The 72,089-nt window shown below is 36.7% G+C and overlaps 2 protein-coding genes and 1 long non-coding RNA gene across 3 annotated transcripts; all 3 read right to left on the bottom strand.

The window, feature by feature from the left end:
• Window positions 1–12,913: 12,913 nt before the first annotated feature.
• LOC140162140 (uncharacterized) lies at window positions 12,914–25,430 on the bottom strand. Its single transcript, XM_072185413.1, has 6 exons — window positions 25,364–25,430; window positions 23,686–23,912; window positions 20,978–21,561; window positions 19,493–19,938; window positions 14,070–14,237; window positions 12,914–13,657 (listed from the first exon to the last, which is right to left on the bottom strand). The coding sequence occupies exons 1-6, from the start codon at window positions 25,418–25,420 to the stop codon at window positions 13,493–13,495; spliced, it is 1,647 nt and encodes a 548-aa protein (XP_072041514.1). The 5' UTR covers window positions 25,421–25,430; the 3' UTR covers window positions 12,914–13,492.
• A 2,395-nt stretch (window positions 25,431–27,825) lies between these two features.
• On the bottom strand, window positions 27,826–43,826 carry LOC140161694 (rho-related GTP-binding protein RhoU-like). The gene is made up of 6 exons (XM_072184994.1): window positions 43,782–43,826; window positions 37,735–37,812; window positions 37,491–37,607; window positions 36,889–37,116; window positions 35,434–35,545; window positions 27,826–28,007 (listed from the first exon to the last, which is right to left on the bottom strand). The coding sequence occupies exons 1-6, from the start codon at window positions 43,824–43,826 to the stop codon at window positions 27,826–27,828; spliced, it is 762 nt and encodes a 253-aa protein (XP_072041095.1).
• A 2,677-nt stretch (window positions 43,827–46,503) lies between these two features.
• On the bottom strand, window positions 46,504–47,417 carry LOC140162139 (uncharacterized). The gene is made up of 3 exons (XR_011860200.1): window positions 47,343–47,417; window positions 47,099–47,215; window positions 46,504–46,725 (listed from the first exon to the last, which is right to left on the bottom strand). It is a non-coding gene; the product is annotated as an uncharacterized lncRNA (long non-coding RNA).
• Window positions 47,418–72,089: the final 24,672 nt, after the last annotated feature.

The following is a 72,089-nucleotide window of genomic DNA, read 5'->3' as shown; positions in this document are numbered from 1 at the left end:
TGGCTAAGTACTAATTAGTTAAAAGAATAATTATATTTGATTATTTTTGTATGTACATTTGTTGTCATATATTGTACCAATCATATTTTGCTTTCAATTAAAGACTTAGGTTTTGTTAGCTTAATCAAACAGTGTATGTGTTGTGCATTCGTGTGAGTTCGGGTAAAAGGCGATTTTGGCCTTGAGTCAAGTACGACTCGTAACAGTATGCACGACAACACTGTACGTACATGGCGTGCGATAAGGTCACAAAACATCAAAAGGATCAAACTCAGTCACGATAGACAAATTGACGCGCATTGGCGACATTATACGCTGGTATAGCCATTTTCTTTGCTTTGTCTAGTCCTAATCTGTTCGGATCCAAATTAGAAATGGCCATATCCGATGGTGAAAACTAACATTTTCTAGAAAATAAATACAAATCATTGTATTTCATATGTATTCCGTGAGTATTAACGATGCCCTTTCTGGCAAAACGGATACACGAAGCAAACATAAAATTGAAATTTACATTTTTGAATCATTAATGCAGATTTATTTATTCAGAACAAACATCATAAATGAACATATATTTGTTTATGTTATTTTGATGTCCAAAACAGGTAGTTGAAGATGTTATGGAGCTTCTGAAATCAATCTACGGTTTTACGTTTGAACAACGAGGTCTGGTTAATGTTAAAGGCAAAGGTCAACTTATCATACCGGAAGAGAGGACATGGATGGCACCCCACTACCGGGTCAAATATAAAAAAGCAGCTTTTTAAAACATTTTAGCCTAATTGAATACCAACGAACAATTTAGAAATATATTTTTGTGATGATATAATGGTATTGAGAAAACTTATTCACATTGAACAGTGGACTTCGGGTGTATATATAAATGCGCTTTTATAAATGCGCACGTGACATCTACAAGTCGCCATACCGTGTTCAACGATGTAAGGTACCCGGATGTGCACACAAATTCCACACGCAAAAGTATAGGCGAAAATGACAGGTTACAAGGAAAATTGGTTTTGCAAAATAGTGGCATTGATTGCAAAGGGCAAAATAATTTGACCCGAAACATAAACTCTTTATTTGGATTTTCCATTACGGAAAAAAAAAATTATGACGGAAAAGCTAGATATAGCTGATTTAAAAAGTTATATTTCATTATTTCCGTGCTAAATGAGCGTGGCAATTGGCCATATTGATGACGAAATGTGATTCTTACTGGCATTAAGGTCAGAACTGGGTAGCTGCCGATGATGTTATTTGATAATGTTTGCACGTAGGGAACTTAGGGGCTGTCATTTTCTTCGGAAGGAAGGGGTCATGGATTTATTTATTTGGGAGTCAAGATAAGTATCTCCCCGTAGTGCCGCCAATGAACATAACTCTGACCCTAATTTTAACTCTAATTATAACGTAAATTGAGGAAACTATAACTTTAGCCCTTTTCGGTATAATGACCCTCTCAAACTAATAGACTAGATGTCCCCGCCCGACCTCCTCAACTCTAACTTACTCATTCGCTCGCAAATGGACAAAAAACAAACAAATTCAAAATGTGTCTTTAAGCACCTTTTTGTGTCCCCCATGCTAAATCGGTAATCTGTACACCCTTTGTCACCCTTTGACGTACAATTTAGAGTATAAACACGTAGATGACTGTACATGATCTAATCATCCCGGCTGGAAGATGTTGAGGAAGACTCGTATACTATACATCACGCTTAGGATATACGTTATATGACAATTTGACGTACAATCACGTAAGTGATGCATGGTTTGAGGTTTATTCAGCTAGTAAGTTAGATTTCGTCATACACATTATTGTCATGGTATTATATTGTAATTGTATACGTCAAGTTTGTTCAGTTTGATTCAACCGGCTTATAAAGTTTTACTTTACACGGAAGGGGAAAGTTTGCAAAAAAACCCAAATTAATTTATGATTATAAAAGGGGCGAGGGGTGGTTTTTTTTTGCTCTTCACTTTTTCAAACCACCGAAAAAAAATTGGGTCAACCTTTTCGGGCTGTTGAGGAAGGGGCGGTAAAATTTAATTTTCTTCACCCCCCCCCCCCACACAAGCCATGAATACTGATGAATTTTAAAGTCAAACTTGGTCAATATTTAAAGTCCAAATTCTCATATCAAAACCGTGAACTTTAAGGCTTTGACCTTCCTGTCCTCTTAAAGCCTTAATACACGATCAGTCACAGTTTTAATTGTTTCTTTGCCAAATATTATAAAATAAAGTAACAACTGCCAGGAAAGGTTTCTGGTCATTTTAAGCCAAAATAATAAGGTAAAATGAAAGGAACCTCACTTACTATCTTAGCCGCTTAACTTAACTCCATTTGGGTGTAAACATGATAAATATGCCAAAACATCAGGTTTAAAAAAAATATCATTATACCAAACTCATTTTAAAAGATCGTACATTATGGCTTTAAGAAAAATGCACTACCTCCCTTTTTAAGTGGTAGCAAATCAAGACTCAGCTCAAGAAGACCGTAAGTCCACTTGTTCCTCAACAAGTATACACTAAAGTTGCGTATAGTTTCGTATAGTTTGGTAATGTTTTATACATGTTCAGGGGCCAAAACAAATCTTTCACAACCTTTCATGATGTTTTGACCCTGGAACATGTATTAAACATTATAAAACCCTAAGAACTAATACGTAACCTTAGTGTATACATGAATAAGTGTATACATGTTGAGGGGCCAAGTGGACTTACGGTCTTCTTGCGCTCAGTTCTTCAAATACTGTCTTTTATTTTGGAAACTGATTGTAAATATTTGCATAACGGTAAAAGTACTTGCAATGTCGTTTACTTTAAGGTGGTACTACACCCCCTGGTAAATTTCAAATGTGAAAGAAACACCATTTTTGGAGAAAGCAGCGCAAGGAGATAAATGTTTGGAGAAAGCAGCGCAAGGAGATAAGCGTTTGGAGAAAACAGCGCAAGTAGATCATTGTATGGAGTAAGCAGCACCATTTTTGTGTGAGGATTTTTATAAGTGCAGGTGTACAAAGGACTTCGCTGATTTTCGCAGGACAAGAGAATACATCAGCTGTCCAGAACGTTGCAAGAACTCTATGTTATCTTGAAGAAGAAGAATACTGGCTAAGTACTAATTAGTTAAAAGAATAATTATATTTGATTATTTTTGTATGTACATTTGTTGTCATATATTGTACCAATCATATTTTGCTTTCAATTAAAGACTTAGGTTTTGTTAGCTTAATCAAACAGTGTATGTGTTGTGCATTCGTGTGAGTTCGGGTAAAAGGCGATTTTGGCCTTGAGTCAAGTACGACTCGTAACAGTATGCACGACAACACTGTACGTACATGGCGTGCGATAAGGTCACAAAACATCAAAAGGATCAAACTCAGTCACGATAGACAAATTGACGCGCATTGGCGACATTATACGCTGGTATAGCCATTTTCTTTGCTTTGTCTAGTCCTAATCTGTTCGGATCCAAATTAGAAATGGCCATATCCGATGGTGAAAACTAACATTTCTAGAAAATAAATACAAATCATTGTATTTCATATGTATTCCGTGAGTATTAACGATGCCCTTTCTGGCAAAACGGATACACGAAGCAAACATAAAATTGAAATTTACATTTTTGAATCATTAATGCAGATTTATTTATTCAGAACAAACATCATAAATGAACATATATTTGTTTATGTTATTTTGATGTCCAAAACAGGTAGTTGAAGATGTTATGGAGCTTCTGAAATCAATCTACGGTTTTACGTTTGAACAACGAGGTCTGGTTAATGTTAAAGGCAAAGGTCAACTTATCATACCGGAAGAGAGGACATGGATGGCACCCCACTACCGGGTCAAATATAAAAAAGCAGCTTTTTAAAACATTTTAGCCTAATTGAATACCAACGAACAATTTAGAAATATATTTTTGTGATGATATAATGGTATTGAGAAAACTTATTCACATTGAACAGTGGACTTCGGGTGTATATATAAATGCGCTTTTATAAATGCGCACGTGACATCTACAAGTCGCCATACCGTGTTCAACGATGTAAGGTACCGGATGTGCACACAAATTCCACACGCAAAAGTATAGGCGAAAATGACAGGTTACACGGAAAATTGGTTTTGCAAAATAGTGGCATTGATTGCAAAGGGCAAAATAATTTGAACCGAAACATAAACTCTTTATTTGGATTTTCCATTACGGAAAAAAAATTATGACGGAAAAGCTAGATATAGCTGATTTAAAAGTTATATTTCATTATTTCCGTGCTAAATGAGCGTGGCAATTGGCCATATTGATGACGAAATGTGATTCTTACTGGCATTAAGGTCAGAACTGGGTAGCTGCCGATGATGTTATTTGATAATGTTTGCACGTAGGGAACTTAGGGGCTGTCATTTTCTTCGGAAGGAAGGGTCATGGATTTATTTATTTGGGAGTCAAGATAAGTATCTCCCCGTAGTGCCGCCAATGAACATAACTCTGACCCTAATTTTAACTCTAATTATAACGTAAATTGAGGAAACTATAACTTTAGCCCTTTTCGGTATAATGACCCTCTCAAACTAATAGACTAGATGTCCCCGCCCGACCTCCTCAACTCTAACTTACTCATTCGCTCGCAAATGGACAAAAAACAAACAAATTCAAAATGTGTCTTTAAGCACCTTTTTGTGTCCCCCATGCTAAATCGGTAATCTGTACACCCTTTGTCACCCTTTGACGTACAATTTAGAGTATAAACACGTAGATGACTGTACATGATCTAATCATCCCGGCTGGAAGATGTTGAGGAAGACTCGTATACTATACATCACGCTTAGGATATACGTTATATGACAATTTGACGTACAATCACGTATGTGATGCATGGTTTGAGGTTTATTCAGCTAGTAAGTTAGATTTCGTCATACACATTATTGTCATGGTATTATATTGTAATTGTATACGTCAAGTTTGTTCAGTTTGATTCAACCGGCTTATAAAGTTTTACTTTACACGGAAGGGGAAAGTTTGCAAAAAAACCCAAATTAATTTATGATTGTAAAAGGGGCGAGGGGTGGTTTTTTTGCTCTTCACTTTTCAAACCACCGAAAAAAATTGGGTCAACCTTTTCGGGCTGTTGAGGAAGGGGCGGTAAAATTTAATTTTTCTTCACCCCCCCAGGGTAGGAGCAGCCACGGTACGCCACTGCCCTTGTCTCTATTCATGATTCCCAGGCTTTCCTTTGCGTTTTACATAATGCATTAACACGTTCGTGTAGAAAGGTTAAATAAAATCTTTATTTGAAATTGAACATATTGAGTCTGCGTTATTTCTTGTAGTTTGTAAACTGCCTACACTACCAATGAAACATTAATCGCTCTGGAGTAGACTCAAACATAGTTTAGCATAGTTAAGCCCAGTGTCCGCACTATCGATTGACTACGTGACTCTTCAATAGGTTTTTGTTAGTGGGTAAGATCATGGAGGTATATAAATAAATGGAGAATGATCGCCAGAATTCTAATCTCTTAAGTGGAGATTATCCCGTTACCTCTATTCAATGAGTCACCAAACTTGAATTGACCAGCCACTTCAGCCAAGCTATTGATCTCCACGATGGTTATGAGCCTCTACCATGGTTCATTGATTGTCACTCCCAAAATTTCCTCATAGGAATTGACCCTACATTGACCCGTACCGGAAGCCTTGTAAAAGAGACTGTATAATGACGTCAGCTAGTCAATCAGCTAGTTCAAAGTCACCAGTTTTGATAGCTTATAGTTTCAATGTATGATCGTGCGAAAACCCGAAGAAATTCGGATGTTCTGTTCTCAAGTTATGAAACTGTTTTCTACACTAGTTGTGCCGTAACTTGACAAATATACTTAGTTTCCATGTTCATATATTAAGCTTTTAAGGGGGTCTGAGGGAGTTCAAATATAGTGCAAATGAAAGCAAAACGTTTTTACCTTCCGATTGTGAAAAAATTATGTTGGGCCAATTTGGGCCATTTGAGTTATGAGCGAGCAAAATTTACCGGAAGTACTTCGGAATTCAAGCAAAAGTGATGATCAGGCAATCTTTTCTAGAGAGGAATTGATATACGGAATGTATAGGCCCTACATACTTTGTTTAAACAGTTTCTCATAGTTTAGTGTATGATAATCGTGATTTTGGTTGAAGCTTCGGGTCAAATTGATTGAGTGCCATGACGGATATGTCATGTTATTGTTTTTAAACTTTAAATTCTGTATTGTCATGAAATCGTATAGGCCGCCTAAATCATCATCATTAAACTTCTCATTGTATAATAAATAATTATCAGTATTTAGGCCTAAATGATTATTAATATTATTAGGAGGCTATCATTTTCTTTGGAGGGAGGGGTTCCAAATATACAGGGGGGGGGTCATAACTTTTTTGAAAAAAAAAGTCATAATTCAATTTTTCATGACCAAAATGTAGGGAGTCACAAGATGACAACAGATAAGGTGTTTCTTTTTTCAAAAGACTGATTTCTTGATGCAATTTAAGCACTCAATTTTTGGCGAAAATGAGATTTTGATATCAAAATTTTATGAAACATGAGCACTTTCCAATAAGTATAGGCCCTAAACTTCATTTTACCCCATTGAAATCAATGGCCAGTGAAACAGACTTCACAATGTAATCAGCTTAGCATAATCAATATAAGCCTGAAATTGCCTATTCAACAATAATTGGTCATAACCAACGTAGTACAAAAGAGGCTTGGCTGGATCATTCTCCATTTATTTATATACCTCCATGGTAAGATGTACGTCTATTTTGCATTGTTAAGACAAGCCACGCGGTGTCTTTTAACTCTGCTAGGTCTTTCGATCAACGTACTATGCGTGTTTGGTCAAGCGAGGATACTTTGTAAAGCAGCAAGTCATACACGGTTTGGTAATGGTGAGGATGTTGCCCTTTTTGACGACTTCTGACTTTTGGTAAGCCCAAAGTGAATCAATAAAATCGTGTATAAGCTATTTGCGGGGATATTAGGGCGCTATTACAACAATTTAGAAAATAAATGGGCACTTCTGGGCTGGATATTATAGATTCTATAGAATTTCAGTATGATATATTTTCGATGGTAAATATATTTTCACTTTCAAAGTTTGTAGTTATCATAATTGCAATTTGTTAATATTATATAAAAAGCACATATAAATATATAATTGTAAGAGTATGGGATCATTTTGAAAATTAATAATTGCGAAACGCCGGCGGTACAGATCAGCAATCAAATTGCCGCGATTCCTGCAGTAGTTTTTATGAATAGAATACAATAGCGGATACAATAGCGAATTCAATAGAACTCTATTACGGGCAAATAAACCTCGTCGTACCGCTAAATTTCACTTATTTTTTCATTAACTATCCGTTATTTCATCAACTAACCGTTATTTTTTAAACTTTGGAAAACCTCGACCGAGGTTTTTAATGCTTAGCCTATGTCGCTCGGCCTATCTCGAACAAAATCGCCATGCGTAGCTTTTGAAAAACGAGAGGATTCGCCGTACTATCACGGCAATTTTTAACACGAAGATATAGGGATGATGACGCTGTGCATTGCAGTACAATACATTGAACAGAATGTAGCCACACGAGAGCGACTAATGCGAAAGCAAGAAGAAGGAATTGTAATAAACAACACAGCAAACATGTTTTAAACAAGTTATATTTTGGGTTTGCGTTTAGGTAAAATGTGACTGGTCTCTACGAATCAGCCGTAAATTCGGCCCGGTAAATTTTTTTTTATTTCGTGTTTAGAAAATATAGATTTATATCATAAGCTTTAAAATGGTATATCAAACGATATCCAGAAGCGGGGTCATGGTTTGTTGAACTCTGCTCCAAAATGGTACCTATTTTCGGTTCTACATGTGTCTCTTTTTCCACATTGCTGGTAATATATCAAATAGTCATAATTAGTGGTCATTTCAAATCATCCCCAAGTCAACGAGGTTCAGGAATGTCCTGTCATGGTTAATTGTTGTTTATAGACAAAATACAATGCAATTGTAACACAACACTTGAATAGGATTTAGTCAAAGTAAACAAAGACTAGAATTGTTTTAAGGATTCTATAGAAATAGGTAGAAGATTATTGATTGGTTTAAACGCTATCAAATGAAAAATATGTCGCAACAAATTCAGGTACATATGAAACGACCTTCAAGCACATTTTACACTGTAGCTCAGAATACAATTTGCCGACTTTACGTCTCATTCGTAGTGTCCAGCCACAAATGTTTTAATAACAATAAATGTCGGGTTATATAAAGGTCATGAAAATGTTTTACAACGTTTTGTATGAAAACATTCTGCAACCAGTTGAACAGTTTAAAATGTTATTAGCTGTGTTCACACATGCACTTATTACCGGTAATATTTTATATAGGCTTATGTCCGATCGAATTAAATATTTCCGTTAATCCCTTAGCGCGTCCACATTTGTCGGCAATAGCGCTATACGATGTCGAAGCTACGTAATAATCGGATTAACTACCATAGCAATAGGTGAATCATGCTGATTACTTGCACCTGTAAGATTAGTATCTTTGAAAAGACCAGTATTGTATTCAATCTATATGTTCAAAATTGTTTTCACCTATTGCTATGGTAATTAATCCGATAAATTGCGTAACTTCGCCAGCGTATGTCCGACGTGTTATGTCCGATAAGCCTATTACCGGTCATAAATTCCTCCTTTCTACATGAGCATCATCAGACAATTTTAAATTTTTTACTGAAAATTCACTTTCAATAAACGCCCCTCTTTCGAAAAAATTACAGACAATGCGGTAGGTATGTCATGTAATAAAAATGCAAATTTAAAAGTTCCAAAATTCAGACCAATTTTGTATTTATGTAGGTTCTATTATTATTATTATTATTATTATTATTATTATTATTATTATTATTATTATTATTATTATTATTATTATTATTATTATTATTATATCTGTATCTGCTCCCACGACCGTATGGGGAATCCCCCTTATAGCGTGGCTATCTCCTCCCAAAGCTTTTTTATCCCAGAAATACTTTCCGTGTCTCTCCAAATTTTGAGGATAGCCAATGTTTCCTTGTTATTCACAGTCAATCCAGCACCTTTTGGCGACAGAATAAGTTTTTGGTTCAATTGTGCGCGAAGCGCGCTATTTTGAAGCTATACTGATGAAATATGGTGTAAAAGTAGAATAAATGCACATTTGGGGCAAAAAATGGGCAAATATGAGGTTAATTTGGGCAGAAACCCATATCAGGCGTCAACATTGGGGGTGATTGTATGGACCATCCCCTGTCAAAATATTAGGGGGATTTATCCCCCCACACACACACACCGGGATCTACGCATATGACTCTGCTTAAAATTTTGCACGAGTGATGTACTCACAGTTATATCCGACAGCCCAATAGTGCTGCATGTCCACACGTAATTACTATTACCGGACGTAACGTTTCGATCGGTCTTAACAGCTCTTAACCCTGGTCATCTTCAGCTTTAAATTGTCGGATTTAAAGCACATTACGTCGGATATAGTAATTTGTTTTATATCCGACGCTCATTCACACTGCCACTTATATCCGATACTATTACCAACGTAATTTAAGTCCGACTGTGTGAACAAATTGTCGGATTTAAAGCACATTACGTCGGATATAGTTATATCCGATACTATTACCGACGTAATTTAAGACCGGTAATAAGTGATTTAAGTCCGACTGTGTGAACACGACTATAGTAAAGTATTTTTGCAAACTTGTTTTGCCAAATATTTTGTCAACACTTCAATAACATTATTTTAAACTATTTGCAGTAGGTTATCAAAAATGTTTAATGTTATGATAACGTTTTATATCCTTTATATATTATTTCTATAACCCGACATTTAAACGTTTTCTGACAACGGTCACAATTGTCCATTTCATTGTACATATAACTGTCTATTTCAATATATTAAAATATCGCTTTGTTCCACAATTAATGTTACAGAGTTTGGTTTACCATTTTGTATTCTAGATCCATATCTATATATGAAATTTTGCAAATAGTAAATTGATAATGTTTACCACTTCATCACCTTCAAATGTATGCAAGATCAGTTTCCTTGTCACAAAATACCACCTAATATATTTTTTAAATCGTTCCATTTAATATATTCTTTACCAAGAGGGTAGTTTCAACATCTTCCTGACAAAACGAACAAAACTCATCAGGTTTTTATGTTAATGTTTAAACAAAAAGTGTTAGTTGTTATTTACAATTCTATATTGACACCAAAGAATCTTTGTATCTTTTGTTGTTTTAAAGGTCATTGAGTTCACTTCTTGTGTTAAATGTTTAATTGCCAATTTACATCTGCTAGTTACTGATTGTTTAACTTAACTGCAATAAGGCAATAAACTTCCTTGCAACGTTTTCATACCCACATGGAATATCGCAAAACCTGTGTTTTGAAAGTGTTGATAATCTTTTATAGCGTAGTGCAATTCGAAACTTTTTAATACAAATGACAATAAACAACATTGGTATTCAATAGCATGCAACTCTTGCATAGTATAAAACTTGTCATTTGTACTTAAAAGATCAGCAATAAATATGATCCGTCTATCACTCTAATGTGATAATTGATCGATTGCAATAACAATGAAATCAATATTTCAGACAGAAGTACGAGGGGGTATCAAAAAGTTTTAGAAATCGCCCAGAAGTGAAAGAGCTATATTAATGATATTTTTTCAGTGCAATCACTGGTCCTTATGTACATGGTGCAAAAATGGTCTATTAAGTATTTTTCCTTTTTTTTACAGGAGCTAGATGTCACTACCTGCCTATGTAGCCGCATAACCAGCAAAATGGAGAAAATTGAGGCATGCAGCATGATTAAGTTCCATTTTAAGGGTTACAGTGCCCAGAAAATCTGTGATGAAATAAAAATTCTTTTCCAAAAAGCAACAGTGACATATCACAATCACCACCGAAGATAACTTTCATTTCATCATCAATTTTCTAGGCACTGCAACCCTTCAAAAGCAGGATCTTAATAATGCTGCTTGGCTCAATTTTCTCAATCTTGCAGTTTATTGGCATCTAGTGCCACCCGTAAAAAAAGTAAACATACCTTTGAGACCATTTTTGGACCATAATGTACATAAGGACCAGTGATTGCACTGACAAAATTTCATTGATGTAGCTCTTTCACGTCAAGCGATTTCTAAAACTTTTGATACCCCCTCGTATATACCAAATTGAAAAAGATATAGAGCATCATATTCACCACTCCATCAACCGAGTGAACAAGGAATAGTGATACATTCCGAAAGCTCTCAGGTGAGCAAAAATAAGCTTTGAGTAATTGTTTAACTTTCTTCATCACGAAAAAGATATACATGTGTCAATTCAGACAATATACAGGGTGTTTCATAAAAAGTGGGTTCCATCGAATGCGGTGATATTCTAAGATGTATTTTTAATCATCATTTACTATTTATATATGTGACATATATATGCCTCCTTTGGCATCCATGGACTAGATCATTTATATAATGTAAAAGCCATATCTTTTAGCTATAATTTTCAGAAAACTCTTTCAATAAAATTGTTTTAAAGATATGATCTCGATGTAAAACATTAATAACGTTGGTTTCACTACCTGAGAGAATTGATCAAAATTGCATTCCCCTGAGGTTTGCCTGAGGCAATTTGTGATTAAATGTTGATCCCTCAATACAAGAGTTGTTACCGTCGATTTGGTTGAAAAAGGAGGTGAGACATGATCAAATCTCTCCAGGTAACAAAACGTAATGAATGGCTGAAGAATAAATTGTGCAATTTTGTCGTAATTTCATGTCGCACCGTACTTTCATTCGTTTCTGGCTCAATTTGTCTAAATTTTCTCAAAAATCAAACCTTTTTTTTTTTTTTTTTGTTGCCAAAATGAAAATTAGTAATTGCAAAAGAACGTTACAAGTTGTTTGGATAATTTGTCGATAGTTGCGATTAAGGCATTTTGATAATTTAGAACAATCATATCGTTAAGATCTGCGGAAGACGTAACACCCAACATTATAAGGAATTAAGAGAGAGCATATAGGTTTAGTGTATGTTGTTTTCACGAATCGCCTATTCAAACAGAATATGTTTCTTTTAATTTTTTATGCCAAACATTTTATAAAATCCATTAAATGTTTCCATTACTTTCACAAATAACTGTAGAGAGCCATTTATAATAAGTGTCTAGGTAACATTAGTCAATTTTGACTTCTGGATACTTGTTATGACTAGTCGTGCAATAAAATATAAATGAAAAACATTGATTTTTGGAACAAATCTGTAGAAACCATCATTCAAAAAAAATAATGCCATCCTATTGAGGGCAACACAACAATTTTTTTGTTTTGGCCTTATAGACAGGTAACAAAAAAAGGCTAGTCAAAGGCTTAAATACATGGTATGGGTGTATAAGATTGCAAAAATACTTGTGTCCAAAATCGCATGTCCTTTGCATGGTCTCTAGCTGAGGTTAAAGGTTATAATGATGTCGAATAATTAAATGTTTCAATCATGATGTAATGTAACTCAAACTATTCCTCTCATCGTAAGGAACAAAGACTAATCGTCATAATTTCGTAGGATGCATAGGTGAGGGATTGAACTTGAAATTGATCAAAGGTCAACCACCATTTCCATAGTGTTCAGATTTAAAAAATGCTTCGATTCACCCGACACTCGTCTCTGAGTGGTGTAAAATGGAAGAGAAGAAAGTAAAGAAAAATATAATAAAAAGTGACGTGATTGGGGGTCGCGCAAACTGGCATATGAAAATATTGAGAGAGAAAAATCAGGACTCAGCGGTGATTGAAAATCAAGGACTGAGTCCTGATTTTTTCTCTCTCAATATTTTCATATGCCAGTTTGCTCGAGCCCCAATCACGTCATTTAAATTATAATTTCTCGGGCTTGTATCGTTTATTTCCGATCCTCGCATATATTAATTTGTGTTTCGCATTGTCTTACGCCCTGCCAGGGTGAAGCATATAGGCCGCCTCCTTCTTCATTATTTAAAAATATAATAAAATAGTTTTCCCTTCGGGTGTGACACTCTTCATACGATCCGGGTCAACATTCATATTTTGTGTCCTTTTCAAAATTCGAAATGATAAGAAGGTATGACACCAGAGTGTTGAAAATGAAATCGAAGAAAATAAGATACATAATCAAAATATTTGCCCAACCAGGGTGTCAAATGAAAGAGAAAAAAGTAAAGAATATGATAATATATTTTCCCGCCAGTGATGATACTCTAAATAAGACCCTCGTCAATATTCATATTTTTGGTTTTTCTAAATTAAACAAAAGTATGGTGTCACAAAAACGAGAAAAAGCCCGACACGTGTGACAGTGGTACACCACAATATACTACCGAAGCACCATGGGTGGTGCGGTAACAGCTCTAGTTACTGTGAGCCAGCTAACAAAGTCTTGATGTCCGTTACGTCTTGCTTCAGATCTTTGAAGATCTTGCTCTCTTCTAGCCATTCATCTAACGCTTGTTTCAAACTGCCTGATATATCCATCAGCGCCCTGTCCTTCATTTCCCTTGTCACTGCTGATTGCCGTATCTGTATAAGAATGAGATATGGACAGATTTATGTATTGCTGAAAACATTTTTGTTTTTGAGAGCACGAATATGGTTATTCCTGTTGAAATCCATACCACCTATGTAAGCCACGACATTAATCTCCCTCATACGGGTTGTAGATTTCAAATTGAGCATATTCAGGTAACCCTTGATATTAACCGATAAATCAAACTGGTGTAATTGGTACAAGTCATCATATTATCCCTAGTAAATTGGGCGGCGATTTCCGCCGGGCGGACAACAAAATGATTAAAAAGTAAAAGCGAAAATCGATATAGGGACTTTAAAGTAAAAACAAATAAACGTTACTGCGTGTTATAGCATAGAACATTATTACGAGGTCACGAACAATGGTTTTAACAGCTTGTATACATAAACACTATCGTCATACCTGGGTCAAGTGCGATCTAATATTATCTGCCTGTAAATCTGGTTGGTGAGTCTCCAGCGAAGTGACAAGATCATCAATGGTATCAAAATACTGATCTAGTTGCTTGTCTGATATGGCCATGTTATCCTCTACCTTCATGTGGGACAGACTGTTTCTAATGTCCAGAACCTTATTTTAAAAATTGAATAATTTAATACCGGTGAAAATATAAACCATTAATGTAGGATTGTTGTAGAGAACAGATTCTAATTTGTTTTCCACAGAATGTTAGTTTTCACTATCACTTTAGTCTCCTTTTGCTTTCGAGCTGAGCAAATGAGGTAAAACAAAACAAAACAAAATCGATATTTCTAGCGCCTATATAATTTTCGCCAATGCGTGTATTAGCTCGCCGATCGTTATTGAGCGGCGCTTAACGCAGGGACGTATAAATAAGACGTATAACTAATAGTCCGGCTGCAAACACCATATTTTGGGGTTAGATGGTTTTGCCAGTTAAAGTTTGTTTTTTTGCTGGTTATTGATCTTTGAATGGGGGTAGAAAAAAATTCCGTGGGATGTAAAATCGTCACCCTTGGGCAATCCGAGATATTCAAGATGGCCGCCACGTATCTCTGAAATAACATTCAAATGGTGTTATAGTGACAAAAGGTATCATACCAAATAACTATAGTGTTTTGGGCAGTTAAAGTTTGTTTTTTTGCTGATAAATGATCTTTGAGTGGTGTAGAATAAGATTCTAAGGGGTGTGGAATTATCACCCTTGGGCAATCCGAGATATTCAAGATGGCCGCCACGTATCTCTGAAATAGCATTCAAATGGTGTTTTATTGACAAAATGTATCATACTAAATACTGTTTTGGGCAGTTAAAGTTTATTTTTTGCTGATAAATGATCTTTGAGTGGTGTAGAATAAGATTTTAGGGGGTGTAAAATTGTCGCTCTTGGGCAATCCGAGATATTCAAAATGGTCGATTCGTAACTCTGAAATAGCATTCAAATGGTGTTTTAGTGACAAATAGTATCATACCAAATAATTATAGTGTTTTGGGCAGTTACAGTTAGTTGTTTTGCTGATAAATGATCTTTGAGTGGTGTATGATAAGATTCTAGGGGGTGTGAAATTGTTACCCTTGGGCAATCCGAGATATTCAAAATGGCCGACACGTAACTCTTAAATAGCATTCAAATGATTGTTTTAGTAACAAAACAAATAATTATAGCGTATTTAGTGCGCATTAATGGTAGTGTGGGCTCAATATGTAATATATGCACGTACGTAGATTATGAATTGACACGCTTCAGTGATCCCAAATTGCCATGATGGCGTCTCGTGAATTGTGTAATGTATGCTCATAATAGGTCACTGTCTTTTCTTAACATATTGAACATATAACATATGATTTGCATAACATATCATACTCATACGTTTCTTGTTATTTCATTTAATCATTCTTAACCATTTGCATAAAGTTTTACCTGTCTTTCAGACCATTTTAGCAATAGAATACACCAATTAGATTGAATTAAAAATCATTACATGTGTATTATATTGTCATCATGAAATATGTTCTTTAACACAAATACCTGAGAATTGTAGGTATAATTGTATGACACTCTTTAAAAAATACACTTTCAAGGAGTGTGAAGATATATAATGATTACTGTTCCAATGGAGTAATTTGAGTAATAGCCTACATTTGTATGGACTAAGGTTGAGTTTTGAAAATGACAAACTGGCCTATATACGTCGTATATTACACAGCGAGAAAACATTCCAACGTGCGCAAAGACAGCATATTTTCTTCAGTCATTTAAAATAAATTGAAACAGTATTTATTTTTGTTTCAATTTATCTTCACATACCGATACGGGAACGAATGTAATATTGCTAATCGTTGCTCTCTGAGCAATGGGCCAGCACTTATACAAACAATCATCAATGCAAGCAAGATTATGAGTATGATTTGTAGGCTATGTCAGCTTATGTCAGCCTGAAAATGATAAATATCTTAAGATTAATTATCATAAAAATTGTAAATACACACGGAAAACTAATATTGGCAATTATGCAGAAGATGGTTCTACCCAGTCCGCCAAACGACTAAGATGATACCCCCCCCCACTTTGACTTCCAGGAATGTGGGGAAGTATGTAAACTCCAAAAGATTCAAAGCGTCCAGACAGATGGAAGCTTGCATATATGTACATATCTACACATGAACGTTATGTCAAAATTTGAGTACCTGACAGCAAAATGCGCGATTGTGGTGATAGCTAGGCGAATGAAATCAGAGAACGTTTAGAAATCTCTGTGCGTGATCTTCACGCGAAGGGAATTAGGCATCACAGAGATCCTGTGCCTCAAGGAAGAACAGATGATTGTGTTTTCAATTCAGTGAGTGTTCCAGGTTAAAGAAGAAATAAAAAGAGGAAACAAACTGTATTTTGTACTGTTTTTGGTGACAAAACCAATACACGCTGTGATGTTGCAGCATTTGAAGAAGATGCAACATGCTGTAGATGTCCTATCTGGTGATAAGAGTCACATTTGAAAACCTGCTGAATTGTATCAGGAATGCTGCACACATTTGGAAATCACATTAACTCGTGCTGATCGTAGGTGACTCAATGAAGAACTCCAAACAAACTTTGCCGGAGAGCTTCTACTTCTTTCATCACAAAGTTATTCTAGTATTATCGTATTCCGTTGCAACTTTAACGCACGTGAAAGGTGAAGTTAGAATGAAACTGTTATAGCAGGAGCATCCAAAGCGTAACCAAACAGGTAGTATGAGAGTACAAAGACATTCGCATTGTAAAGTCACACTACAATATCCCTATCGATTTGGCTGCATAATCAGTATCTGACATGCTACAATTTCCTCGCCGAAGTTGAAGAAGTCCTTAATGTCAGCTTTACTGATAGGTAAACAAAGTCCTGTGCAAAAGCAAGCAATGGATCTCCAAGTGATATTGGGTGTCTTACTCAGAGATTCAAAGATGATTATAAACCATCTGTTCGACTACCGGGTTCATGTTGCTATAATGATCGGTCCTACACTTCAAGAATTTCGGCTGCAGTTGCAGGAGCTGTTGATATTAGTCGTCAAGGAATTGAAGGCGCTCAGCTCAGGAAGGAACCAAAATGCAAAGCTGTTAACCCCGAGCTGTCACTCAATACACTCCTGCAAAATTTCTTCCAAAATGTGTTATATTTCTACCTTTCATTTCGGTGGTGGCCATCTTGGAATTTTTTTGTGCGATTGCAAAGAAGTAAAATGTCAAACTGGATCTGCTTAATTCTAGGGTGTACATTAATTAATGTAAGAAACAAAATCTGGCAAAAGAACTTTACCTTGAAACTAATGGTTTTTGCTTATGACGTTTAACAGAGGCCATTTTGAATTGTGAGAGTGTCATGTTTATAACTGTATATAGTTTATATTTAAAGCATCCAAAAGGAAAATAATGTACACAAAATACTTTAAGTTTTCATTTATTATGGTCCCGCTTGTGAATAACCGAGCTTAATTTTGTTATCCATAGCGGCCATCTTGAATATTTCTAATTGCCCAAGGGTTAACATTTTACATCCCCCAAAATCTTATTTTGTACCACTGAAAGAGTAATAATCAGCAAAGAAAACTACTTTAACTGGCAAAACCATCTAATCCTGTCTGCCACCGGACTATAAAGAAGAATAACGATAAACACACAGTTTGTACGTCAATAATTAACGCCTGCAAATTTCACAGTCATTTCACAGTCATTGATCTGTGAACACAATGAATAAAGCGACTAGTTTACTATAAATCTCTCAAATGTTACTTTAGACTTTGTCTTTGACATTGTATTTTAGTTCAATATTGGGCATTACAATCTGCAAACAGTAAAAATACGAAAAAAATGACAGCTTTGCTGTAGAGCAAATCACACATTGTGGTTTTAAAAACATGTCTCACATACCAGTTTCATGTGTCAATTAAGTGTAATAACTACATGTACAGTATGTGCAATAAAATAATAAGATATTATGTTGGAACACAAGTTTTACACAACCCCACAGCCAAGGGTAAGGGTAGATATAAAACATGAAGATAAGCACAATGTGCGCTAGGATATTTTCTTCAAATTGATATATCACATCACTGGCTGCAAATGATACAGAAAATAACTACATGGAAATGACCTGTAAACGAATGGGGCTTGTCATCCAGAAATCACTTCATCGCAATAGCCTTATAATCATCATTGGGGATTGCCATGATGCAGACATCACTATATGGCAATCTCATTAACAAAACAAACTGTTACGATGTACTAGGCACCCGCCAATGTAGGAATTCGTTGTTTATGATGATGTTATGTCATTTGCGAAACACAACACGGAAATAATTTTTCGAATTTTCGGTGAAGTGAAAATAAATAATCAGTTTGTTTTATTAGCACAAGAAGTTGGTCCGTCGGTCGACAAAAAACAAACATTTTTTGGCCTTAATGAAAACATCCTAGTGCACACTATAATTTTCAAAATCTACCCACACTTTGGCAGTTTGGGTCATGTTTAAAAATAGTCTTTATCATTTCATCGTTTGGATAAATCATGATTTGTGGCTAAATTGTTTAAGGGTTATTTCCTTAATTGCAAAACATGTCTTCACTCGAAAACGGTATCTAGAAAATAAATATTTCCTGGCAAACCCGTTTGATGGTTTATACATGTACTTAGGAATTACCCATGTGATGTCTGGTGATTTGTGATCTGTGTTAGGTTTTATTTATTTATTTATTTTTCATTTATTTACTTATTTATTTATTTATTTATTTATTTTTTACAAATTAATGATTAGGTTTTAAACGTGTTTACAAATCAATTTATACAACATTATAACACTGTTTATGAAGTAAACAGTCCGGTCCGACTGCCTGATTAGGAAGTACTGCCGAATCAGGCAGCATGTTGTATCGAGACAGGCAACACAGGCTTTAGTAACCCTTCCGAATTTGACAGACTAAGGACTAAATTGTTCATGGTGATTTTATAAAAGATCGGTGGAAATTTTTCACCGGGCGAAAAAAAATTCCACCAGGAGGAAAATAATTTAAATAACAAAACAATTTCTAACGAAAGAATTTGATTTAAATATGCAAATTAACTTTATTTTAACTAAAATTGATGGAAAAATACTACTAATTGTACATCCATTGCTACTTTTATATATTTTACCTACTTCTTTACTCTAAACCAAGAAATAACGGTATATTAAAAGATGCTATTTGAAATAGAGCATTGCCTGACTCGGCAACATGCTGCCTGATTCGGCAGTATTTCCTGATCAGGCAGTCGGACCGGACTGGTAAAGGTTTAGAAACTCTTAGTTTTAATCTTTAATCACACTTTAAAGAAGCCTATCATTACCTTTTCGATTTTGTTGTAACACGCTTGATCCCCATTATGGAAATCACTAAATGTCATCATCAGTTTCAGAATGCCGCCGACGTCAAAATCGCCAAACGTCGTAAATTTCAGACCATGCGGCATTTTGAACACAAAACCCTTGGCTACTTCAACAGGATCCTTGTCAAACAACGATGCATTCACATTTCTCCACTGGATTCCTTTACCATGGGGATAACACGTGGACTCCACTGCCTTTCCCCAATCAATACAAGGCTGGCATGCCCCCGATTTGGCTGTTGGTTTCCTATGCGGTAGACACTGGGCCAATGCACGACAGGGCTGCATTTGCTGCAATTGAATCTGATGCCAGCTTTCTACACACGCTTGTACAGTAGGAAGACCCAAATAGCACAGAACTTGAATGGCTTCACACACCTTTGCGTAGTTGTCAATGTCGGGTTTATCTGAAAACAAAGGAATAAACAAATCAGGCGTTAGGTTGAATAAAATTACAATCAATTAAATAATTGACGGGATGTGTTAAGTTATTGACAGAATATGTGCCAAGTTTGCAGGCAGGGTCTAAATCTTATTTTATTTTCACTCATATGTAAAATCCATAGTCCTATTCCTGGTGAATATTGGTCAAATGTGCAAGTTTGTAATCAGAAATGTCAGGAGCGCTTTTTCTGGCTATTATTTGTTTTATCTAATCTGTACAATGACCTTTACTATGATGTCTAATTTACACAACCCTCGGTTATTCAAATGGCAGCTACATAATACTATTTTGTCAGTGCTACTTATACACCACATTGTGTTCCCGTGACATTTTCGTTTACACCGGGTTCTTTATAGATCTGTAGTTACAGCCCCTCAAACATGAGTGTATTTCTTTTTTAATCAGCTTGTATGATGTAACCATATAAATATGTGTAAGAGATTCTTTCTCTATTATTGTATCGCGCTGCTATAGTAAGGTATGGCTTCTGGTATGAACACAGTAAATATTACTGAATTGAAGTCGCTGACAGAGGACATTTATTTGTTTAACCGAAATTAACACCTGGCTTCATCCAATTATTCTGAAACATGAACAGTGAATCAGAATAACAGATCAACGAAAAATATAAAATAGTAACGATTTAATAACATTAATGCGAGGGTGGTCAATATGTAATGACAGTTGACCTTTGACCCATATACTGATTATTTTGATGAAACATCTTTATGATCACATAAAGAATTAACCTTTGTCTTTCAAACCACACATGATATATACATGATACCAGATACTTGATTATGTAACATCATTAGCACAAAAATCACCCTAAAAACTCAGGGCTTTTAAATTGTAGTGAAGGCACGTGTTCAAAATGTCAGAGTACAGACAATTTACATGGTAAATATATATGTCCCTGGTATGCCGTTGGTAAATGGTTTTCCCATTGACAGACCGTGTAAAATTATGGAATTTACTTCTGTTAATAACTTATCTGGTACCTGTTGGTTGACATTTGATCGTTGGATTTACATCAAACACTGATTCTGGAATGAGTGTAGCCGGGTTCACGAGATCCACGTGTTTCTTAGCTGCTTCTTGTGTCGTCTTTTCAGTATAGAATCTCACACTATCTTCTAAGTTGCTGCTGTTCTTCAGGTCATCTGGACTCAGGTAGGAGACAGTTACTTCTGTTCCTCTTGATCGCTCTGTTATTTGGTCGAATACTAACGATTCCATCTCCCGCAGTTGGTCTTTTCCTTTCCTCAGCTGTGGTAACCCTCCTTTAACACGGACTGCTATATGGATTGCACGTTTGTCTTGCGTTTGTTGAACCATTCCTTCAACTTCACCGAAGACTTTCACACCAGATCGTGACAACTGTGGTTTGACGTGGTTACTTCTATAGCGATTCATCGCACTCACTTGTAGGCAAGGGAATGTGTCTATGGAGAACATGTCGCTCTCATCTCGACATTCAATCCTGCGCCCAAGATATCTCTGGAACCTTGGATTGTCAGCCCACACAATTTCGTCTGTACTATCAGGCAATTTTGCAGGAATGATGAATGTTCCATCATCATTTCTATATTTTACAGGAAAATAACAAAATCGTTAATTGACATAAAATTAAATGTAATACTATTAGTGTTATTTTACTGTATTTCTCATTCTCATCAACCAGTCGCGTTATTATAGGCCATGAAGTAAACACATTGCATGTAATGATAGAAGTTTATGTGGAAAAAAATAAATAGCACTTCGATAGCAATATTTAATAGTTTAATAACACGCCATCTGGTTTCAACATTAAAGAGGCTGCAATTCCAATACTCCGAGGTCGCACACCTGTCGAATTATTTAAAAACACTTTTCTGTGAAATATGTCCAATTTAATATTAAAGACAGTCAATGATATTAAACATATAAAAAACCCCAACGATTAATATGATTCATTTTGTTAATAAGAATCATTATAATAAAGCAACAGTGAGGTGTAAAATTTGACTTCATTGATAGGTGCGGTTCATATGTGTTCATTATCCACTGGAATGTGTGTGAGATCGGTCGTATAAAAATGAGGCTGCAGTTATTATCTTTGATAAAAATACAAACGCACTGTCAATTGATATTGACAGTTGGGTACTTTGTCACGCGATTTATGTTGCGCGAATAATTTTCTGCACAGGAAATGTATAATTTTGAAAATAAAGTCATGATATACAGGGTGTAACAATAAAATTTGTACAATTTTGAAAATAGAATGACACAAGTATGCCGCTTATTTTTTGGTTTGATATTTATATGTCTATCAAGATAGTTTATTTAGCCACCAGCTAAGCTTTGTTCCAATAAAATCGACGGTACACAAATGAAGATATGGCCAATTATGTAGTCTTAAAACCGCTTGGGCCACTTTTGTCTAAGTGTTACAAAAGTGACAAAATAGAGTTGAACCATGGACCAATTGGACGGCGCTCTTATGATAGGTAGTTTTAAACAATGGGGTATTCGAAGTGGTAGAAATGATTACATAATAGAATATCTCCTTGAGTTTTTGAAATTCACAATTAAGCACTGACATAGCAACCTCATTTAGTAGAAATCGTGGCTGCAGCTCAACAACTTCAACCCCAATTCACGTTGGAAGAGCGTATTTTTATGGTTGTGACATTCGGTAGCACATGGAGTCAAGCAGAAACCATAAAATTGTTTATAGCTCATTAACCAAACTTACGTCTTCCATCAAGGCATACAATTACATATGTGAATGATCAAGGGGAATGAGTCACATGTCGACCCTGGTCGAAAATGAGTTTTACATATGTTGCTAATGAGAACATTTAGAGCTTTCAGAAACTGAAAACCTCATGTTGATACGATTTTTCTTTGCAAAGTTACGTCAATTTATCAATCGCTGAAAACAATATAAAACAAAAGAATTTTAACTCTTTCTTTGCCAATATCTCAAAATCAATATTAGCGACATCCGACTCATTTCCCTTGATCGTGTTTATTATTATAACTATGAGAAGTATGTAAAATTTGTTAACAGAAATGCTGGCAATAGTGGTCGCCCCAGAACAGCTAGAAGCCCAGCTGACCTTAATTTCAAAATCTTATTGTTTTGTACTTATGGATGCAAAAACTGTTCTCAGTTTTACCAATGATATCTCTGGGATACGAGAAATTACTTTAATTATAAGATAATTTGAAAGAAATTCCACGGCTTCATTTATAGATTTTAAAGAAATAATATATTCTTATTAAGTTCATGTTAATCATATGAAAAAACAGAAGAAATTATATGAAGATAAGCATATCTACGCGGTTCAAACTTGGTATGCGCAAACATGGCAAAAGTGGCCCAACACGTTTTCTGGACGATTAATCGGACATAACTTTTGAACCCAAGTTAGTAAAGAAAGCAACTAAACATCTTCTTTTAGCCAAGATATTAATGATTGTATTGTATATAACATTTGTACCATAACTCATTTAGTTTTTGCCTGAGAAGTCAAAATGCAATTGTATAAATTTTATTGTTACACCCTGTATTCTGTGGCCGATGTCTTGATGGTCTTGGTCCCAGCCGGATTGTACTCCTTTGTAACAAACGGGCACAATCCAGCTTGGAACCGAGACTAGTGGCATGTACGCACGTATGGAACATTTTATAGCAGTTATTGTTAATAAACATTAAGATCACCTGTACGCCAGTTCAAAATACACCAAAAGATCTACCAGAAGGTTCACATCTGTAAGTTTGAAGTGGTGTTTCAAGTCGTCAATAGTGTACTCTTGCTTCAACGGTAACCCGGAGTAGTCTGCTCGGAAATTCGGAGGAGCAAATATTGGGGCAAAGATGGTAGTTGTCAGCCAGTTCGGATGCACAATAATAATGGCGTCGCGACCTCTCAATCTAGCAGTATGCAGCTTAAATACAAGAATAGATTTGAATGAGCGTGTTTCGTTTAAACCTTTAATAGTAGTTTGGGATTGAGATATTGTTGCTTCAATTTTTTCAACATGGACTCAAAATAGTCCATTTTTTAAATTTAAAAAAAAATCATCATACATTAAAAGGACAAACTTGTAATGAGCCAAACCAGACTTGCTGCACTCTAAAATGTTCATTGCTTATTATAAAACGTGTAGACTTGTAACACATCTTTGCAATTACTTTAATGAATTTCATTGTGTGCATCGCGTATTAATAGCAAGTGAAGGGGGGGGGGGACGAATGGACAAGCTTGCAACGGAAATGCAAGAGGTGCCGGTCGTTATAGTGCACAATTTAAACTCATGAATTGGAGCACAATCTGTGTTTTTGTCACTTTTTTGCTTTCATTTATAACGCATGATTATACTTATTTGCGATTGGATTGACATAATCAATTGAAGGTCTTGTATGACAGAGGTGCACACAAATATTTGTTAAGCTTATAGGTTTACATAACCCCCTTCATGTGTTATTTAGATGAATGACATTGCCATAGCAACGTGAAATTGAATACGTTTATACTGAGTTTATCTGCTAAACACGCACAATTTTACGGTTCAACATACCGCGTAATGTTGGGACTCAATTAAAGGTACCGCGTCTTTCCGTAGAAAACATTGACGTACCAGTCATTGGCAAACCGTCTTTTAATTAAAAAAATACCAAAAAAAAAAAAAAGCAAAACAAAAACCACACACATTGACAATTTAAAATGAGTGCATATTTGTCATAAAATGAAAACAATCAGAAGTGTTTAAAGTTTTAAAATTTTACATTTCAAAATTCACCGAACCTATGTAATAGCCAAATGACTTTGTGCCACTTCACTCCTTTTTGTACACTGTTAACACATACACATGCCATTGTGTACATATAACCCTACCCAGGCAATGCAGCCATGCATGTGTTACATGTAGCTGTGAGATGCATGGAACAATGTTTTATAAATGGGGTGGGGAGAAGGAGGGGGTACCCTAACTCTAAAGCATAGAGCCTTAACTCTAAACCCTAACCTAAATCATAATTATACACTCTAACTCTAGGTCATAACCCTAAATCTAAACCCTAACCCTAAATCGTAATTTTAAACCCTAACCTTATATCATATAACCCGAACTCTAAACCCTACCCTAAATCAAAACAACAAATCCTAACTCTATTCCCTAACACCAACTCAAAATACAAAAATATTTTATTTTAATAAATAATAATTGCAATACATTTTGACGTTTAAAAATCATCAAAATCTATTGCAATTTCCAGATAATTTTTGTTGTTGTTTTTTTAGTTTTTTTAATTACAATAAAATCAATTGTGTTATAGGTCTACGCTGTACTAATTTTCTACGGGTAAGGATTGCATTGCAGAAATTTTAACTGCTTACCTGTCCCATGTCATGCAGGTAATTAAGTGCCAAATTCAAAGTCTGATCATCCACCATGCTGCCACCATGCTGTCAATTTCGTCACAAAGCTTTGGGGTAAGCGCACCCTGATGTTTTAAAAGATGGTGGGATTATATATTTATGAATAGCAATATATCAAAGTACAACAGGAAATCCTTCGAAAATATCACAGACATGGCGTGTTCTGTCAATCTAGGGTCAAGAAGTTTGTTACCGTTTGAAACAGTGGCCAGATTTTTAGAACGGCTTTGGGACGGGGGGGACTTAATGTACCAATGGATATATTTTGCCGACGGAAATTGTGAATTGTTTGACCCATATACACACATATGTACACGTAACACATTATGTCCATACGGGTCGTATGGGCACGATAAACGCCGTGCTGAGATGAATAAATGTTGACATTCTGTATTACAGTATACCGTCGGTCACTCACATAGTGGCGTACGGTGATTTTGGTCATTTTTTATGAAATTTGGCCCAGCGGTTTTAAATGTCAAGTTCTTCCAAATACACCAAGTAAGACAGCTCAACGATACTTAATTAATAAATAACTTAATTAATACTTAATTAATCGACCTATGTTAACAATTCCGTACGGCAAACTGACGTACGATCAACATACGCCACTATGAAATCGGATTTGATGACATTTAGGCACATCATCCGTCAATAATGTGGTGCATGCTTCAGAAACGAGCGAAGCCCACAAATCCTCCGTTTCACATAGTGGCGTACGTGCGACTTACGCTTCCAAAACCTGCCGAAAACCCCAAATCTTCCGTTTCACATAGTGACGTATAAGTTTAGAGGTATATATATCCTATAAAAGTTATTCCTTTTTAACTTATTAAGTTACAGTTTAATAGTTTAATACTCTAACTTCAATTTCAAATGTAATCTGTCCACTGAGAGATAATATTGGAGGAGTAATGACTATTATCATTAGTAGCATATTCTTCAAACGCGTTTTTCTCGGAAACGCATTTGGCATTATTTTGTCCTGCACGTACGCCACTATGTGTAGCGACCGACGATACGTATGTGCACGGTCCCAGCAAACACAAAACGTTTTCGACATCATTCGCAAAAGATTATAAAAGGTTGTCAGAAAACGTTTAAATGTCGGGTTATATAAAGGGTATATTAAGAGTATAAAACGTGTTTATAACCTTAAAAAACATTTTTTGATAATCTACTGCTCAGCAAACAAAAATGTTTTACAGAAAACGTTTAAATGTCGGGTTATATAAAGGGTATAAAAACCTGTTGATAACATTCCAAAAACATTCTTGAAAACTTGATGCAAAACATTCTAAACAGAATGTTGTTTTAGTTGAAAAATATTTTGCGAAAAATGTTTGCCCAAAATATTTTCAATAACGTTTTAAAAACGTTTTCATGACCTTTATATAACCCGACATTTAAATGTTATTAAAAGGTTTTGAAAAAACATTTTAAGAACATTTCTGTGTTTGCTGGGTTCAAATATCTTAACATAATGTTATTTAAGTATTGACACAATATTTGGCAAAAATGTTTGCAAAAATAGTTTACAATAACATTTTTGAAAACATTAAAAAATATTGTTGTAGTGTGTTTTCATACAAAACGTTTTAAAACGTTATCATGACCTTTATATAACCCGACATTTTAATGTTATTAAAACGTGTTTACCTGAACCAAAAACCAAAATATAACTTATTTAAAACATTTTTAAAACGTTTTTGTGTTTGCTGGGGTGTACCCCTTTGTCGAAATTATTAACACCATATAACATAAAAACTAGTATACAGTATTTATAAGTTACATTTCAAGGTCGTTACATTAAGGTTACTTAAGATTTTAACTCGTTATGGTGTTTTTCTTACTTTTTGTTTGACTGATATTACGGCCGAGTACCTACAAAACACTGCAAAACACTTTGAGTCAAGTGAATGTGAGTCGGGTCGAGTCGTTACAAGTTTGACACCTATGGGTAGTTTGCCGAGAATGTGGGAGTGATTGAAACCATGCAGGAGACCAATACGTAATAAGTACAAAATACAATGAAACAAGGTACAGAATGGTGAGCAGGTATTTAATCCTACTACTGAGGCATTTTTAGATGCACATTTTATAAAGTGGATAAGAGAGGTATAGCAAATATCATATAATTCTGTTTCAGTAACTACGTACCACCAAACAAAGTAGCATCATTCTTATAATGCTATTGCAATGATATTATTATAGCGCTAAGCCAAAATAGCTCAATCCCCGGTCAAAGAATTACTGTAAAGTGTGAGGCTCGTGAGTTTATGCTCGTGCGTATCGCATTGCAAATCATTACAAACTTTCTTACCACCCTGGAAAATTACGCACGATCGAAGTGTCAGTGCTGATACAAATAATAATAATAATTCTCAATTGTCATCATCTAGTCTTAATTTCCTTACACACTACCATGTGTATTCACTTACTCGCAATGAATTAGCAGTCTCATTGAGGGCGTCTCTCAGTTTTCCCAGTGCTTTTGACCTTGGTTGGCGACTGTCTAGCAGGATTACATGTTCATTGAGATGAACGTGCTCTTGAAATATGCGTTGAAGGTACTTAACATGCCTTGTGGATAAAGCTACAGCTGGGAGAAGACAAAATAAGTAAGAAAATATTAAAGGGTGAAGACGAAACGTATGTATCTAAAATATACATAACCTAATAAAAGCAGGGGATGAGACTGCATAGGGTTAAATGTCGGGACCTAGGTCACAATTTGAGAAGAGATGAGGTCCGACCAACGGCCATTTCTGGAAGTAAAAAGTCACGTCTATGACATGTACCATAGTCTGCCTATTAGGAAGATGATACATATCCTGCATATTTAATGCCTCATCAGTTACTTGGTATAACTGATTTACTATAGAATAGTTCTTATACGATGTTTTAATATTTTATCATACATGTATTGATACATTGTGGAGCAAATATTTATCAAATATCTTCTAGGGTCTATGGTAATACCGATGTGCCTACTAAGCATGCCGGGAAATAAACTGACCATGTCAATTCAGATCGCAGATAGAGATGAGGTCCGACTTGTGTGAATCGTGACCTTTTTCAGTCGCAATTCCCGAAGATCGAAGTTCCCTGATAAAAGTATCTTGATTTTGATTTCAAAATCGCCGCATAGAAAGCCGTATTGAAGATGAAATTGCGTGATTAGTATTGTTTTATTGGAACAAATGAATATAGTCTGTTAATTGTGGTTTATGTGCACTGAAAGTGAACCATCGACCTCTACACGTGGATATCGGGCGGCGACCGAACACAGTGAAACACGCTTGGTCGCCTTGGTCGCCACTATATAGGGGAGGGCAAAAGGCCGCCCTAACTGCACTGCATTCAATGGCACCTAGTATGTAAAATTTGAAACTTACTCAAAATAATGTAAAATAAAGAGGTTTTTTTCGCACTAAGGGATTTATGAAAAAACAAGAAAGTGTCAAAAAAATTTAAATAAAAAATACAGTAAAATAAAGATAATAACAAAACAAGGATATAAACATAAGGTTAATGCTTTTTAGTATTTGATTAAATAAATATATAAAAAAACAATAAATAAGCAATTAATCAATAGAATAGATAAATGAATGAATAAATAAATAAATAAATAAATAAATAAATAAATAAATAAATAAATAAATAAATAAATAAATAAATAAATAAATAAATAAGTGGATAAATAAACAAATAAATACATGAATAAATAAACAATACTCAGCTTAAATGAAACTGCCGGTTGAAAGTGCTCGATTCAATTAAAGAGCGGTAATATAGTTGTACAGTAAACAGTTCAAAATAATGTTACATGTTTTTGTATAAGTTACTGCCAGTAAAATTTTGTTGTAAAATGATTTTTTTTCATTTTCATTGTTGCCATCCTATACGGATGTGTAACATGAACGTGGCAGTAACTGATACAAAAAAAATGAATAAATAGATAAACAAACAAACACACAATAAAAAAAAATGAATAAATAAACCAATAACATAAAAAATAATGTAATTTACAAAATAAAAAAGGAACCTTGGAGAACACATAAATGTTTTATCTTCACCTCATCCATGGCTGCTAAATGACTGGGATTAAATAGACAAGTTTCTTTAACTTTGATAAAAAATTTGAAAATGATGTTTGGCCAAATTTGAATAGAACCGAATATTAGTTAGGGGGAAAAGTTCACTTTGGTGACCACTCTCTGGCTAGTAAGGTTTGACGATTGATTCGACTTCTATGGACCATTTAGAAAAAAATAGCCACCATGTCCCTCGCGAAAATCCCGGCATTTTTCGCTAGAGGCCAAAATCCAAAATGGCCGCCACCACCATTTTGAAAATTTAAGTTTTGAACCAGAGCACCTATAATCATGCACAAAGACACTTTTTCGGATATGTCGAGTACAAGGATTCCGATTCTGACATTAGTTTGACATTACGGCATCATTTTCACCCAGAAATCCAAGATGGTGGCCGGCACCATCTTGAAAAATTAAGATTTTGAACAAGAGGACCTTAAATCGTGTACAAAGACACTTTTTGGATAAGTCGACCACAAGGATTTCAAATTTGACATTACTTTGACATTACGAACTCATATTTACCCAGAAATCCAAGATGGTGGCCGCCGGCGCCATCTTTAAAAAAATAAGTTTTGAACCAGATTACCTAAAATCGTGTACAAAGACACTTTTTCCGGTAAGTCGACCCCAAGAAATCCGAATCTGACATTAATTTGACGTTACAAAATAATTTTTGCCCAGAAATCCAAGATGGCCCCCATTTGGTAGAGCGTAAATGTGATTTTTGAATGAAAGCAGAAGCATAAATGTGTCATTTCCGCCTTATCTGGAGTTCATGTCCCTTATATGGGGTTTAAACTGCCTTATCTTGGGTTTACATCCCTTATCTAGGGATAAGGCGCCTTACCTGTGGTTTAGACGGCCTTATCCTGGGTTTACGTTCCTTACCTGTGGCTAAGATGCCTTAACCTTAGCATTTCGCAGTCTAAACCCAGATAAGGCATCTAAACCCCAGATAATGCGCCGTAACCCCAGATAAGGGACGTAGACCACCGATAAAGCAGTCCAACCCCCAAATAAGGCGCTTTAACCCTAAATGAGGAACATAAACCTAAGATAAGGCATCTAAACCCCACATAAGGTGCCCAAACTCTAGATACGGGTCGTTAACCCCAGATAAGGGTCGTAAACCTCAGATAAGACATCTAAACCCAAGATAAGGCGCCTTAACCCCAGATAAGAGACGTAAACTCAGATATGACAGTTTAAACTCCCGATAAGGCGCCGTAACCCCAGATAAGGGACGTACACCTCAGATAAACCAGTCCCAACCCCAAATAAGGCGCCTTAACCATAAATAAGGAACATAAACCTAATATAAGAGAAGTAAACCCCAGACGGCGCCTTATCTGGGGTTTAGACTGCCATATCTGAGTTTACGTCTCTTATCTGGGGTTAAGGCGCCTTATCTTGGGTTTAGATGCCTTATCTGAGGTTTACGACCCTGATCTGGGGTTAACAACCCTTATCTAGAGTTAAGGCACCTTATGTGGGGTTTAGATGCCTTTTCTGGGGTTTATGTTCCTTATTTAGGGTTAAGGCGCCTTATTTGGGGTTTAGACTGCTTTATCTGGGGTCTACGTCGCTTATCTGGGGTTACGGCGCATTATCTGGGGTTTACATGCCTTATCTGGGTTTAGACTGCGATATGCTAAGGTTAAGGCATCTTAGCCACAGGTAAGGAACGTAAACCCAGGATAAGGCCGTCTAAACCACAGATAAGGCGCCTTATCCCTAGATAAGGGATGTAAACCCAAGATAAGGCAGTTGAAACCCCATATAAGAGACATGAACCCCAGATAAGGCGGAAATGACACACTTATGCTTCTGCTCTCATTCAAAAATCACATTTACGCTCTACCAAATGGGGGCCATCTTGGATTTCTGGGCAAAAATTATTTTGTAACGTCAAATTAATGTAAGATTCGGATTTCTTGGGGTCGAATTAAAAAAAAAAGTGTCTTTGTACACGATTTTAGGTAATCTGGTTCAAAACTTATTGTTTTCAAGATGGCTCCGCCGGCCACCATCTTGGATTTCTGGGTAAATATGAGTTCGTAATGTCAAAGGAATGTCAAATTTGAAATCCTTGTGGTCGACTTATCCAAAAAAGTGTCTTTGTACACGATTTAAGGCCCTCTTTATCAAAACTAAATTTTTCAAGATGGTGCCGGCCACCATCTTGGATTTCTGGGTGAAAATGATGCCGTAATGTCAAACTAATGTTAGAATCGGAACCTTGTACTCGACATATCCGAAAAGTGTCTTTGTGCATGATTATAGGTGCTCTGGTTCAAAACTTAAATTTTCAAAATGGTGGTGGCGGCCATTTTGGATTTTGGCCTCTAGCGAAAAATGCCGGGATTTTCGCGAGGGACATGGTGGCTATTTTTTTTCTAAATGGTCCATAGAAGTCGAATCAATCGTCAAACCTTACTAGCCAGAGAGTGGTCACCAAAGTGAACTTTTTCCCCTAACTATATGTATCACATTGCAATTTATAGGTCTATTACCTTTACAAATTGTAAACTAAATCATTGGAATACATGCATACATAAAAACGCACCTATATTTGTCACCATTCCTGTAAATTATTAACACATTAATATAAGACATTTTTTGCACAAAATACCATTTCTTTATTGTAGACGTTTTATTTTAACTGTTTCAACATTCCATTATAATAATATTTGTATAATATTTACACAAATTTCATTCCATTTGCGTCATAGTACATGATAAAGTTTCGCATTGTACAAAAACTGTATAACACATACAGTTACGATATACCGGTTATTTCAATAAGAGGGATCCATATACAACACTTGCATAACTGTTCAATCAGAAGCAGTGGAAAATAGTTGACTCAATTGGTTAAAATGTACTGCTTCCTTTATAGCCTTTAGCCTCGAGCTCCAATTGCAACTTCACCTTTTCAACACTTGGAACTGCAGCAATTGTCTGTGATTGTTCTTTCACACAATTCCACATTTTTTGTGGAATGATAGTTCAAAGTAAAACTAACACACAGTGGCGTGCGCAGCAAATTGAAAGTGGTGGGGCCAGGTTGTTCAGTTCCCCCGATTGGAGTCTGATTAGGAGCAAATTTGGACGTTTTTAACGTTTTTTCGCCGAATCACCAACAAGAGGGGGGGGTCATGGCCCCTGTCCCCATTTGCACACGCCACTGCTAACACAGGATGCCTGCACAAAGTGATGTGAGTTTATGTATTAATAAAACAGGAAACTACGATAAAGCTTAACGCTATACTAAACATGCAGTTAATCCGTGCACTTACTTGTGAAAAGTTGGCGCACTTAAGGGATCCAAAATGAGCGTTTATTGCGTTTCGACAGTATTTTTGTGGGACATGAGAGCACCTCAGACCTATCGAATTGCATTCTGAATACGAAGCATGTCTTTCTGATATCAAATAATTTTCATTTTTAAAAAATCACAATATAATACAAATTTTATGACAAATTATAAAAATTTGATATTTTTCAAATTTTTGATATATAACGGTCCTCGAAGTAAATTATATAAATCTAATGATATATTCTTAAAGTGTATGTAGCAGGGAGGAAAAGCCGACGGTCAATTGAAAATTTTGACCTTTCATATTGAAGATATGGATTTTTCCCAAAAAGACCTAATTTTTTTGTGTGTTTTTGGAAAAAAATCCATATCTTTAATACGAAAGGTCAAAATTTTCAATTGATCATCGGCTTTTCATCCCACCTACATACACTTTAAGTATAAATCATCAGATTTATAAAGTTTACTTCAAGTACTGTTAAATATCAAAAATATCAATTTTAATGATTTGCCATAAAATGTGTATTAAATTGCGAATTTCAAAAATCAAAATTATTTGATATCGGAATGACATTCTTCATATTCAGAATGCAATTCGATATGTCTGATGTGCTCTAATGTCCCAAAATAAATACTGTCCAAACGTTCATACCCCAGCCCTTAACAGCAGCGGCATATTTAAGATGCTACTATCGCACACTTTAAACGAAAAAAAAATGAAGATTTTTCTTTCAAACAAAAGAAATAACCCGGGGTAAATAATCACTGCGGTAGTTTAGTCGTATTGACAGAGTATGGTGAGCTGCCAATGTTTTGCCCTCCCCAATATGGCCACTGGCGAGAGATCAAAGGTGTCAATCGGCGACCATTCAGTTACGTGCAAGCCCGCTATCCACGTGTAGTTGACGTTTTGTGGCGCCCTCTACGGAGGCGCGCCACAATATAACATGACTTTGTGAAAAGCTTCTAATTTCACTCTTGCTAGATTGACATCGCAATTGTTTTGCTAAAATTATGCCCAGCTCAGAAATAAAACCACAATTTGCTTGCATTTTATTTAATTATTGTTTTCTGATATGCACGGGATAAAATGGTGAGCGTATATTCTTTGTTTAAAATACAAAATTAGGATTTATAAAAACACCAAATAAATCCTGACCTTTGTATGCGTTCAACCAGTTTACCGTGTGCCTTAGAACCCGATAGACGGTGACATTTGACCATACACTAGGATCCACAACATGCTCATCTATCATGGGAACAGTTCTTAAACCCTAATACATGTGTACATTCATCCTTTGAAAATTTGGGAACACAAACTCATACTCTGCAACTTGAGGTCAAATTTTGCACTATGATTATGTAATTGAGGTTATTGGACTGTGCCATTGGGATGAGACCCTTGTGGTCCATAGTGATAAGATCAATTAACGAGGCCTCTGTTTGCTAATTACCATAGAATCTATATAGCGGTTATTGCCAAAGTTGCAATATGGTGGCACGATTGGGCGGCAAACTGTATGCAAACAACACGGCATATTAATTATACATGTTCTACATTGTTGTATTTTAAAACACTGAAGACCAAAATTGACTAGCTACTACCTCCATGATTGGATTAAGTAAATAACTAAATCCTGTTATCTACCCAGCAATGTTTGCTTATCTTAATAATTGTAACAAACTGTAGTGTACTAAATGGTATAAGACAGAAAAGGCAAACAGACAGAAATTTAGAGTTTTAAATTAGAGAGTTGACAGGAAGTTGTAAGAGTTAAATTGTTATGGATATGATTGGTGTAAGCGCGAAAATGTTGAATGTCAGATCAAAGTCATCCGAGGTGAATTAAGTAATGTCAATCACAAATTGTTACAGGTCATTTGAGGTGGACTAAGTTTATATTTGGATTGTCAGAACACCTTCCCCAATCAAACACATTCCTCTTGCATTTGATCATCTTCTACTCTTCCCTAGAAAAATCATTATAATAACAAATCTACACACCATGGAATTCACCATATCACGTCCAAGTTCACATTGGGCGCCACATTCCTTTTTTAAAGGAATTTTTATCAATAATTATGTGGTTTACATCCGTTTGTTCATTAATAAATACACATAATCAAGCTGAGGGAGTCGCCCCGACCTCAGTAGGTATATTCATGTCAATGTCGTACACTATTTGTTTTAGAGGATAAACGATTGCCAGTGGCGTAGATTTCTTTTTGAAATGTGTGTGTGTGTGTGTGGGGGGGGGGGGTGGAAATATTTTTGGAAATATAATGAATGCAGTACTTTTTTGCGACATAATAAGTTCATGGTGCAAATGCGCGCGAAGCGCGTTAAACATTTTGCTATTTTGAAGCTAAACTGATGAAATGTGGTGCAAAAGCGGAATAAATGCTCGCGAAGCGCGCGAAAATTTGCACTTTTGGGGCTAAAATGGGCAAATATGAGGTCAACATTGGGGGATGATTGTATGGAGCATCTCCCCCTGGTAAAATATTGGGGGGGGGGGTGTAAATCCCCCCATCCCACCGGGATCTACGCCTATGACGATGGCTAAAAAGAATTATACAAGAAAGACAAGCATAAATCAACACAATACCCATTTCCACATCTTTCGACTGGTCTACGTGTGTGCCAATTAGTTGGATCAATGGTTTCGTGTCTACTGTTGGATCGTGGCAAGCTTTGATGAAGCATAACCAGTATTTGAGCTGGAATTAAGATTAATTGATACGTTTGTCAGCTTTGTATATTAGTGGGTGAGCTGTCAAATGGGTTTTTAGAACCAGGAGGGAGGGCAAATCTACACTGCTACCGGAAGTAATTTCCATCAAGGAGTACACACACACACACACACACACCCCCACCCCCACACACACATATATATATATATATATATATATGTGTATATATATATATTTCAGTGTGGACTTAAAATTATATGGACATCTGGTCCATATAGAGACGTCCACATACCCCTATACACTCCCCTTTATATGCGTTTTTATGCGGTTTAAGCACGACTGCTTCTATAAGGACATCCAAATGTCCCCATAGCACTGTAAGGTCCCCATAGTACTATGATAAAAACACACTTTGTCCACATAGCTACAGTAAGATAAAAGAGTAAAACTTTTCAGTGATTCCCTTTGTCCGATAAAAGTACGAAATGAATCAACCTCCCTATTACGGGCTACTAACTAATCACTAAAAGAAGTTGCTTTTGGAGTGAAAAGTTCTTCAAATTTTGTACAGGAACAAGTTTAAAATACCTCTAATCACAAGAATTAACAAAATGTATTGACCTGTTTAGGATTTGCCGTGCTTGAGATCAACTTTGTTTCGATGTAACAATTCAGATAGGGAATATTTTGTGCAACACAGAATGTTTCGCTTCCTTGGTAACGCAGAAAAATAGGTCAATTACCATCGAAGCCTGCGGTGCCTAGGTGATTAACCCACCTGATAGTACAAACTGGTTTTTTAATATTTCAAACGAAGTAAGGCATTTGACCTTTGACCGATTTTTGGTAATAATTCATTAACGCTATATAACGTTTTTATGACAAGAAAATACATTGTTGTTTTTTGAAATTTGAACCTGTACTATGTTCGATGACTTTTCCGCCAAAAGCTACCCCGGTTTAATTGCTATCATGCTTTTTAGTATACCTTATGATGTCAAGTAGCTATTGGCGCAGCTTCAGACACCAGTGGTACGTCATATACTACCTGACTAATTTTATTTATAAGCGTTTGGTTAAATTTTATTATTATACTTGATTTGCATTTATAAGTAACATATCATTTTGTCTGTATCCTTCATAGTATTTTAAATTGGCTTCTCTTTTATATGTATTTGTATGTACCTTTTTCTAATTATTATTGTAATTTATATGTTGGTTTTAAGCACATGGAGACGTCTTGTATGATGCGCTATAAATTTCTTTTACTTTTATAATTATATTAATTACCTTTTCATAAACTCATAATACGAAGTGCTCTTACCACTTCGTCAGTACCAGAAATATGCTATTATAATTGAAAATCGTACCTGTTCTTTCTGCTCATCTTCTGGATCGCAACAGCTATATACAACGACAAATACCCCTCGCCCAGTGCCAAGCAGCATAGCATGGGTGATATGGAACTCAACCTGACCAGCTGTGTCCCATATCATGAAAGATCCTGCTCCTGTAATTGTCTTTCCTTTCACCTTTATTCCTGGAGTGGGGCATCGATTCTCATGGCGACGTATCGTGATTAGCGACTTTAATGCACCCTGTGTATGAATTAAGTTTTTTTTTTGAAAACTTATTGCAAAATATTCTAACATAATGTATTTCAGTGTTGGCGACATATTTGGCAAAAATTGTTTGCAAAAATATTCTATAATATAATTTTGGCAGCATTTTAAAAACATTGTTGTGGTGTGTTTTCATACAAAAATGTTTTAAACCCTTTATATAACCCGACATTTGATGTTCTTAAAACGTTTTTACCAAAACCAAAACACAAATTCTTATTGGTTTAACACGTTTTAAAAACTTTCTGTGTTTTACTGGGATGATGAGAACCATTATAATTAAGAAATAGTTAAATACCACAATTCTTACAATACATTCTTACACATCAAACCGTCGAAATCTTATTTACCGTTGTTAGAGATGTCTTCAAAGTAGACTTCCCTTTTGCCGGATGTCCCACTAAGAACAGCTTGATGGTTTCTACAGGTGTACTGCCGGCTTTCAATAAAGCAGATATCTGAGAAGCCTTTTGATATTTGGAAGAAAAGTAGCAATTTGAACAAGCCATCATTTTTCTTCATATTAATAAACAGTACATAAGTCAAAACGACAAAAAACAATATTAAAATTACGACGTTAAACCAATAACCTACCTTAATACTCTTTACAAATTCCCGCCTGTCAGGTATGTCTTCGTTTGCACTCCAGTAGTCAAGAGGAGTCTTCCCAACCTGTACAAGACATGATTAAACATCTGTATTACATTGTTTCTTTACTCCGTGGCTACATGGATATCTACAAATCAAGCCAAATGTTAAGGGAAAGGGGGGGGGGTCGTACCCCCTCAGGCTACCCCTGTATTGTATTCGTTAAATAATCAATAATTTGATGACGGTAGTCTTTTCGCTCGCTTGTCGCCACTCTGGCCCGGATTCAATTCAATTCTTTGCCACATATGAGTTTGGTTGCTCGTCCTCGCGGGTATTCTTTTCCTCCGGGTACTTCGATTTTCATCCTGCTTCTAAAGTCGGCCCTCTCATAATATCCCTGTCCAGTCATAATTTGGTTGTCATCCGTTTAATTTTCTGCCTGGCTTCGCTCGAATGTTATAAATGAACTAGTACTATACCCTTGTGCATGACAGCACGCATTCTTGCCAGTCAGTGAACATTTGGTATTTATTTAATTTATATGTATGTATTATTATACAATAGGTCAGAAACGTGATAGCGATACTGTTTGCCCCGTTAACCCCATATGACCTTTGACCCGGATTATATCGGTTGATAACATTTGACCTTGCATAACCTCGACCTTATTTTCGACGTGTTACTCTCATTGATTTTGTCCATGGATAATTACTTTCACCAAGTGCAAGCCCAATCGGGCGAAGTTTAAAATTTGACCCCTAGATGCATGAATTTGATCTCGGTTGACTTCGATTTTATTTTAGTCATGCCCCTCTCATATCAAGGATTCCACCCGCCAAGTATAAGCCCAATCGGGCAAAGTTTAAAATTTGACTTTTGATTTTTGACCTCCGATTTCAACCAAATATTCGGATCAAAACTGACGGTACTGAATTACAGATATTTTTCCCCTTTTACGACGAGAGTTCATAACAATTTTATTTGTTTAATAATCACAAAAAGAGGTAACGGGGCAACCTAATTTTGTTGCAAACTCTCTGCAGTTGCATCAGCAGATAAGCGAGGTTTGCTTGTTTTATGTTGACAAGGGCAGTCTTCAGTGAACAGCTCTTTTCTGAGCCCCAAACATTTTATTTTAGCAGATAGGGACTGAACAGGGGGTGGTCTACATGTCTCATTCTTAGGTACTTTGTCCTGAAGAAGTCAGAGCTACTCCACACGAAAGCTTAACCTCACACATTAGCAGATAGCCGACGTCCGTTGGTTCTCTGTTGACAAGGGCAGTATTCAGTGAGCGGCTCTTTTCAGAGCCATCAGTATACAAGGTTTGGCATACATGTCTCATTCTATGGTACTTTGTCTGAGCTACTCCTCAGCGAAGCTTGAAATACATGGGAGAGAAGAACCATGCATCGCCCACTAGCACAATCTAACATGAAATTACAATGGAAACATGACATGCATATGCAAATAAACCAGAAAAAAAATCGGACACACATGCATGTGTCGGGATTTGATCCTCAGACCTTTTAAAAGGGGTTATACGAGTAGAATATTCAAACAATAGGTAATTAAAGACAGGGTCAAACGATCTGTCAGTGGTTTCAAAAATAATTGGTTGCATCATGAATATAATGGTATATTTAGCAGTTTTGAAATGTTTCACATAAAATACACTCATAATTATGTTATCCGATTTGGAAATTCCAATTGTATAGGGTGTTCATAAAGTTCGTTCACCTAATGCTGTAATCTCCCTGGAGTGACCTGACAAATAAATATAATTTTCAGGGCTATAGATAACATTTCTCCGTTTTCTTTTTGAAAGGGTTCCGGACATCTGAATCCAGCTATGACACGATTTAGGGTCAAAGTGAAAGGTAAATTGGTTTTATTTTCTAACCTAAAAAATAAAAATAGCTGGAGAGGAGTTATTTTCTTACCGCGAGGAATTTTTGTCCAGGTTTATAATGTAGTGCGGTTTTATTTTTGAAAAGATATTTTTGATAGGTAGGATTTATTAACTAGAATTTTTCCTAACCTTAAAACATTCACCCGATATCTGCTAAATCGGTGAAGTGACTGGGAAGGGAAAATTGGTAAGGATTTATTTTCTTATCTTACCTGGATCGAATTCAATTCCTTACCTTCAAATTAATTTTACAGTACAGGAAAATTGGTGGTAAGGTTTCATTTTCAAACCTACAAAAATATTTTTAACAAGGATTGTATCTTTACCATAATAACAAAAATAACGGGTAAGGGCAATTAGTAATATTTATTGTGTTTCTTTGAAATCTGTTGTTGGTAGGTAAAGCTATGTAAGAAATCCTTACCATTTTCCTCACATTTATAAACATAACCCCCCCCCCTTAGCTGGTTATGAAAAAAAAGTATGGAAAATTGGTAATAGTTTACCCCCCATCACAAACAAATTATAATGGGTAAGCAAAATTGGCAAGGACTTTGTTCATACCTTGAAAAGATATTTGTGCTGATAAGGAGAATTGGTTAAGATTCGTGTTTCCTCCCTCTGTACATTTTTACTGTTTCAGTAGTGAGGCGGATATGTGAAATAGATGTTCACTTCTGGCAGAAATCATAGAAATTGGTACTTGGGAGTTCTGAAGTATGCTGATTTCAAAAATCTACGGATACAAATGATACGAGAATCCGTTTGGCGGCCATCTTGGATTTCAAAATGGCCGCCCTTGAACTATATAGAATATTCAATATCTCAGCCTGTGAAGGTCAGATGATGCTAAAAATGGTGGCAACACCCATATTTGTATTGCCGAGGGACCCATAAAAAGTATTTTTAAACATGAGAACTGTTACCTTAAGGGACCAGCTTGGATTTCAAAATGGCCGCCATTTCAACACAGTATGTTGAATAGATTGGCTTGTGAAGGTCACATGATGCTAAAATTGGCGGCAATACCCATATTTGCAATGCCAAGGGTCCCATAATTATATATTATTACAAACATGAGAAATGCTATCTTAAGCAGACATATTTGATTTCAAAATGGCCGCCATTTAAGTACAATAGTCACAGACTACTACAGACCATGTATCAACAGTTAAAGTCCACGTGCCGTTTCTATATTATAAACAATCACGCCATCGATTTGTGCCTTCGCGCTTTGCGTGCTTTAGCGATCACGCGATACCGTAAAAATACGCGGTAAGTGCGTAGCCATTTTGCCTGCCGCATTTCATGGAAGAATCAGCCCTCATTATCGGGCGATGCTGAGAGTTTGAAATTTGTGATTGCTTGTACGCGGTCTGTTATCTTTTACGTCCATGACAATAGTATATCCTTTGTTATTTGTGACGTAAGCAACACAAGTAAAACGGTACTAAAGTTTGTTTGGCTCCCTCATATGTATTAATATAGAATTACATGAACACAGTTGGGCCATGACTAATACAAGCACGTCTGTATCTGTGGCAAGTATCATTGCTTACTCGTAGTCTCCATGAAGGACATGCATAGCACGAAGTAGCATCCTGTAGTCGGGCTCTTCATGATTACAATTAGGTTGTAGTTCAGATACTTCTGATGGTGGGTTTGAAAGAACACGTTCTTTATTGGTTGTCACGAGCAATTTACATGCTGGTACCGAGACTGTTGCTCATAGCAGAAGCTAGAAACTGGAAAGGTCCTGCTTTATTGGAATCCTCACGGAGAGAAAAATTCCAGTTGAAGACCCCAGTGGATAAAGTAGTTAAGTGCCATTTTGACGAAATTGAGTTATTGGCAGATTATTAGTCACTAGGGGTCAAACATTTTTTTCTGAAAATTTGGGTCAATTTGACCCCTCCAAGTAGGGGTCACGTGAGGGGTCAAGTGGGGTCAACATTTCAAAATGGTCTCTCACGAATTGGAGGAAGAGTAGTTCCAGTTGCAGTGTTGTACTCAAATAGCTGAATTGCGGATGACTGACTTCCATATGATGACACCACTCGGAAAAAAGAAGTCTTTCTGACTGAGTTGTACTTTCGTGATGTGTTTTGTATGCTTTTCCCTGTATGTTGACTGCAGTGGTAACTTGATGTGCCCATTGTGCTCTTGATATGTGAGATCCCTTCTGAAGACTGCCAGGTCACCTTTTGTTGTGACATTTGCGGTAGCCAACACGGTAATCCAACCACTACCATCAACCATCAGTTTCCAATTACTTTCAACGTTTCCATTTCTATATGAAAACCACACGTTAGTACAACATACTTGTCCTCGCTATAGCTGCTGGGCTAGGACCGCTGCATCTTCTTGGCAATTGCATACAAAGGCTAGTCCTCCGTCAACACTGGCACCTGACCAGGATTTACATGAGTAGTTGCTTGTCTGATGACATTCATATACCATGCTTAACCATAGCAACCGAATGCGCTATATCTCTAAACAACGGTAGCTGTCCAATTCTTGGTGGTGGTTGAGGAACTGAATCCTGTAAACAAAGTAAACTGACCAAGCTGGTCATCCACTTAGTTTGCATTTCATCTGAAATGAGTATTGGTAATTCAGGAATCACACAACTGATTATATTTTAGGGGGTTGTGGCATGGTGTTAGGTAGGCCTTGTGGAGGTATGAAAGTGTAGGATTCAGGCAATGGCTTGATTTAGGAATGGCTGCATTATCTAGAACTATTCTATTGTCCTGGAGTGGAGAACCAGTCTCTTTTGAATACAAATGCTGGGTGAGAGACAGTGTGGTACCATGAAATGCAGCAGATGCTAAAGTTGACGTTGGGTTGTGATCTATGTTGTCCAGGTTGCCAGTGGTATACAAACTAGCTCATATATGTTGGATAAGCAATCTCCTTATGATCATAAATAATGTCTATGACCTTGCAACACGAGACAGAAATGCCCTTATCTTCGATGAGACCACGATTTCTCGTTTTGTTGTGAATCAGAAGGCCCAAGTACATAGGCAGAATTGTTTCTCGTTCCACAGTATGGCGTGCAAAGTGGCTCTCGGCCCTGCATGGCTTCACTGTGTTGAACATAATAAGCTGCGTCAAAGAAGAGACAGTACTGCTGATTGTTTTGTTATGTGCTGTCTTCATATAATACTAACGGAGTTACATTTTAAAATAATTACGGCAGCAGTTATCATGAATAATAATATATATATGGGACTCTTGACATTACAAATATGGGTATTGCCACCAATTTTAGCATCCTGTGGTCTTCACAGGCCATGCTATTCAACATACTATGTTTAAATGGCGGCCATTTTGAAATCCAAGCTGGTACCTTAACCCTAACCCCCTAGGGGCTTTTCGGCGACGGGAAGGGAAAGAAGGAAAGAATAAAGAGAGAAAAGAAGGAAAGAAGTTGTTTGCTCTGGGTGGGATTCGAACCCAAGACCCCTCGCATGCCAAGCACTCGGTCGGCGACACTTTGCCACGGGTCTTGGGCTTCGCTGGCCAGCGAAACCGTGGCTATATATCACTTAGGGCGATTGCGTCATCACACCACGTGGGATGCATGCACGAACAGCGCATATATCAAGTAGTATTTTGTAGTATTCAGGCGGGTTAGGGTTAAGGTCAGTGTTTATGTTTTAAATAATTTTTGTTGGACCCTTGACATTACAAATATGGGTATTGCCACCATCTTTAGCATCCTGTGATCTTCACAGGCCAAGATATTCAACATTCAATGTTTAAATGGCGGCCATTTTGAAATCCAAGCTGGTCCCTTAAGGTAACAGTTCTCATGTTTAAAAGTACTCTTTATGGGTCCCTTTGCAATACAAATATGGGTATTGCCACTGATTTTAGCAACCTGTGACCTTCACAAGCGGATAAATTTAACATACTATATATTCAAATGGCGGCCAATTTGAATTCCAAGATGGCGGCAAAACGGCTGCTCGGATTATTTGTATCCGTAGCTTTTTGAAATCAGCACACCTTTAAACCCCTATATACCCATTTTCATGATTACTGCCAAAAGAGAACATCTCATCCAATCTATGTCACATCAGGTTCCTAAATGTGCTGAAATAAAGCTCAGTATTCTCGTTTCACTTACATCATCCAAATAACTAGGATCTGTGTGGAATTCTTCAACAAGCATCTTGCACACGTCTACCAGATGGTTTTCAGCAGCTACATGAAGTGGTATGCGTCCGTCCTTTATACAAACCAACGCATATCAAAACCAACATGAACATTACAAAGCAATATTATTTGAAATATATTTTACGTTATTATTTTAATTTAATTTTTAAGGATTTATCCAATTTATTTTCATCCAATTATAATATTTTAAAACACTGAAGACCAAAATTGACTAGCTACTACCTCCATGATTGGATTAAGTAAATAACTAAATCCTGTTATCTACCCAGCAATGTTTGCTTATCTTAATAATTGTAACAAACTGTAGTGTACTAAATGGTATAAGACAGAAAAGGCAAACAGACAGAAATTTAGAGTTTTAAATTAGAGAGTTGACAGGAAGTTGTAAGAGTTAAATTGTTATGGATATGATTGGTGTAAGCGCGAAAATGTTGAATGTCAGATCAAAGTCATCCGAGGTGAATTAAGTAATGTCAATCACAAATTGTTACAGGTCATTTGAGGTGGACTAAGTTTATATTTGGATTGTCAGAACACCTTCCCCAATCAAACACATTCCTCTTGCATTTGATCATCTTCTACTCTTCCCTAGAAAAATCATTATAATAACAAATCTACACACCATGGAATTCACCATATCACGTCCAAGTTCACATTGGGCGCCACATTCCTTTTTAAAGGAATTTTTATCAATAATTATGTGGTTTACATCCGTTTGTTCATTAATAAATACACATAATCAAGCTGAGGGAGTCGCCCCGACCTCAGTAGGTATATTCATGTCAATGTCGTACACTATTTGTTTTAGAGGATAAACGATTGCCAGTGGCGTAGATTTCTTTTTGAAATGTGTGTGTGTGTGGGGGGGGGGGGGGTGGAAATATTTTTGGAAATATAATGAATGCAGTACTTTTTTGCGACATAATAAGTTCATGGTGCAAATGCGCGCGAAGCGCGTTAAACATTTTGCTATTTTGAAGCTAAACTGATGAAATGTGGTGCAAAAGCGGAATAAATGCTCGCGAAGCGCGCGAAAATTTGCACTTTTGGGGCTAAAATGGGCAAATATGAGGTCAACATTGGGGATGATTGTATGGAGCATCTCCCCTGGTAAAATATTGGGGGGTGTAAATCCCCATCCCACCGGGATCTACGCCTATGACGATGGCTAAAAAGAATTATACAAGAAAGACAAGCATAAATCAACACAATACCCATTTCCACATCTTTCGACTGGTCTACGTGTGTGCCAATTAGTTGGATCAATGGTTTCGTGTCTACTGTTGGATCGTGGCAAGCTTTGATGAAGCATAACCAGTATTTGAGCTGGAATTAAGATTAATTGATACGTTTGTCAGCTTTGTATATTAGTGGGTGAGCTGTCAAATGGGTTTTTAGAACCACGAGGGAGGGCAAATCTACACTGCTACCGGAAGTAATTTCCATCAAGGAGTACACACACACACACACACACCCCCACCCCCACACACACATATATATATATATATATATATATGTATATATATATATTTCAGTGTGGACTTAAAATTATATGGACATCTGGTCCATATAGAGACGTCCACATACCCCCTATACACTCCCCTTTATATGCGTTTTTATGCGGTTTAAGCACGACTGCTTCTATAAGGACATCCAAATGTCCCCATAGCACTGTAAGGTCCCCATAGTACTATGATAAAAACACACTTTGTCCACATAGCTACAGTAAGATAAAAGAGTAAAACTTTTCAGTGATTCCCTTTGTCCGATAAAAGTACGAAATGAATCAACCTCCCTATTACGGGCTACTAACTAATCACTAAAAGAAGTTGCTTTTGGAGTGAAAAGTTCTTCAAATTTTGTACAGGAACAAGTTTAAAATACCTCTAATCACAAGAATTAACAAAATGTATTGACCTGTTTAGGATTTGCCGTGCTTGAGATCAACTTTGTTTCGATGTAACAATTCAGATAGGGAATATTTTGTGCAACACAGAATGTTTCGCTTCCTTGGTAACGCAGAAAAATAGGTCAATTACCATCGAAGCCTGCGGTGCCTAGGTGATTAACCCACCTGATAGTACAAACTGGTTTTTTAATATTTCAAACGAAGTAAGGCATTTGACCTTTGACCGATTTTTGGTAATAATTCATTAACGCTATATAACGTTTTTATGACAAGAAAATACATTGTTGTTTTTTGAAATTTGAACCTGTACTATGTTCGATGACTTTTCCGCCAAAAGCTACCCCGGTTTAATTGCTATCATGCTTTTTAGTATACCTTATGATGTCAAGTAGCTATTGGCGCAGCTTCAGACACCAGTGGTACGTCATATACTACCTGACTAATTTTATTTATAAGCGTTTGGTTAAATTTTATTATTATACTTGATTTGCATTTATAAGTAACATATCATTTTGTCTGTATCCTTCATAGTATTTTAAATTGGCTTCTCTTTTATATGTATTTGTATGTACCTTTTTCTAATTATTATTGTAATTTATATGTTGGTTTTAAGCACATGGAGACGTCTTGTATGATGCGCTATAAATTTCTTTTACTTTTATAATTATATTAATTACCTTTTCATAAACTCATAATACGAAGTGCTCTTACCACTTCGTCAGTACCAGAAATATGCTATTATAATTGAAAATCGTACCTGTTCTTTCTGCTCATCTTCTGGATCGCAACAGCTATATACAACGACAAATACCCCTCGCCCAGTGCCAAGCAGCATAGCATGGGTGATATGGAACTCAACCTGACCAGCTGTGTCCCATATCATGAAAGATCCTGCTCCTGTAATTGTCTTTCCTTTCACCTTTATTCCTGGAGTGGGGCATCGATTCTCATGGCGACGTATCGTGATTAGCGACTTTAATGCACCCTGTGTATGAATTAAGTTTTTTTTTTGAAAACTTATTGCAAAATATTCTAACATAATGTATTTCAGTGTTGGCGACATATTTGGCAAAAATTGTTTGCAAAAATATTCTATAATATAATTTTGGCAGCAAAAAAAAACATTGTTGTGGTGTGTTTTCATACAAAAATGTTTTAAACCCTTTATATAACCTGACATTTGATGTTCTTAAAACGTTTTTACCAAAACCAAAACACAAATTCTTATTGGTTTAACACGTTTTAAAAACTTTCTGTGTTTTACTGGGATGATGAGAACCATTATAATTAAGAAATAGTTAAATACCACAATTCTTACAATACATTCTTACACATCAAACCGTCGAAATCTTATTTACCGTTGTTAGAGATGTCTTCAAAGTAGACTTCCCTTTTGCCGGATGTCCCACTAAGAACAGCTTGATGGTTTCTACAGGTGTACTGCCGGCTTTCAATAAAGCAGATATCTGAGAAGCCTTTTGATATTTGGAAGAAAAGTAGCAATTTGAACAAGCCATCATTTTTCTTCATATTAATAAACAGTACATAAGTCAAAACGACAAAAAACAATATTAAAATTACGACGTTAAACCAATAACCTACCTTAATACTCTTTACAAATTCCCGCCTGTCAGGTATGTCTTCGTTTGCACTCCAGTAGTCAAGAGGAGTCTTCCCAACCTGTACAAGACATGATTAAACATCTGTATTACATTGTTTCTTTACTCCGTGGCTACATGGATATCTACAAATCAAGCCAAATGTTAAGGGAAAGGGGGGGGGGGTCGTACCCCCTCAGGCTACCCCTGTATTGTATTCGTTAAATAATCAATAATTTGATGACGGTAGTCTTTTCGCTCGCTTGTCGCCACTCTGGCCCGGATTCAATTCAATTCTTTGCCACATATGAGTTTGGTTGCTCGTCCTCGCGGGTATTCTTTTCCTCCGGGTACTTCGATTTTCATCCTGCTTCTAAAGTCGGCCCTCTCATAATATCCCTGTCCAGTCATAATTTGGTTGTCATCCGTTTAATTTTCTGCCTGGCTTCGCTCGAATGTTATAAATGAACTAGTACTATACCCTTGTGCATGACAGCACGCATTCTTGCCAGTCAGTGAACATTTGGTATTTATTTAATTTATATGTATGTATTATTATACAATAGGTCAGAAACGTGATAGCGATACTGTTTGCCCCGTTAACCCCATATGACCTTTGACCCGGATTATATCGGTTGATAACATTTGACCTTGCATAACCTCGACCTTATTTTCGACGTGTTACTCTCATTGATTTTGTCCATGGATAATTACTTTCACCAAGTGCAAGCGCAATCGGGCGAAGTTTAAAATTTGACCCCTAGATGCATGAATTTGATCTCGGTTGACTTCGATTTTATTTTAGTCATGCCCCTCTCATATCAAGGATTCCACCCGCCAAGTATAAGCCCAATCGGGCAAAGTTTAAAATTTGACTTTTGATTTTTGACCTCCGATTTCAACCAAATATTCGGATCAAAACTGACGGTACTGAATTACAGATATTTTTCCCCTTTTACGACGAGAGTTCATAACAATTTTATTTGTTTAATAATCACAAAAAGAGGTAACGGGGCAACCTAATTTTGTTGCAAACTCTCTGCAGTTGCATCAGCAGATAAGCGAGGTTTGCTTGTTTTATGTTGACAAGGGGCAGTCTTCAGTGAACAGCTCTTTTCTGAGCCCCAAACATTTTATTTTAGCAGATAGGGACTGAACAGGGGGTGGTCTACATGTCTCATTCTTAGGTACTTTGTCCTGAAGAAGTCAGAGCTACTCCACACGAAAGCTTAACCTCACACATTAGCAGATAGCCGACGTCCGTTGGTTCTCTGTTGACAAGGGCAGTATTCAGTGAGCGGCTCTTTTCAGAGCCATCAGTATACAAGGTTTGGCATACATGTCTCATTCTATGGTACTTTGTCTGAGCTACTCCTCAGCGAAGCTTGAAATACATGGGAGAGAAGAACCATGCATCGCCCACTAGCACAATCTAACATGAAATTACAATGGAAACATGACATGCATATGCAAATAAACCAGAAAAAAAAATCGGACACACATGCATGTGTCGGGATTTGATCCTCAGACCTTTTAAAAGGGGTTATACGAGTAGAATATTCAAACAATAGGTAATTAAAGACAGGGTCAAACGATCTGTCAGTGGTTTCAAAAATAATTGGTTGCATCATGAATATAATGGTATATTTAGCAGTTTTGAAATGTTTCACATAAAATACACTCATAATTATGTTATCCGATTTGGAAATTCCAATTGTATAGGGTGTTCATAAAGTTCGTTCACCTAATGCTGTAATCTCCCTGGAGTGACCTGACAAATAAATATAATTTTCAGGGCTATAGATAACATTTCTCCGTTTTCTTTTTGAAAGGGTTCCGGACATCTGAATCCAGCTATGACACGATTTAGGGTCAAAGTGAAAGGTAAATTGGTTTTATTTTCTAACCTAAAAATAAAAATAGCTGGAGAGGAGTTATTTTCTTACCGCGAGGAATTTTTGTCCAGGTTTATAATGTAGTGCGGTTTTATTTTTGAAAAGATATTTTTGATAGGTAGGATTTATTAACTAGAATTTTTCCTAACCTTAAAACATTCACCCGATATCTGCTAAATCGGTGAAGTGACAGGGAAGGGAAAATTGGTAAGGATTTATTTTCTTATCTTACCTGGATCGAATTCAATTCCTTACCTTCAAATTAATTTTACAGTACAGGAAAATTGGTGGTAAGGTTTCATTTTCAAACCTACAAAAATATTTTTAACAAGGATTGTATCTTTACCATAATAACAAAAATAACGGGTAAGGGCAATTAGTAATATTTATTGTGTTTCTTTGAAATCTGTTGTTGGTAGGTAAAGCTATGTAAGAAATCCTTACCATTTTCCTCACATTTATAAACATAACCCCCCCCTTAGCTGGTTATGAAAAAAAAGTATGGAAAATTGGTAATAGTTTACCCCCCCCCCCATCACAAAAAAATTATAATGGGTAAGCAAAATTGGCAAGGACTTTGTTCATACCTTGAAAAGATATTTGTGCTGATAAGGAGAATTGGTTAAGATTCGTGTTTCCACCCTCTGTACATTTTTACTGTTTCAGTAGTGAGGCGGATATGTGAAATAGATGTTCACTTCTGGCAGAAATCATAGAAATTGGTACTTGGGAGTTCTGAAGTATGCTGATTTCAAAAATCTACGGATACAAATGATACGAGAATCCGTTTGGCGGCCATCTTGGATTTCAAAATGGCCGCCCTTGAACTATATAGAATATTCAATATCTCAGCCTGTGAAGGTCAGATGATGCTAAAAATGGTGGCAACACCCATATTTGTATTGCCGAGGGACCCATAAAAAGTATTTTTAAACATGAGAACTGTTACCTTAAGGGACCAGCTTGGATTTCAAAATGGCCGCCATTTCAACACAGTATGTTGAATAGATTGGCTTGTGAAGGTCACATGATGCTAAAATTGGCGGCAATACCCATATTTGCAATGCCAAGGGTCCCATAATTATATATTATTACAAACATGAGGAATGCTATCTTAAGCAGACATATTTGATTTCAAAATGGCCGCCATTTAAGTACAATAGTCACAGACTACTACAGACCATGTATCAACAGTTAAAGTCCACGTGCCGTTTCTATATTATAAACAATCACGCCATCGATTTGTGCCTTCGCGCTTTGCGTGCTTTAGCGATCACGCGATACCGTAAAATACGCGGTAAGTGCGTAGCCATTTTGCCTGCCGCATTTCATGGAAGAATCAGCCCTCATTATCGGGCGATGCTGAGAGTTTGAAATTTGTGATTGCTTGTACGCGGCGGTCTGTTATCTTTTACGTCCATGACAATAGTATATCCTTTGTTATTTGTGACGTAAGCAACACAAGTAAAACGGTACTAAAGTTTGTTTGGCTCCCTCATATGTATTAATATAGAATTACATGAACACAGTTGGGCCATGACTAATACAAGCACGTCTGTATCTGTGGCAAGTATCATTGCTTACTCGTAGTCTCCATGAAGGACATGCATAGCACGAAGTAGCATCCTGTAGTCGGGCTCTTCATGATTACAATTAGGTTGTAGTTCAGATACTTCTGATGGTGGGTTTGAAAGAACACGTTCTTTATTGGTTGTCACGAGCAATTTACATGCTGGTACCGAGACTGTTGCTCATAGCAGAAGCTAGAAACTGGAAAGGTCCTGCTTTATTGGAATCCTCACGGAGAGAAAAATTCCAGTTGAAGACCCCAGTGGATAAAGTAGTTAAGTGCCATTTTGACGAAATTGAGTTATTGGCAGATTATTAGTCACTAGGGGTCAAACATTTTTTTTCTGAAAATTTGGGTCAATTTGACCCCCTCCAAGTAGGGGTCACGTGAGGGGTCAAGTGGGGTCAACATTTCAAAATGGTCTCTCACGAATTGGAGGAAGAGTAGTTCCAGTTGCAGTGTTGTACTCAAATAGCTGAATTGCGGATGACTGACTTCCATATGATGACACCACTCGGAAAAAAGAAGTCTTTCTGACTGAGTTGTACTTTCGTGATGTGTTTTGTATGCTTTTCTCTGTATTTTTTTTTTTGTGGTAACTTGATGTGCCCATTGTGCTCTTGATATGTGAGATCCTTCTGAAGACTGCCAGGTCACCTTTTGTTGTGACATTTGCGGTAGCCAACACGGTAATCCAACCACTACCATCAACCATCAGTTTCCAATTACTTTCAACGTTTCCATTTCTATATGAAAACCACACGTTAGTACAACATACTTGTCCTCGCTATAGCTGCTGGGCTAGGACCGCTGCATCTTCTTGGCAATTGCATACAAAGGCTAGTCCTCCGTCAACACTGGCACCTGACCAGGATTTACATGAGTAGTTGCTTGTCTGATGACATTCATACCATGCTTAACCATAGCAACCGAATGCGCTATATCTCTAAACAACGGTAGCTGTCCAATTCTTGGTGGTGGTTGAGGAACTGAATCCTGTAAACAAAGTAAACTGACCAAGCTGGTCATCCACTTAGTTTGCATTTCATCTGAAATGAGTATTGGTAATTCAGGAATCACACAACTGATTATATTTTAGGGGGTTGTGGCATGGTGTTAGGTAGGCCTTGTGGAGGTATGAAAGTGTAGGATTCAGGCAATGGCTTGATTTAGGAATGGCTGCATTATCTAGAACTATTCTATTGTCCTGGGTGGAGAACCAGTCTCTTTTGAATACAAATGCTGGGTGAGAGACAGTGTGGTACCATGAAATGCAGCAGATGCTAAAGTTGACGTTGGGTTGTGATCTATGTTGTCCAGGTTGCCAGTGGTATACAAACTAGCTCATATATGTTGGATAAGCAATCTCCTTATGATCATAAATAATGTCTATGACCTTGCAACACGAGACAGAAATGCCCTTATCTTCGATGAGACCACGATTTCTCGTTTTGTTGTGAATCAGAAGGCCCAAGTACATAGGCAGAATTGTTTCTCGTTCCACAGTATGGCGTGCAAAGTGGCTCTCGGCCCTGCATGGCTTCACTGTGTTGAACATAATAAGCTGCGTCAAAGAAGAGACAGTACTGCTGATTGTTTTGTTATGTGCTGTCTTCATATAATACTAACGGAGTTACATTTTAAAATAATTACGGCAGCAGTTATCATGAATAATAATATATATATGGGACTCTTGACATTACAAATATGGGTATTGCCACCAATTTTAGCATCCTGTGGTCTTCACAGGCCATGCTATTCAACATACTATGTTTAAATGGCGGCCATTTTGAAATCCAAGCTGGTACCTTAACCCTAACCCCCTAGGGGCTTTTCGGCGACGGAAGGGAAAGAAGGAAAGAATAAAGAGAGAAAAGAAGGAAAGAAGTTGTTTGCTCTGGGTGGGATTCGAACCCAAGACCCCTCGCATGCCAAGCACTCGGTCGGCGACACTTTGCCACGGGTCTTGGGCTTCGCTGGCCAGCGAAACCGTGGCTATATATCACTTAGGGCGATTGCGTCATCACACCACGTGGGATGCATGCACGAACAGCGCATATATCAAGTAGTATTTTGTAGTATTCAGGCGGGTTAGGGTTAAGGTCAGTGTTTATGTTTTAAATAATTACGGCAGCAGTTATCATGTTGGGACCCTTGACATTACAAATATGGGTATTGCCACCATCTTTAGCATCCTGTGATCTTCACAGGCCAAGATATTCAACATTCAATGTTTAAATGGCGGCCATTTTGAAATCCAAGCTGGTCCCTTAAGGTAACAGTTCTCATGTTTAAAAGTACTTTTATGGGTCCCTTTGCAATACAAATATGGGTATTGCCACTGATTTTAGCAACCTGTGACCTTCACAAGCGGATAAATTTAACATACTATATATTCAAATGGCGGCCAATTTGAATTCCAAGATGGCGGCAAAACGGCTGCTCGGATTATTTGTATCCGTAGCTTTTTGAAATCAGCACACCTTTAAACCCCTATATACCCATTTTCATGATTACTGCCAAAAGAGAACATCTCATCCAATCTATGTCACATCAGGTTCCTAAATGTGCTGAAATAAAGCTCAGTATTCTCGTTTCACTTACATCATCCAAATAGCTAGGATCTGTGTGGAATTCTTCAACAAGCATCTTGCACACGTCTACCAGATGGTTTTCAGCAGCTACATGAAGTGGTATGCGTCCGTCCTTTATACAAACCAACGCATATCAAAACCAACATGAACATTACAAAGCAATATTATTTGAAATATATTTTACGTTATTATTTTAATTTAATTTTTAAGGATTTATCCAATTTATTTTCATCCAATTATAATATTTTAAAACACTGAAGACCAAAATTGACTAGCTACTACCTCCATGATTGGATTAAGTAAATAACTAAATCCTGTTATCTACCCAGCAATGTTTGCTTATCTTAATAATTGTAACAAACTGTAGTGTACTAAATGGTATAAGACAGAAAAGGCAAACAGACAGAAATTTAGAGTTTTAAATTAGAGAGTTGACAGGAAGTTGTAAGAGTTAAATTGTTATGGATATGATTGGTGTAAGCGCGAAAATGTTGAATGTCAGATCAAAGTCATCCGAGGTGAATTAAGTAATGTCAATCACAAATTGTTACAGGTCATTTGAGGTGGACTAAGTTTATATTTGGATTGTCAGAACACCTTCCCCAATCAAACACATTCCTCTTGCATTTGATCATCTTCTACTCTTCCCTAGAAAAATCATTATAATAACAAATCTACACACCATGGAATTCACCATATCACGTCCAAGTTCACATTGGGCGCCACATTCCTTTTTTAAAGGAATTTTTATCAATAATTATGTGGTTTACATCCGTTTGTTCATTAATAAATACACATAATCAAGCTGAGGGAGTCGCCCCGACCTCAGTAGGTATATTCATGTCAATGTCGTACACTATTTGTTTTAGAGGATAAACGATTGCCAGTGGCGTAGATTTCTTTTGAAATGTGTGTGTGTGGGGGGGGGGGGGGTGGAAATATTTTTGGAAATATAATGAATGCAGTACTTTTTTGCGACATAATAAGTTCATGGTGCAAATGCGCGCGAAGCGCGTTAAACATTTTGCTATTTTGAAGCTAAACTGATGAAATGTGGTGCAAAAGCGGAATAAATGCTCGCGAAGCGCGCGAAAATTTGCACTTTTGGGGCTAAAATGGGCAAATATGAGGTCAACATTGGGGGGATGATTGTATGGAGCATCTCCCCTGGTAAAATATTGGGGGGGTGTAAATCCCCCATCCCACCGGGATCTACGCCTATGACGATGGCTAAAAAGAATTATACAAGAAAGACAAGTATAAATCAACACAATACCCATTTCCACATCTTTCGACTGGTCTACGTGTGTGCCAATTAGTTGGATCAATGGTTTCGTGTCTACTGTTGGATCGTGGCAAGCTTTGATGAAGCATAACCAGTATTTGAGCTGGAATTAAGATTAATTGATACGTTTGTCAGCTTTGTATATTAGTGGGTGAGCTGTCAAATGGGTTTTAGAACCACGAGGGAGGGCAAATCTACACTGCTACCGGAAGTAATTTCCATCAAGGAGTACACACACACACACACACACCCCCACCAACAGACACACATATATATATATATATATATATATGTGTATATATATATATTTCAGTGTGGACTTAAAATTATATGGACATCTGGTCCATATAGAGACGTCCACATACCCCCTATACACTCCCCTTTATATGCGTTTTTATGCGGTTTAAGCACGACTGCTTCTATAAGGACATCCAAATGTCCCCATAGCACTGTAAGGTCCCCATAGTACTATGATAAAAACACACTTTGTCCACATAGCTACAGTAAGATAAAAGAGTAAAACTTTTCAGTGATTCCCTTTGTCCGATAAAAGTACGAAATGAATCAACCTCCCTATTACGGGCTACTAACTAATCACTAAAAGAAGTTGCTTTTGGAGTGAAAAGTTCTTCAAATTTTGTACAGGAACAAGTTTAAAATACCTCTAATCACAAGAATTAACAAAATGTATTGACCTGTTTAGGATTTGCCGTGCTTGAGATCAACTTTGTTTCGATGTAACAATTCAGATAGGGAATATTTTGTGCAACACAGAATGTTTCGCTTCCTTGGTAACGCAGAAAAATAGGTCAATTACCATCGAAGCCTGCGGTGCCTAGGTGATTAACCCACCTGATAGTACAAACTGGTTTTTTAATATTTCAAACGAAGTAAGGCATTTGACCTTTGACCGATTTTTGGTAATAATTCATTAACGCTATATAACGTTTTTATGACAAGAAAATACATTGTTGTTTTTTGAAATTTGAACCTGTACTATGTTCGATGACTTTTCCGCCAAAAGCTACCCCGGTTTAATTGCTATCATGCTTTTAGTATACCTTATGATGTCAAGTAGCTATTGGCGCAGCTTCAGACACCAGTGGTACGTCATATACTACCTGACTAATTTTATTTATAAGCGTTTGGTTAAATTTTATTATTATACTTGATTTGCATTTATAAGTAACATATCATTTTGTCTGTATCCTTCATAGTATTTTAAATTGGCTTCTCTTTTATATGTATTTGTATGTACCTTTTTCTAATTATTATTGTAATTTATATGTTGGTTTTAAGCACATGGAGACGTCTTGTATGATGCGCTATAAATTTCTTTTACTTTTATAATTATATTAATTACCTTTTCATAACTCATAATACGAAGTGCTCTTACCACTTCGTCAGTACCAGAAATATGCTATTATAATTGAAAATCGTACCTGTTCTTTCTGCTCATCTTCTGGATCGCAACAGCTATATACAACGACAAATACCCCTCGCCCAGTGCCAAGCAGCATAGCATGGGTGATATGGAACTCAACCTGACCAGCTGTGTCCCATATCATGAAAGATCCTGCTCCTGTAATTGTCTTTCCTTTCACCTTTATTCCTGGAGTGGGGCATCGATTCTCATGGCGACGTATCGTGATTAGCGACTTTAATGCACCCTGTGTATGAATTAAGTTTTTTTTGAAAACTTATTGCAAAATATTCTAACATAATGTATTTCAGTGTTGGCGACATATTTGGCAAAAATTGTTTGCAAAAATATTCTATAATATAATTTTGGCAGCATTTTAAAAACATTGTTGTGGTGTGTTTTCATACAAAAATGTTTTAAACCCTTTATATAACCCGACATTTGATGTTCTTAAAACGTTTTTACCAAAACCAAAACACAAATTCTTATTGGTTTAACACGTTTTAAAAACTTTCTGTGTTTTACTGGGATGATGAGAACCATTATAATTAAGAAATAGTTAAATACCACAATTCTTACAATACATTCTTACACATCAAACCGTCGAAATCTTATTTACCGTTGTTAGAGATGTCTTCAAAGTAGACTTCCCTTTTGCCGGATGTCCCACTAAGAACAGCTTGATGGTTTCTACAGGTGTACTGCCGGCTTTCAATAAAGCAGATATCTGAGAAGCCTTTTGATATTTGGAAGAAAAGTAGCAATTTGAACAAGCCATCATTTTTCTTCATATTAATAAACAGTACATAAGTCAAAACGACAAAAAACAATATTAAAATTACGACGTTAAACCAATAACCTACCTTAATACTCTTTACAAATTCCCGCCTGTCAGGTATGTCTTCGTTTGCACTCCAGTAGTCAAGAGGAGTCTTCCCAACCTGTACAAGACATGATTAAACATCTGTATTACATTGTTTCTTTACTCCGTGGCTACATGGATATCTACAAATCAAGCCAAATGTTAAGGGAAAGGGGGGGGGGGGTCGTACCCCCTCAGGCTACCCCTGTATTGTATTCGTTAAATAATCAATAATTTGATGACGGTAGTCTTTTCGCTCGCTTGTCGCCACTCTGGCCCGGATTCAATTCAATTCTTTGCCACATATGAGTTTGGTTGCTCGTCCTCGCGGGTATTCTTTTCCTCCGGGTACTTCGATTTTCATCCTGCTTCTAAAGTCGGCCCTCTCATAATATCCCTGTCCAGTCATAATTTGGTTGTCATCCGTTTAATTTTCTGCCTGGCTTCGCTCGAATGTTATAAATGAACTAGTACTATACCCTTGTGCATGACAGCACGCATTCTTGCCAGTCAGTGAACATTTGGTATTTATTTAATTTATATGTATGTATTATTATACAATAGGTCAGAAACGTGATAGCGATACTGTTTGCCCCGTTAACCCCATATGACCTTTGACCCGGATTATATCGGTTGATAACATTTGACCTTGCATAACCTCGACCTTATTTTCGACGTGTTACTCTCATTGATTTTGTCCATGGATAATTACTTTCACCAAGTGCAAGCGCAATCGGGCGAAGTTTAAAATTTGACCCCTAGATGCATGAATTTGATCTCGGTTGACTTCGATTTTATTTTAGTCATGCCCCTCTCATATCAAGGATTCCACCCGCCAAGTATAAGCCCAATCGGGCAAAGTTTAAAATTTGACTTTTGATTTTTGACCTCCGATTTCAACCAAATATTCGGATCAAAACTGACGGTACTGAATTACAGATATTTTTCCCCTTTTACGACGAGAGTTCATAACAATTTTATTTGTTTAATAATCACAAAAAGAGGTAACGGGGCAACCTAATTTTGTTGCAAACTCTCTGCAGTTGCATCAGCAGATAAGCGAGGTTTGCTTGTTTTATGTTGACAAGGGGCAGTCTTCAGTGAACAGCTCTTTTCTGAGCCCCAAACATTTTATTTTAGCAGATAGGGACTGAACAGGGGGTGGTCTACATGTCTCATTCTTAGGTACTTTGTCCTGAAGAAGTCAGAGAGCTACTCCACACGAAAGCTTAACCTCACACATTAGCAGATAGCCGACGTCCGTTGGTTCTCTGTTGACAAGGGCAGTATTCAGTGAGCGGCTCTTTTCAGAGCCATCAGTATACAAGGTTTGGCATACATGTCTCATTCTATGGTACTTTGTCTGAGCTACTCCTCAGCGAAGCTTGAAATACATGGGAGAGAAGAACCATGCATCGCCCACTAGCACAATCTAACATGAAATTACAATGGAAACATGACATGCATATGCAAATAAACCAGAAAAAAAAATCGGACACACATGCATGTGTCGGGATTTGATCCTCAGACCTTTTAAAAGGGGTTATACGAGTAGAATATTCAAACAATAGGTAATTAAAGACAGGGTCAAACGATCTGTCAGTGGTTTCAAAAATAATTGGTTGCATCATGAATATAATGGTATATTTAGCAGTTTTGAAATGTTTCACATAAAATACACTCATAATTATGTTATCCGATTTGGAAATTCCAATTGTATAGGGTGTTCATAAAGTTCGTTCACCTAATGCTGTAATCTCCCTGGAGTGACCTGACAAATAAATATAATTTTCAGGGCTATAGATAACATTTCTCCGTTTTCTTTTTTGAAAGGGTTCCGGACATCTGAATCCAGCTATGACACGATTTAGGGTCAAAGTGAAAGGTAAATTGGTTTTATTTTCTAACCTAAAAAATAAAAATAGCTGGAGAGGAGTTATTTTCTTACCGCGAGGAATTTTTGTCCAGGTTTATAATGTAGTGCGGTTTTATTTTTGAAAAGATATTTTTGATAGGTAGGATTTATTAACTAGAATTTTTCCTAACCTTAAAACATTCACCCGATATCTGCTAAATCGGTGAAGTGACTGGGAAGGAAAATTGGTAAGGATTTATTTTCTTATCTTACCTGGATCGAATTCAATTCCTTACCTTCAAATTAATTTTACAGTACAGGAAAATTGGTGGTAAGGTTTCATTTTCAAACCTACAAAAATATTTTTAACAAGGATTGTATCTTTACCATAATAACAAAAATAACGGGTAAGGGCAATTAGTAATATTTATTGTGTTTCTTTGAAATCTGTTGTTGGTAGGTAAAGCTATGTAAGAAATCCTTACCATTTTCCTCACATTTATAAACATAACCCCCCCTTAGCTGGTTATTATGAAAAAAAAGTATGGAAAATTGGTAATAGTTTACCCCCCATCACAAACAAATTATAATGGGTAAGCAAAATTGGCAAGGACTTTGTTCATACCTTGAAAAGATATTTGTGCTGATAAGGAGAATTGGTTAAGATTCGTGTTTCCTCCCTCTGTACATTTTTACTGTTTCAGTAGTGAGGCGGATATGTGAAATAGATGTTCACTTCTGGCAGAAATCATAGAAATTGGTACTTGGGAGTTCTGAAGTATGCTGATTTCAAAAATCTACGGATACATATGATACGAGAATCCGTTTGGCGGCCATCTTGGATTTCAAAATGGCCGCCCTTGAACTATATAGAATATTCAATATCTCAGCCTGTGAAGGTCAGATGATGCTAAAAATGGTGGCAACACCCATATTTGTATTGCCGAGGGACCCATAAAAAGTATTTTTAAACATGAGAACTGTTACCTTAAGGGACCAGCTTGATTTCAAAATGGCCGCCATTTCAACACAGTATGTTGAATAGATTGGCTTGTGAAGGTCACATGATGCTAAAATTGGCGGCAATACCCATATTTGCAATGCCAAGGGTCCCATAATTATATATTATTACAAACATGAGAAATGCTATCTTAAGCAGACATATTTGATTTCAAAATGGCCGCCATTTAAGTACAATAGTCACAGACTACTACAGACCATGTATCAACAGTTAAAGTCCACGTGCCGTTTCTATATTATAAACAATCACGCCATCGATTTGTGCCTTCGCGCTTTGCGTGCTTTAGCGATCACGCGATACCGTAAAAATACGCGGTAAGTGCGTAGCCATTTTGCCTGCCGCATTTCATGGAAGAATCAGCCCTCATTATCGGGCGATGCTGAGAGTTTGAAATTTGTGATTGCTTGTACGCGGTCTGTTATCTTTTACGTCCATGACAATAGTATATCCTTTGTTATTTGTGACGTAAGCAACACAAGTAAAACGGTACTAAAGTTTGTTTGGCTCCCTCATATGTATTAATATAGAATTACATGAACACAGTTGGGCCATGACTAATACAAGCACGTCTGTATCTGTGGCAAGTATCATTGCTTACTCGTAGTCTCCATGAAGGACATGCATAGCACGAAGTAGCATCCTGTAGTCGGGCTCTTCATGATTACAATTAGGTTGTAGTTCAGATACTTCTGATGGTGGGTTTGAAAGAACACGTTCTTTATTGGTTGTCACGAGCAATTTACATGCTGGTACCGAGACTGTTGCTCATAGCAGAAGCTAGAAACTGGAAAGGTCCTGCTTTATTGGAATCCTCACGGAGAGAAAAATTCCAGTTGAAGACCCCAGTGGATAAAGTAGTTAAGTGCCATTTTGACGAAATTGAGTTATTGGCAGATTATTAGTCACTAGGGGTCAAACATTTTTTTCTGAAAATTTGGGTCAATTTGACCCCCTCCAAGTAGGGGTCACGTGAGGGGTCAAGTGGGGTCAATATTTCAAAATGGTCTCTCACGAATTGGAGGAAGAGTAGTTCCAGTTGCAGTGTTGTACTCAAATAGCTGAATTGCGGATGACTGACTTCCATATGATGACACCACTCGGAAAAAAAAGAAGTCTTTCTGACTGAGTTGTACTTTCGTGATGTGTTTTGTATGCTTTTCCCTGTATGTTGACTGCAGTGGTAACTTGATGTGCCCATTGTGCTCTTGATATGTGAGATCCCTTCTGAAGACTGCCAGGTCACCTTTTGTTGTGACATTTGCGGTAGCCAACACGGTAATCCAACCACTACCATCAACCATCAGTTTCCAATTACTTTCAACGTTTCCATTTCTATATGAAAACCACACGTTAGTACAACATGCTTGTCCTCGCTATAGCTGCAGGGCTAGGACCGCTGCATCTTCTTGGCAATTGCATACAAAGGCTAGTCCTCCGTCAACACTGGCACCTGACCAGGATTTACATGAGTAGTTGCTTGTCTGATGACATTCATACCATGCTTAACCATAGCAACCGAATGCGCTATATCTCTAAACAACGGTAGCTGTCCAATTCTTGGTGGTGGTTGAGGAACTGAATCCTGTAAACAAAGTAAACTGACCAAGCTGGTCATCCACTTAGTTTGCATTTCATCTGAAATGAGTATTGGTAATTCAGGAATCACACAACTGATTATATTTTAGGGGGTTGTGGCATGGTGTTAGGTAGGCCTTGTGGAGGTATGAAAGTGTAGGATTCAGGCAATGGCTTGATTTAGGAATGGCTGCATTATCTAGAACTATTCTATTGTCCTGGAGTGGAGAACCAGTCTCTTTTGAATACAAATGCTGGGTGAGAGACAGTGGTACCATGAAATGCAGCAGATGCTAAAGTTGACGTTGGGTTGTGATCTATGTTGTCCAGGTTGCCAGTGGTATACAAACTAGCTCATATATGTTGGATAAGCAATCTCCTTATGATCATAAATAATGTCTATGACCTTGCAACACGAGACAGAAATGCCCTTATCTTCGATGAGACCACGATTTCTCGTTTTGTTGTGAATCAGAAGGCCCAAGTACATAGGCAGAATTGTTTCTCGTTCCACAGTATGGCGTGCAAAGTGGCTCTCGGCCCTGCATGGCTTCACTGTGTTGAACATAATAAGCTGCGTCAAAGAAGAGACAGTACTGCTGATTGTTTTGTTATGTGCTGTCTTCATATAATACTAACGGAGTTACATTTTAAAATAATTACGGCAGCAGTTATCATGAATAATAATATATATATGGGACTCTTGACATTACAAATATGGGTATTGCCACCAATTTTAGCATCCTGTGGTCTTCACAGGCCATGCTATTCAACATACTATGTTTAAATGGCGGCCATTTTGAAATCCAAGCTGGTACCTTAACCCTAACCCCCTAGGGGCTTTTCGGCGACGGAAGGGAAAGAAGGAAAGAATAAAGAGAGAAAAGAAGGAAAGAAGTTGTTTGCTCTGGGTGGGATTCGAACCCAAGACCCCTCGCATGCCAAGCACTCGGTCGGCGACACTTTGCCACGGGTCTTGGGCTTCGCTGGCCAGCGAAACCGTGGCTATATATCACTTAGGGCGATTGCGTCATCACACCACGTGGGATGCATGCACGAACAGCGCATATATCAAGTAGTATTTTGTAGTATTCAGGCGGGTTAGGGTTAAGGTCAGTGTTTATGTTTTTGTTGGACCCTTGACATTACAAATATGGGTATTGCCACCATCTTTAGCATCCTGTGATCTTCACAGGCCAAGATATTCAACATTCAATGTTTAAATGGCGGCCATTTTGAAATCCAAGCTGGTCCCTTAAGGTAACAGTTCTCATGTTTAAAAGTACTTTTTATGGGTCCCTTTGCAATACAAATATGGGTATTGCCACTGATTTTAGCAACCTGTGACCTTCACAAGCGGATAAATTTAACATACTATATATTCAAATGGCGGCCAATTTGAATTCCAAGATGGCGGCAAAACGGCTGCTCGGATTATTTGTATCCGTAGCTTTTTGAAATCAGCACACCTTTAAACCCCTATATACCCATTGTCATGATTACTGCCAAAAGAGAACATCTCATCCAATCTATGTCACATCAGGTTCCTAAATGTGCTGAAATAAAGCTCAGTATTCTCGTTTCACTTACATCATCCAAATAACTAGGATCTGTGTGGAATTCTTCAACAAGCATCTTGCACACGTCTACCAGATGGTTTTCAGCAGCTACATGAAGTGGTATGCGTCCGTCCTTTATACAAACCAACGCATATCAAAACCAACATGAACATTACAAAGCAATATTATTTGAAATATATTTTACGTTATTATTTTAATTTAATTTTTAAGGATTTATCCAATTTATTTTCATCCAATCGCATTGAGTCAGTGCAATTTTGTTCCAAGACGTAATTTATCACTTTGATATGATGAGTGTTTCCTATCTGAGTGACAAGACATTCTCCAATTACCATCCTATTGATGGATATGAGAGTTCTAACTAAGTACTCGCAATTCATTATTACTAGCGCGGCTTATATGATCAGCACATTCTGCCAAGTGGGCTTTTTAAAATAATTTGAAAGCTAAATATTCATGTTTTAACAAGGGCCCTTGTTACCTGAAGAAAACAAGAAAGCGCGCTAATTCTCTAAGACTATCACCAATTTGAGAGAATGTATGCACATTATTCTTAGATTTAACACATTTAGGCACATTTGACGGGATTTATTGGAATTCGTCAAAATAGTGTGCCATTTAGCACGATCTAGTACATTACTGATATAATATCGGCCTCATTTCGTGCAAATTTCCAATATATAGCGATAGAACCACAATAAATATTTGATAACATTTAAACGTAATATTTTTCATTTTGAGAAAATATCAAAGCAACGGAAGAGAAAAGCGATAATCGTAACTTAAATATTAGTGCTGTAAAAAAAATCGGTATTTGGTATTCCAACAGGGGAGCAATCCGCTTTGTGTACGTGAAATAAAATATATACATCCAAGGTGACAATTTCTACCTGTTGTGGCGTGTTAACTTCAGCTTTACCCTTTAACCCGTGAATAGAGGAATCCTTTTGCTACACTCCCAATCTTTTTTTGAAAATCATTTTTGTTGGTCAAAAATGATGCTTTCAGAAAAAGTCGCACTTTTCAACGTCCTATACATGTAATGTACAAAAACGTTGTCGATATCAACTTGATCAATGTTTTGATTGATTTAATTTTTAGTTAATTTTCTTAAATTTTATGTATCCGATACTCAGGCACCCATGCAATCATCTTTCGGTATAAAACAATTATTTAATTTACATGAATTTTGACATGAATGGGGTGGTCAGTCGGTGTTTAAAAAATGGTAAAATCACTATAGGAGTAGAAATAAGGTTTGTAGTGTGATGCTTATTTCTTTCGTTGGGTAGAAGAGATGAACAAATTACTTGTAAATGGTAGACTGAAACAGTTGCAAATATCTATAGCAACGGCTCTTTTGAATAAAAGCGTACATGGCAAAGAAGAAATGGCCAACAGAGATTGGAAGTCAGCATCCAGCCAATTAACTGTATGCAGCCAATCTCTTGTGGCTACATCATGAGTGTTACATCTTTATCTAAGAAAGCCACCATTTTAAATCAAAATGCAAGATTTTTCAACCGATTGATCAAATGTAAACGTGGAGAGCTCGTTTCTCCTTCCTAGTGATTTTATCATTTTGAAACAACTGTTGATTTAAAACTTCAAAGAAAATCTTACTTTACGTCAAAATTAAGTTCAACAAATCTTTGTTTTGGACTGAATAATGGTTGCATGGGTGAATGACGGATCGGAGAGAGACGTGTAAAGGAAAAAAAACCCAATAATTAAATGAACCTTAACATTAATATCGAGAACGTTTTGTACATAAAAAGTGCAACTTTGTCTAAAAGCATCAATTTTTAAAAACGTGATTATTTTTGACCAAAAATATTGTTTTTGCAAATGAAACAACTTTGGGTGGGTCGAAAAACGAATCGGCTATTCACAGCTTTTTGAATTTTTCAAATCAACAAAATGTATGTCAAGTTATGCAAAGAAATATTTTTGTAATTTTAGGGGTGAGATATTTCTTTTGAACCATGTATACATCCAAGGTGAAATTTCTACCTGTTGTGGCGAGTTGACTTCAGCTTTACCCTCTGTGACTAGAATCCTACACACGTCAACGTGACCATTCTTTGATGCCGCATACAGGGGTGTTTCCCCTTTCTGAAGCAAAACAGAACAAAATGAGTGACTCTAGAGATGACGCAGGATACTTAGATTAGGACCATAATAACTTGTTTTTACAACTTTGAGTAGAGATCCAAGTAACGGTATTGTAATGTGCCCTGAGTAATTTAATTTGATGATTTATCTTTGTTTACAATTAAAATCTATTTCATGAGACATTTTAGGGATTCCCCTTTCTTGCATCAACTTGATCAAAAACAAATTGAATCATTTCTAATTTTGGATCATATGGGAATTCCCCTGATATGTAAAGTGAAGATGACATCATATGGATTCAGGAAGTGATGTCATGGGATTCACCTCAGGAAGTGATGTCATGTGAAAGGTTAATGTTATAATTAAGACTTGGGAATTCGTAAGATCGCATTTGGCTATTAAAATAATTGGATTTCCCAGTGTTTGATATATAAGAGAATGTAAACATAATTCTTCACAGTTTATAGTGTTGACCTGGGCTAGCTAACTAATATGCTTACAGTCCTATTCCTTCAAAGAAAGGAAATTGCAAACCAGAATTATTTTATGTAGTCAATGTACTACTACCTTCCAGTGTTGTCGGAGAAGATCTAGAATACGGCAAAGAACGTAATTCTTCCAAGAAAGGAATATATATTCTTTTGTCGACTTGCTGAAGTCTGTTTTTTTTTATCCAACACAACTGTCAATATAAGTGGGGACAACTGCATCGCAGACCTGCTTCCTGGAGATATTGTGTGAAAGGTGGAAATAGCACCAGTTTTGGAGAAAGCAGCGCAAGGTGTTAAGTTTGGAGAAAGCAGCGCAAGGAGTTAAATTTGGGGAAAGCAGCGCAAGGAGATAAATTTGGAGAAAGCAGCGCAAGGAGATAAATGGTTGGAGAAAGCAGCACTTTTTTGTGTGAGGGTTTTATACGCAAGGATATGCAAGTGTACAAGGGACTTTGCTGATTTTCGCAGGACAAGTGATTTACATCAGCCGTCCAGAACATACAAGAACTCTATGACCACCCACAAGAAGACTGCTGGTTAAGTGCTGAGTGTTGTTGTGATCGTGTGATTATTTTTATATGCATTTGTTGTCATGTATTGTACCAATCATATCTTTACTTTCGATTGAAGACTTGGATTTTGTTGGCTTAATCAGACAGTGTATTTGTGTTATGCATTCGTGTGGGTTTGGGTGAGAGGTGATTTTGGCCTTGAGTCAGTACGACTCGTAACAGTATACTAACTTGACTTAATACATTGGGAGCGGCGAAAACCTTTTTATAGCTTTTTTTCAGATGACATGACCGCACAAAATATTTTTTGATTTAGCACAATTAGCCAAATTTTGCGGGATTTATTGGAATTTTTTCAAAATAGTTATTGCCCCATTTAGCGCGATCTACGACATTACTGATATAATTTAGTAGAATTCGTCCTAATTGTCTGCAAATTTCCAATATTTAGCACTAGAACCAGAATAATTATTTGGTTGCATTTAAATGCAATATTAAAAAACTCGGTCGAGTTTTACCAAATTTTAAGAATAAGAATAATAACGATTAGTTAATGAATATGAATAAATGTAATTTAGCAACGCGAGGTTCATTTACCTGAAATACCTTTCCACTTCAAAAATCAATTGAAATCCGCTATTGTATTATATTTATAAATCGTAACGCAGGAATCGCATAAATAGCTGAAATACACATTTATTAATAATTGTCTCTACCGACAGCATTTCGCAAACATTAAAAATGATCCAACATAAAATTAGAATGATTGAGCCCATATTTATTGGTCGAGATATGAGTTTAAAAATATTGGATGAGTCGTAGTCGAGTCCAATATTTTAAATATTGGGCGTAAAGCATTCAATTTTATCATTATTATGTGTTGGATCCAATATTTTCACACCCTTTTTTCATAATAAGGCACCAGAACCAAATTAGTTCGATGCTTGTAATTAATTGACTATCAACTATTTAATTAGAATTACTGGTGAATTTGTATTGGTTAATATCATTACATCCCGGGCATTACATGCAGAGATCCATAATTTGTAATCACATATTAAACAATAGTCAATTAGTTAATAATATAATAAGGATCGACCAAGCACCGATGGCGATCAAAAGGTCGTACTAATTTGGTTCTATTGCCTAATGTTCTAAATTGTGTGATTCATTTGGGGCTTATTACCGTCAGAAGTCGTCAAAAATGGCAACATCGTATCAATCAACGTGGTCAAACTTGAAGCATTATACGCATAATATGAGATTGAGATTAGGATGGAATGTCACTTATCCATTATCTTGGCTGTTTATTGTGGCGACCAATAGCGCTTTGCTGAATCCGATTCCGACACAGGTGGTTGAACCAAGGGGGTGACATTAAATTCTCGGTTGTTCTATTATCAACGCATGCCTATGACAAATCCCGCTGGTTTGCTAGCTAGAAAATGAGGCCAGTTATTGATCAGTTAAAATTACTGGTCCCGAGGTGTTGGATGATTTGACTACTAGGTAGTCAAATCATCCAACACTGAGGGACCAGTAATTTGAATGGTGTATTTGCTTTACTATACCTCATACTATCATGGTAAAATCGTAAACAAAAGGTAAAATGCACACCAGTCCATGTGCCGACCAGCATGGTAATCAAGCTTATTATTTTGCTTACCTGTTTTATTGGAGGATTTCTATTCAATCAATTAATTTACATTTTCACCTATATTGAAATAAGCTTAATATTTTGCTTACCTGTTTTATTGGAGGATTTCTGTTCAATCAATTAATTAAAATTTTCACCTATATTATTCTAATTTTCTTTTTAACATTCCATAAATAACATTTTGTTTCGTAAAACGTCAAATTCGCGTGTTATTACCCATCTGTACTCTTGGCAAAATAACTGCAGCAGACGCCAGTTTCACGATAAACGCATCTGCAGAATTGCCGTTGTGTAGCATAATGCTACGTCTGAAGGAACGGTGACGTGCGGGGTCGAGACACCGTGTGGTAGTAGGGGTGCGAAAGTTTGTACTACTTCACCGTGTGCACGTAATCGCACAGGCGCGGGTAAGTAGTCAAAATACCGTACCCGGACGCTGGCGTTATTAACCAATAATATGTCTGGATTACCTAATAAATATTTATGAGGTATAGTAATAATAATTCACTTCGATCCCTTGATCATGTTAATTAAGGTTGGCAAATAACGACGCCGGTTCGAACTGTTCAATGCGAGTAGCACACTTGAAAGCGCGCCAGCTATAAGAGCAGGGAGCAATCCGGTGATGGCGCACGAGTATTACCAATCAGGCACCAGTGATTTGTTTTTTCCATAAAGTCTACTAGTTTGAGAAGGGAATGACTTTTTACAAAAGTAATGTCGAAATTAGGACTTGCTGTCAATAATGAGAAGGACATTTTTGGAGATAGCGGCGCAAGGATATAAGTGTTTGGAGAAAGCAACACATGAGGATTTTATACGCAAGTGTATTTATAAACGCAAGTGTACAACGGACTTCGCTGATTTTCGCAGGACAGGTGAATGATATATACATTAACCGTCCAGAACATTGCAATAACTCTATGATCACCAACAAGAAGACTGCTGGTAAAGTACTGATTAATTTTAAAACTGTGATTGTGTGATTATACTGTGTGTGCAATTGTTGTTATATGTACCAATCATATGTTATTTTCAATTGACATGATTGAAGACTTATATTTTGTTAGCTTAATCAATCAGTGTATTTGTGTTGTGCATTCGTGTGAATTTGAGTAAAAGGTGATTTTGGCCTTGAGTCGAGTCGTAACACATAAAAACTGTCAATCTGCAATAATCAGACATATTGGTACTTGGCTACTGGGGTGAAGTAGTGTTTTTACAAGTATGTAAAGAAATTCACATCATAGTGGCATTTCAGTTATGTATATCAGCACCAATGTACCAAAAATATGATTGGTCGCAGTCTGCTTTAGGCTGCGATCACATAGAAGTATACTATTCGGGTATACGATGCACGTTTTGCAGGTGCACGCGTATAGCTTAAATCGAGCAAGGTAATTTCATAGTACCGGGTCACAGAAGAGGGCACTATTCGGCCTGATACGAGGGGCAGTCAGTATGTAATAAGAGTTGACTCGTGACGTCATATGTGGATTGTTTTCATGGCATTTCTCTATGATTACATAAACACTGTACCTTTGCCTTTCAAACAACACATGTACAAATTATATCGCACACATGATTACGTAACAGCATTAGCATAAAATTAATAGACTAGGGACACTGCAAAATCACGCAAAAAGGCGGGCCTTTTAAATTACAGCAAAGACACGTGTTTATAATGTCCAATAATAACAGCAAAAGTACAAGGTGCATATAGGTCCTCGGTTTGCTTTTGGTAAAATATGAGTCTTGCCATTAAACATGGGTGGAAATGGGACGTCTGGAAACTTCAACAACTTTAGGGCTTGAATGGAAGCAAAATTATTCTGCAAAAACGGCGAAAATGAAAAAAAAGTTATTACAAATGACAGTAATTATCTCCAAAATAATAATAAATTTCTCATTCAATCGATGGTCTCTCTCTCTGTTCCACTACTTTTTGTATAAATGTAACAATAGTAGAATAACAGTTATATTTTAATCACGGATTCAAATATTTTCTAGGGAGACTCCCGTTTTAATGTTTGGAGATTAGTCAACAGAACTGGCAAAAAAACTTAAATTTCCACGTTTGCTTTTTATGGCAATATCAAGATTTTTATAGAAAGAAAAGCCTTGTTTTTATCAAAAATAAGACATATTTGACCACGCATTTTAAATAACCGAAAACCTTTACAGCCCAACACACATGGTTTAATGAATTGGTTTGTGTTCTATTACTGTTCCAAAAGGCAGCATTATCCATACTTTAATTCCCGAGAAAATATAGACAATACAACAATACCTCATTTCATCCTCTTATTTCCCTTAACAAAAACGACTCAATTTCAGCAGGTGACTCTAGATCATTGATTTTATGCTAATGCTGTTACGCAATCATGTGTGTGATATAATTTGTACATGTGTTGTTTGAAAGACAAAGGTACAGTGTTTATGTAATCATTGAGAAATGTCATGAAAACAATCCACATATGACGTCACGAGTCAACTCTTATTACATACTGACTGCCCCTCGTATTAGGCCGAATAGTGCCCTCTTATATGACCCGGTACAGCTTTCTAAAACTGAGTGCCACAAGATGGGCTTTTTTTTGGAACCAGCTCCCTAGTATTATCATGTCCACAAATTCTGTTGCTTCATTTAAGCAACGAGTTCTACCAGTCCAAATTTGCTCGCACCTTTGATGCAACTTGTGTTTGCACTTGGACCTCTTTTTGCAATGGACCAAATTGCAGGCAAATGTAACTCAACCTGCATTTCCCCCTCTTTAATTTATTTTTCCCTTCCCTTCTTTAGGATTTGGTGGGGCGGTCTTAGGCCTCGTATCCATAGGCTGTTCCCTTGTGGCGTGTGCACTTGTTCCGTGTTTACTTTTCCCCATGTGACCTGCCACACAGACAACCTATGGATACGGCCACTAAGCAAAACAAAGGTTCGTTGTCTGTGTGGCAGGTCACATGGGAAAAAGTAAACACGGAACAAGGGCACACGCCACAAGGGAACATCCTATGGATACGAGGCCTTAGAGGTGCATTGCACCTGTTCGCTCCAGCCATTCACAGTCTGCCGCCTGGACAACCAATTCTTTAGAAATGCTTAGTCGCGCTAAAAGTCGATCGATACATGTAAAAATCAGCACAATTCAGAGATACACCTTTTTGCTATGAAATTAATTTTCTCGGTCAAATATAAAGCAATATTTTTTTTTTTCTTCAGTAATGTCAGTTAAAAACTTGGTGCTTGGATATACATTTTTTTAAATCCTGGTGTTAAAATTAAGCATCAAATTGTGTCTTTTAGTGTGATATTTTTGATTTTTATAGGCCTTGAATTCGCCTGCGAGCTTTTTACGGAATTCATGTTTTAGCGTCTCAAACTAACATAGTTTGCTAAAGAAAGATATTTCCCACCTCTGTAAAGCACATCGTGTGGGTCTATATGTTATAGTTTTGTCAGAATTTCCGTTTTTGTTTTACCCTATTTCCATTGATGCTCCGAAAATGTCAAACTAAGTAAAAGTAGGCAATGGTGAGTACTTTTATCTCGAGAGCAACCAGCAGAAATAGTCGATATTTCCTTTGTTGTTATCCAGGTCAATTTTTCATTGAAAGCAAATTGCCCGACCAGCGATTAAATCCCCAATTGGGTGTTCTGGTTAAACATGATCAGTAGGAGCGCTATAGGTCTGGGAATTTCTTTGCTATATTGAAGTTCTGGCAACACTATAGCCATGCCGGTATTCCTATTAAACCCAGGGATATCGATCCACAATGCTAGTATTAGCCTTTAGATTTCACGTGTTGATTTAGAAATTTTTTCAGCCGACAGTGAAAGATGGTGAAATCAAAACGGAAATTCTGACAAAACTATGATATATAGCTCACGGTGATGTGCTTTAGAAAGTTGGGGAAAATCTTGATTAGCGAACTATATTACTTTGAAAAGCTAAAAGGTTGATCCAAGAAAAAGCTCGCGGGCCGAGCTGAAGCCTATAAAAATCGAATATCTTACACTAAATGACTGAATTTCAGGCCTAAGTTTAACACCAGGATTAAAAAAAAATCAGTATCAAGCATTATAGTTTTTCCAGCCATTTACTGAAAAAAATGAAAATTATTGCTTTTCATTTGGCTGAGAAAAAAATTTTACACTGAAAAGGTGTAACTCAAAATTTTGCTCATTTCAACACCAATTTCGATCGTTTGTATTGCCTCATTAAATGACTGAGTGAGCCTTGCAGAACAAAAGAATCGGTTGTGCAGGTAGCTGACTGTCACTGGACTTTAAAAACAAATTGTTTCTTTTATGA

This window comes from Amphiura filiformis, chromosome 10, assembly GCF_039555335.1.
Source record: "Amphiura filiformis chromosome 10, Afil_fr2py, whole genome shotgun sequence".
Lineage (NCBI taxonomy): Eukaryota > Metazoa > Echinodermata > Ophiuroidea > Amphilepidida > Amphiuridae > Amphiura > Amphiura filiformis.
The sequence above is the reverse complement of the archived record's forward strand: the minus strand, read 5'-3'. Positions and strand labels throughout refer to the sequence as shown.

Excerpts from the sequence above, each read along its gene's own strand:
- LOC140162140 (XM_072185413.1), bottom strand. The coding sequence starts at position 25,420 with ATGGTGGATGATCAGACTTTGAATTTGGCACTTAATTACCTGCATGAC. Across the intron at positions 19,939-20,977 it reads GATCAAATGTCAACCAACAG|ATAAACCCGACATTGACAAC; the intron begins GTACCAGATAAG and ends CTTTGTTTTCAG. Across the intron at positions 14,238-19,492 it reads GTTACAACAAAATCGAAAAG|GTTCTGGACATTAGAAACAG; the intron begins GTAATGATAGGC and ends TTTTAAAATAAG.
- LOC140161694 (XM_072184994.1), bottom strand. The coding sequence starts at position 43,826 with ATGCTTGTTGAAGAATTCCACACAGATCCTAGTTATTTGGATGAT. Across the intron at positions 37,117-37,490 it reads TGAAGACATCTCTAACAACG|GGTGCATTAAAGTCGCTAAT; the intron begins GTAAATAAGATT and ends ATTCATACACAG. Across the intron at positions 28,008-35,433 it reads GTCGAAAGATGTGGAAATGG|CTGTAGCTTTATCCACAAGG; the intron begins GTATTGTGTTGA and ends GTCTTCTCCCAG.